The 60,948-nt window shown below is 29.9% G+C and overlaps 3 protein-coding genes and 2 long non-coding RNA genes across 7 annotated transcripts; 2 read left to right on the top strand and 3 right to left on the bottom strand.

The window, feature by feature from the left end:
• Positions 1-1,081: 1,081 nt before the first annotated feature.
• On the bottom strand, positions 1,082-1,959 carry LOC146723352 (uncharacterized). The gene is made up of 2 exons (XR_014924625.1): positions 1,235-1,959; positions 1,082-1,143 (listed from the first exon to the last, which is right to left on the bottom strand). It is a non-coding gene; the product is annotated as an uncharacterized LOC146723352 (long non-coding RNA).
• A 5,141-nt stretch (positions 1,960-7,100) lies between these two features.
• Positions 7,101-11,078, bottom strand: LOC146723351 (uncharacterized). 2 transcript variants are annotated; one of them, XM_085482449.1, is made up of 5 exons: positions 10,784-11,078; positions 10,555-10,702; positions 10,260-10,474; positions 9,665-9,973; positions 7,101-7,467 (listed from the first exon to the last, which is right to left on the bottom strand). In XM_085482449.1, exons 2-5 carry the CDS (start codon positions 10,665-10,667, stop codon positions 7,460-7,462), a joined length of 645 nt encoding a protein of 214 aa, XP_085338575.1. In that variant the 5' UTR covers positions 10,668-10,702; positions 10,784-11,078; the 3' UTR covers positions 7,101-7,459. The 2 variants fall into 2 exon arrangements, with proteins under 2 accessions (XP_085338575.1, XP_085338574.1); XM_085482448.1 differs by lacking the exon at positions 7,101-7,467 and having other exon boundaries at positions 7,474-9,973.
• Positions 11,079-18,368: 7,290 nt separating this feature from the next.
• LOC114938331 (uncharacterized) lies at positions 18,369-19,265 on the top strand. The gene is made up of 3 exons (XR_003821051.2): positions 18,369-18,433; positions 18,509-18,662; positions 18,882-19,265. It is a non-coding gene; the product is annotated as an uncharacterized LOC114938331 (long non-coding RNA).
• A 3,919-nt stretch (positions 19,266-23,184) lies between these two features.
• Positions 23,185-26,696, top strand: Ist1 (increased sodium tolerance 1-like protein). Of its 2 annotated transcripts, none has more exons than XM_085482446.1 (6): positions 23,185-23,298; positions 23,406-23,728; positions 24,669-25,107; positions 25,726-25,863; positions 26,076-26,129; positions 26,267-26,696. In XM_085482446.1, the coding sequence occupies exons 2-6, from the start codon at positions 23,460-23,462 to the stop codon at positions 26,444-26,446; spliced, it is 1,080 nt and encodes a 359-aa protein (XP_085338572.1). In that variant the 5' UTR covers positions 23,185-23,298; positions 23,406-23,459; the 3' UTR covers positions 26,447-26,696. The 2 variants fall into 2 exon arrangements, with proteins under 2 accessions (XP_085338572.1, XP_085338571.1); XM_085482445.1 differs by having other exon boundaries at positions 23,403-23,728.
• Positions 26,697-26,712: 16 nt separating this feature from the next.
• On the bottom strand, positions 26,713-33,694 carry Obp59a (Odorant-binding protein 59a). Its single transcript, XM_029312219.2, has 6 exons — positions 33,626-33,694; positions 30,082-30,314; positions 29,364-29,565; positions 28,896-28,931; positions 28,634-28,828; positions 26,713-27,986 (listed from the first exon to the last, which is right to left on the bottom strand). The coding sequence occupies exons 1-6, from the start codon at positions 33,686-33,688 to the stop codon at positions 27,963-27,965; spliced, it is 753 nt and encodes a 250-aa protein (XP_029168052.1). The 5' UTR covers positions 33,689-33,694; the 3' UTR covers positions 26,713-27,962.
• Positions 33,695-60,948: the final 27,254 nt, after the last annotated feature.

Here is a 60,948-nt window from a genome sequence, read left to right as displayed (position 1 = left end):
GATTTCTTTCTATTATTGATGTTATTGTATAATTTGCTCCATAAATACTTATAATATAAAAGAACTTATGTCGAGTAATATTGATCAATGCAAAGGATGTTCAGTATGTATCACCCAGTAAATTATTAGAGTTCAAATATATCAATATCAATTTTTTAATAATATATTGGAATACAGAGAAATGATAAAAAAATATATTTCGGCAATAAAAATTTTATAAATATATTGAAAATATTTTTACTACACGCGCGCGCGCGCACGCACACACACACACACACACACACACACACACACACACACACACACCCACATACACACTATATAAATGCAAAATAATACAGAAAATAAATTTTTAATAAAAATCAACATACCAGCTATTTGTGTGTGCATATGTAGCTGCAAGCATGCAACGGATTTATTACTTGATAAATTTATTTACGGACTTATTTTGCATTTATATATATATATATAGTGTATGTAATTGTAAAAATGATTAAAATATTTTCAATATTTAAAAATTTTCAAGTTTATCGCCTTATATTTCTATAATTTTTTCTATATTCTAATATTGTAAAAAAATTGATATTGATATATTTGAACTCAAGTTTTTTACGTGATTGAATATTATTGCATTGAGCCATCATACGTTACTCGTAAGTTCTTTTACGTTATAATAGTATTTATGTAGCAGAGAGAAAGAGATAAGAGAGAGATTATACAATATAACTTTAATAATCGAAAAAAATCACGATAACGCTATATTGTCATATCTATGTGTGTGCATATATATAAACATATTAATTTGCATATTATCTACCCAGACAGCACCAAGTCTAAAATTGACGCATAAGATAGCATTAAGAAATCTTTAAGACAGCTATCTTATGATATGATATCAAAAAGACATCTTATAAAGATATCTTACGCGCCAATTTTGGACTTGGTGTTGTTTGGGTATATAAATAAAATATGTACACAAATAAAATAATATCATCAATTAAAATTAATATCAATCAAAATTAATATTTGTCGCTAGTGGTGAAAATAAGCTTAAACGACTTGACTACGACGTAACTAGCAATTTTATTTGATTATTTCACGACGTTTCGACCATTTGGTTGTGGTCCTTTTCAAGTGAAATTTCTACAACATAATGTTACACAATATTTTTTAACATACGAAAACTCATTTAAGTGTTAAATTAATAAAATAAGTATAAATTTTATAAACATACCATCAATTAAACCGAGGTTAACATAACATCACGCCGGTGTTATTTGAAATCGAAAGTTAAACGTTAAAAGAGGAACACGTCCCATCGTTATGATGTTAAAAGTTAAAAATTAAAAGAGGAACACGTCCCATCGTTATGATGTTTCGTCAACGACTAAACTTGAAACGCGCCACTAAACAATCTTTATTATTTTGTCGTAAATGTTTGTCAAATTCTCGGTGTCTTTCTGTAGGTTAACTGTATTGCCATGCTTCTTTATGAAGAACATTTCAGCAATCTCTCTCTTTCTTACATGTTTCTCGTTATGTAAAATTGTCGGTGATTTCCAATCAAAGTTATGCCCAAAATCACATCTGTGTTTGCTCAAAACCGAATGATTAGACTCATGTAATTTAATATTGCTGGCATGTTCCTTCACTCTAGTGCATAAATGTCTTTTTGTTTGTCCAATGTATGATGCATTACAATTTTCACAGTTAATCTTGTAAACTACATTCGTTTTAATATCATTAGTTATTAAATCTTTACCTCGTTTTATCAGCCTATTCAACTTTTTTGGCAAACTATAAACGACATTTATGTTAGCACTATTAAGTGACCTTTTAATACTGTCGCTAACGTCTTTAACGTATGGGAGTGGAATTACATAATTCTTATCTTGAGCCGAATTCACATTAACGTTATTATCTAAATCGTTACTCAAACTGTCGTTATTATCCGCATTGTGACCGTTACCATTCCGGATCATATTATTAATAAGTATGTAAATAAAAGAATTAATGTACTGAAGAACAACAGGAATGGTAACGGTCACAATGCGGATAATAACGACAGTTTGAGTAACGATTTAGATAATAACGTTAATGTGAATTCGGCTCAAGATAAGAATTATGTAATTCCACTCCCATACGTTAAAGACGTTAGCGACAGTATTAAAAGGTCACTTAATAGTGCTAACATAAATGTCGTTTATAGTTTGCCAAAAAAGTTGAATAGGCTGATAAAACGAGGTAAAGATTTAATAACTAATGATATTAAAACGAATGTAGTTTACAAGATTAACTGTGAAAATTGTAATGCATCATACATTGGACAAACAAAAAGACATTTATGCACTAGAGTGAAGGAACATGCCAGCAATATTAAATTACATGAGTCTAATCATTCGGTTTTGAGCAAACACAGATGTGATTTTGGGCATAACTTTGATTGGAAATCACCGACAATTTTACATAACGAGAAACATGTAAGAAAGAGAGAGATTGCTGAAATGTTCTTCATAAAGAAGCATGGCAATACAGTTAACCTACAAAAAGACACCGAGAATTTGACAAACATTTACGACAAAATAATAAAGATTGTTTAGTGGCGCGTTTCAAGTTTAGTCGTTGACGAAACATCATAACGATGGGACGTGTTCCTCTTTTAATTTTTAACTTTTAACATCATAACGATGGGACGTGTTCCTCTTTTAACGTTTAACTTTCGATTTCAAATAACACCGGTGTGATGTTATGTTAACCTCGGTTTAATTGATGGTATGTTTATAAAATTTATACTTATTTTATTAATTTAACACTTAAATGAGTTTTCGTATGTTAAAAAATATTGTGTAACATTATGTTGTAGAAATTTCACTTGAAAAGGACCACAACCAAATGGTCGAAACGTCGTGAAATAATCAAATAAAATTGCTAAATAAAATAATATTTGCATAAATATTATTTTATTTGTACATATTTTATTTACATAGATTATATGCATTTAAATAAATCATTCGATAATTTATTACACATTTTATTTATTATATAGATTTATATAGATTATATGCAAATATTTAAATAAATCATTCGATTATTTGTTACAGATGCATAATGTGAAATATATATTGCGTACACGAAACGATAATTGGAAGATAATGTTAGGCAAGAATTATTGCTATTCTTATTGTTCTTTTACATATAATATACATATACAGAGAAACAATGATAATACGAAAACCGGTTCTTGCTGATATCTCCCAATAATCGCATTCGTTCAACGCATTAGTGTTTGTGTCTACATGGATGTTACTACATATGCGATGTAAGAGAGACAAGGACAGAATGATAGTCTCTCCTTGTCAAGCTGTTAGCTGTCAGTATAGGTTTGTTTGCGTCGCATGCCCTAACTTGCTCTTTTTTACTTCAATGAGCTCGTATTGGTCCAATTCGAGGAGCGCACCAATACGAGCGCATTGGAGTAAGAAGGAGCATGTTGGGGCATGCGACGTGAACAAATCTAGTATGTTACCACGGAAATTTCCCCTGCTCCTTATGAATCTAGTGAGAATCTTATCGTCCAGATATTTCATAAAATAAGTGACATAAATATAAATTTAACATATATAAGATAGGCAATAAGAGCCAAATCGCGGATGACAGTGCGTTATTCTAAACGAAACTAAATTTTTTCGTTAGAATTAAATACCTGTGCACAAGGCACCAAATTTTTACTTGGACACGGCCAAGATATAAAATTGGAATAATCTCTACAAGAGATTTTTAATTCCATGTATCCCCTATTCCCCCTAAAGAAATAAAGTGCGAGAGAAAAATATAGATCCGAAAGTCGCAGAATCGGGAATCGAACCCGAGACCTTTCGCTTGCCGGGCGACTGCTCTTCCAACTGAGCTATTCAGATCCTTTCGATTCTATACTTTTCTCTGTTATATATATTAATGTTGGTAAATAAACGCCTTTAAGCCAGCGTGTATAAATTAAGAGTTTAACTAGGCTCTGTAATATATAAATATAAATTTAACATATATAAGATAGGCAATAAGAGCCAAATCGCGGATGACAGTGCGTTATTCTAAACGAAACTAAATTTTTTCGTTAGAATTAAATACCTGTGCACAAGGCACCAAATTTTTACTTGGACACGGCCAAGATATAAAATTGGAATAATCTCTACAAGAGATTTTTAATTCCATGTATCCCCTATTCCCCCTAAAGAAATAAAGTGCGAGAGAAAAATATAGATCCGAAAGTCGCAGAATCGGGAATCGAACCCGAGACCTTTCGCTTGCCGGGCGACTGCTCTTCCAACTGAGCTATTCAGATCCTTTCGATTCTATACTTTTCTCTGTTATATATATTAATGTTGGTAAATAAACGCCTTTAAGCCAGCGTGTATAAATTAAGAGTTTAACTAGGCTCTGTAATATATAAATATAAATTTAACATATATAAGATAGGCAATAAGAGCCAAATCGCGGATGACAGTGCGTTATTCTAAACGAAACTAAATTTTTTCGTTAGAATTAAATACCTGTGCACAAGGCACCAAATTTTTACTTGGACACGGCCAAGATATAAAATTGGAATAATCTCTACAAGAGATTTTTAATTCCATGTATCCCCTATTCCCCCTAAAGAAATAAAGTGCGAGAGAAAAATATAGATCCGAAAGTCGCAGAATCGGGAATCGAACCCGAGACCTTTCGCTTGCCGGGCGACTGCTCTTCCAACTGAGCTATTCAGATCCTTTCGATTCTATACTTTTCTCTGTTATATATATTAATGTTGGTAAATAAACGCCTTTAAGCCAGCGTGTATAAATTAAGAGTTTAACTAGGCTCTGTAATATATAAATATAAATTTAACATATATAAGATAGGCAATAAGAGCCAAATCGCGGATGACAGTGCGTTATTCTAAACGAAACTAAATTTTTTCGTTAGAATTAAATACCTGTGCACAAGGCACCAAATTTTTACTTGGACACGGCCAAGATATAAAATTGGAATAATCTCTACAAGAGATTTTTAATTCCATGTATCCCCTATTCCCCCTAAAGAAATAAAGTGCGAGAGAAAAATATAGATCCGAAAGTCGCAGAATCGGGAATCGAACCCGAGACCTTTCGCTTGCCGGGCGACTGCTCTTCCAACTGAGCTATTCAGATCCTTTCGATTCTATACTTTTCTCTGTTATATATATTAATGTTGGTAAATAAACGCCTTTAAGCCAGCGTGTATAAATTAAGAGTTTAACTAGGCTCTGTAATATATAAATATAAATTTAACATATATAAGATAGGCAATAAGAGCCAAATCGCGGATGACAGTGCGTTATTCTAAACGAAACTAAATTTTTTCGTTAGAATTAAATACCTGTGCACAAGGCACCAAATTTTTACTTGGACACGGCCAAGATATAAAATTGGAATAATCTCTACAAGAGATTTTTAATTCCATGTATCCCCTATTCCCCCTAAAGAAATAAAGTGCGAGAGAAAAATATAGATCCGAAAGTCGCAGAATCGGGAATTTAACAGAGAAAAGTATAGAATCGAAAGGATCTGAATAGCTCAGTTGGAAGAGCAGTCGCCCGGCAAGCGAAAGGTCTCGGGTTCGATTCCCGATTCTGCGACTTTCGGATCTATATTTTTCTCTCGCACTTTATTTCTTTAGGGGGAATAGGGGATACATGGAATTAAAAATCTCTTGTAGAGATTATTCCAATTTTATATCTTGGCCGTGTCCAAGTAAAAATTTGGTGCCTTGTGCACAGGTATTTAATTCTAACGAAAAAATTTAGTTTCGTTTAGAATAACGCACTGTCATCCGCGATTTGGCTCTTATTGCCTATCTTATATATGTTAAATTTATATTTATATATTACAGAGCCTAGTTAAACTCTTAATTTATACACGCTGGCTTAAAGGCGTTTATTTACCAACATTAATATATATAACAGAGAAAAGTATAGAATCGAAAGGATCTGAATAGCTCAGTTGGAAGAGCAGTCGCCCGGCAAGCGAAAGGTCTCGGGTTCGATTCCCGATTCTGCGACTTTCGGATCTATATTTTTCTCTCGCACTTTATTTCTTTAGGGGGAATAGGGGATACATGGAATTAAAAATCTCTTGTAGAGATTATTCCAATTTTATATCTTGGCCGTGTCCAAGTAAAAATTTGGTGCCTTGTGCACAGGTATTTAATTCTAACGAAAAAATTTAGTTTCGTTTAGAATAACGCACTGTCATCCGCGATTTGGCTCTTATTGCCTATCTTATATATGTTAAATTTATATTTATATATTACAGAGCCTAGTTAAACTCTTAAGTGACATAACTTTGGTTTTTTTTTTTAATATATTCTTGATATAATAAAGTAGTCCGCCAAAGAGTCGGATTTTGCATTTTGGCTCTGAAAAATTTATAATAAATAAAATACGGACTCCTGGCTAACCCAACCTTACCCGTTACTAGCTGCGCATTCCCCCAAGTTATATTATAAATTTTATTTTCATCTTTTTTTCAATAAATAACTCTTTGGCGGACTGCATTTGAGCTTACTGATTAAGAATATCATAAATTTAATAAGATTCATTCAGTAGTTTCGCTAATATCTGGAATATAAGAATCTCTAATTCCCGGCCGGCCGATAGGCGTCTCCACCATGTCGCCTGCCGACCCTTAAGGCACAGTATATGTATAACCAGTAGCGGCACTTCGTGTCGGTTCTTTTGATGTCAGTGTCCGAAATCATATGACATGTCGCCATGTTCTTGATAGTAATAGCGCGCTTATATTTAAATTGTGAGAAAGAAAGGCAACTATATATAAACAATTATTTTTATAATTGTGCAGACAATTATTGTATAAATAACCACAATGTATATTTTCTTGAAATACATATTACATATGTAACATTAAAGTAACGCAAATAATCATATAAACATAAAAAAAAAAGAAATTTAACAAGTAATAATATTAAAATATACCTATGTGTTATTTAATAAATTATTTTTTTATTATGTTTGTGTATTATTTAATGAATTATTTATATTAAACAAGTAACATATTTATTATGCCATTTTATTTATAAACATATTGATGTACATTTAGATTATTTACAATTGAAATGTATATAATGTGTAAAATTACGATAAATTCGTGATCAATGATTCCAATTTTTTGTTATACTCTTCAAAAATACGAAATCTCAAATTTTAGATGTATATAAAAATTGATAATAAATAAATGTATATAACAATTCTATGTAATTTACAATTGGTTATAAAAGACTAATTTGTTTTATATTATCAGGTGTACTATTGTTTATCTGTTTAATGTACTTAAATTGATTTCTGTCTTGTTATTATGAATACGTATGAATACTTATAAGATAAGCTCCATTTTGTGGATAGGTATGTATTGAATAATTGAACAGGAATTCAGTCACCTAGAAAACAATATTAATTATAAAATAAAACACTTTTTATTAATATTTTTAATATTATAATGTTTAGAAAAAACAAAAATTAGACATTTTCTGTATCTTTAACACACACACATATATATATATATATATATATATATATATATGTAGCATGACATATTAGATAACAAAATGTAATTATAATTATATAACAACATATCGCATATTAATAAAGGTTAAACAAAATAATCTGAAACTAAAACTAAAAATAAATTTTTATAAAAACAAATATTAATTATAATAAATTATTTATGAGTCAAAATTATAATTTTTTTGTTTCTTTCTTGAGTTTTAAAACGCTTGTTGGCAAATTTTAATGTAAAATAAAGACGAACTCTGGCATACAATGAGAGAAAATATTTTGTTGGAAAGTTTGTACATGGGTGAGGACAAGGAACTGTTTCTAAAAGAATAATCATTTTATAAAGAACGGATTCATTTAAAATAAGTGTACGTAAATTCTCAAAAAAAATATTATCTAAATTTTCTACGTAGGTCACAAATAATTGATTCGGAACGCATAAGCTGCCGTATATATTTTTTTCCGTAGATTTTAATGCTTTAAATAATGTATAATATCTATTATCATTAAAATTGTCAATATCTTTGGCAAAAGTCTCACATGTATCACAGGAATGTTTTTTTAGACTCTTTGACATAAGATAACCACAAATGTAATAAAATGCATTAGCTTCAACAATGTCTTTTTGTCGATAATCATGGTCATCAATTTGAATAGGTGAAATATTTTTTTGCAATGATGTATTTTGTACAAAAGATTCCTGTTCAAACTGAGCTATTCTAGTCACCATATCTATTTGCAATTCCTCAACATCTAAGGTACAATTTCCTGTCTCAATAACTGAACAATGTTTTGTAGCAAATGATTTTCTAAAAGAATAATAAAATTGCACTGGAGTTGGGTTAAATGCATTGCCCGATAAATTTCTAATATCTCCGAAGGTATGTTCGAGTATATCTTGGTTAATACGCCGCATTAATAAAAATCTAAATCCTGATCGAATTTCCTGCAAGTATTCCCACATTTTATTTAAGCTATTTATGTTTTGATTCCAGTATCTAAATACATTAACTTTTTTTGTAATGTCTTTACCATCTTTGGTAAAAACTTTTAGGCTGCAAAAATATGTTTGTAATAATTTTAACAATTCTATTTGTTCTTCTGAGGCTACAAACGCGTTTCTACTTGATTTCTTTCCTTTTACATATGATGAATTAAAAATATCAAAAGCAGCATCTAATTTTTCAATATATTCTGATGTATCTTTAGCAGTTTCCGGAAAATGTCCAAGAGCAATCATTGAATTAATAGCAGAAGCTACAGAAAAACTTAACACTTGAGCAGCGTATTTTACTTTCATTCGCTGAAAATTATTGGGATGAATGTGTGTGTCCTGAGCCAATTTAGGTACTAATTTGTTTATGTTTTTTTTGTCTATTTCAAATAATTTTTCAATATATTTCCATGAGAGAATTTTATCTCCTGATTTAATAACATTAGTTAACAAATTATTTCTAGCTGCTCTAATGAGATGTGGTGGATCAAAGAAGTAAAATATTTTTTGCTCATTCACTATGTAATAAGGAGTTTCTTCCGTTACACCAAATTTTTTAGCTGTTTTTTGATAATCCGTACCCATATCTGTAACTTGTGTAATAACTGTTAGATTTATATTTTGAAGCTTTGTAACACATTCAATAGTAATCTTTTATAATTCATCTGCATTCATAGCAGAATTAAGGAAAAAATAACCAAGTGGTTGCTTAAATTTATTTGTCAAACCTCTGACCATAATTACCGCTGCATTACATGCAGTTAAGAAACTTTTAGTGTAACCTGTATCATGAAATCCAATGACTTCGTCTCTATTAATTATATAAAATAAATTTGCTTTTAATGACATTGTATCAATGCTGATGCAGCAGTATTTATCTAATACATTTAAATTTTCAGTTTTAACTTTAAGTCTTTCAAATATAATGTCATGTAAACCTGGAGAAATTATAAGTTCTTCTATTGAGCGTTCAAGTGTTCTTTTCGATGGTAAAATAAAAGTATTACTTAATAATCTATATGCTTTAGGCCCTTTAAAATACAAATTTAAACAAAACATTTTAAATTCTTTCGTATATCTTTTACCGTGTTTTTTGTGATTAAGATTATCTGCTTGAGCTTTCATAAAATCAGCTATGGGTTTTGGATAAAATTTATACAAAAGTCTTTGAAAATCACTGAATGTAATGTCTTCTATACTCTTATTTTCTTCCTTATATTTTAATTTTGCGCGTTTTGCTCTTTTTTCTGCAGCATCACACTTTCTTTTAAGAGCTTGTTTCCTTGGAGTATTATTCAATAATTTTAATTCCGTTTGAGTAGCTTTGTGTTCATTTGTACATGCCGGATCATTAGTTGACACAGTCTCATTGTCAGTAAAATTGATGTTTACATCTAAAATTACAAATAAACATGAAACAACTTTGAAAGAAATCTAACTAAATCCAGATTGAGCACATTTTTTTGATTGAAAATATTCTATCTGTCATATCGGTTGTCGAACACATGGTCACAGCACTTAATACATTTGCTTCTACATTGCTTATTGTAGAATGTTCTGTTGAAGTTTCTACTAAAATATTTTTTTAATTTAGAACGTAGTAATACTAATACATTAAATAATCAGTTAACTTATAAGTATAAATGTAATAATATACACTTAATAGAAAATATTATTTACTATTGATTTCATTTAGTGTAGATGTAGTATCTTCTTTATTCGTATCATCATTGTTAAAAATTGCACACGGAACTGCATGTGGTTGAAGTCGATTCTTTAAATCGTTCAAAAACATATAAGATAGAAAATGTTTTGAGCAAACTCTATAATTATTATATAACTTTTTTGGTGCAATATCTTTTTTTATTCCGCATGCTTGTAGCCACAATTGTGCTCTAAAATAAATGTTATTGTAATTTTAGAAACAATTAAATTTTATATATACGTATATAAGAAATTGTCAAACAATTAATACCTTTCTGGATGAGATGGAAAGCGAAAAAAGCTCAAGTGACGACTGGAGCCGGAATTTTCATGGCAATCTTGCATTGCGCACGTGAAACCACCAACAACTACGCGACGTTCCATTATTATAATAATGTTTTTTAAAAATATTTTCAAACCTGAAACTTAACAGAGTCCTTTAATTAACTTGAATTCATTAATAGGCTATATTTATTTTGATAAACACAACCACCACTTACGGTGGAGAATATATGGGGAATCGGAAGCCGAAGCGAAGCGATAGGTAGGGACGGCTCTTTCTCTCTCTAAAGTAGTAGATAAGTAGGTTAAGGTAGAATTAAGTTATTTGTAAATTAGATGTAAGAGTAGAGATAAGAGTAGATATAAGTAAAGATTGTAAGAGTTTGTGTAAGATTGGGGAACGCTCCTTCAAAAGCGCCTTCAATCCCTCAGGGGAAGAATAAAGAATTGAATTGAATTGAATTGACACAACCACCACTTACTGTGTTTACAACTCACTGTACGCCATATTGTGGATAGTAATCCAACGCATGCGCCGTAGCATTTCTTCGATGCTATTTTTCTTGAGTGACACTACTGGTTATACATATACTGTGCTTAAGGTCTTAAGAATCTCATGGGGTCTTATTATTAAACAATTATTTAAATTACACAAATTATCGGTTTCCGTGAAGTCTCACGTTTATCATGTGCAATGGATCCGGAATGTTATCTAAACAGACGAGAAATTGGTCTAAATCGATGTTTTCCTCTAAAACGTCTGTTAGTAGGGCGAAAATTATACTTATTATTGTATGAATTTCTTCGTTAATTAATTTCTGGTTTTCTTCAATAGTACATTCTGATGACATTTGAGAAATGATTCAAATATTTAAATAACTAGCATATTGATCGATTTTAAGGGTCGGCAGGCGACATGGTGGAGACGCCTATCGGCCGGCCGGGAATTAGAGATTCTTATATTCCAGATATTAGCGAAACTACTGAATGAATCTTATTAAATTTATGATATTCTTAATCAGTAAGCTCAAATGCAGTCCGCCAAAGAGTTATTTATTGAAAAAAAGATGAAAATAAAATTTATAATATAACTTGGGGGAATGCGCAGCTAGTAACGGGTAAGGTTGGGTTAGCCAGGAGTCCGTATTTTATTTATTATAAATTTTTCAGAGCAAAAATGCAAAATCCGACTCTTTGGCGGACTACTTTATTATATCAAGAATATATTTAAAAAAAAAAACCAAAGTTATGTCACTTATTTTATGAAATATCTGGACGATAAGATTCTCACTAGATTCATAAGGAGCAGGGGAAATTTCCGTGGTAACATACTAGATTTGTTCACGTCGCATGCCCCAATATGCTCCTTCTTACTCCAATGCGCTCGTATTGGTGCGCTCCTCGAATTGGACCAATACGAGCTCATTGAAGTAAAAAAGAGCAAGTTAGGTCATGCGACGCGAACAAACCTATACTGACAGCTAACAGCTTGACAAGGAGAGACTATCATTCTGTCCTTGTCTCTCTTACATCGCATATGTAGTAACATCCATGTAGACACGAACACTAATGCGTTGAACGAATGCGATTATTGGTAGATATCAGCAAGAACCGGTTTTCGTATTATCGTTGTTTCTCTGTATATGTATATTATATGTAAAAGAACAATAAGAATAGCAATAATTCTTGCCTAACATTATCGTCCAATTATCGTTTCGTGTACGCAATATATATTTCACATTATGCATCTGTAACAAATAATCGAATGATTTATTTAAATATTTGCATATAATCTATATATATAAATCTATATAATAAATAAAATGTGTAATAAATTATCGAATGATTTATTTAAATATTTGCATATAATCTATGTAAATAAAATATGTACAAATAAAATAATATTTATGCAAATATTATTTTATTTGTGTACATATTTTATTTATATACCCAAACAACACCAAGTCCAAAATTGGCGCGTAAGATATCTTTCTAAGATGTCTTTTTGATATCATATCATAAGATAGCTGTCTTAAAGATTTCTTAATGCTATCTTATGCGTCAATTTTAGACTTGGTGCTGTCTGGGTAGATAATATGCAAATTAATATGTTTATATATATGCACACACATAGATATGACAATAGCGTTATCGTGATTTTTTCGATTATTAAAGTTATATTGTATAATCTCTCTCTTATCTCTTTCTCTCTGCTGCATAAATACTATTATAACGTAAAAGAACTTACGAGTAACGTATGATGGCTCAATGCAATAATATTCAATCACGTAAAAAACTTGAGTTCAAATATATCAATATCAATTTTTTTACAATATATTAGAATATAGAAAAAATTATAGAAATATAAGGCGATAAACTTGAAAATTTTTAAATATTGAAAATATTTTAATCATTTTTACAATTACATACACTATATATATATATATAAATGCAAAATAAGTCTGTAAATAAATTTATCAAGTAATAAATCCGTTGCATGCTTGCAGCTACATATGCACACACAAATAGCTGGTATGTTGATTTTTATTAAAAATTTATTTTCTGTATTATTTTGCATTTATATAGTGTGTATGTGGGTGTGTGTGTGTGTGTGTGTGTGTGTGTGCGTGCGCGCGCGCGTGTAGTAAAAATATTTTCAATATATTTATAAAATTTTTATTGCCGAAATATATTTTTTTATCATTTCTCTGTATTCCAATATATTATTAAAAAATTGATATTGATATATTTGAACTCTAATAATTTACTGGGTGATACATACTGAACATCCTTTGCATTGATCAATATTACTCGACATAAGTTCTTTTATGTTATAAGTATTATATGGAGCAAATTATACAATAACATCAATAATAGAAAGAAATCAAGAATAACCAACGCATATTCGTCAATCTATGATTGCTATACAAGCTAATAATAATTTATATTCGTTCTCTTATTCTTGTCTCTCGAAAAAGTATAAGCAATAAATTATCAAATCTAACAAGTACCCGTGTCTAACATTGTAGACTAATTTACTTTCAATTATGCTACTGTTATTATTTATCATTAGACAATTATAAAACATATATATATATATATATATATAGCACTACAAATTATATATGTATATGTTTTATAATTTATTTTATATTTTATTATTTGACAAGTTAAATCTCTCCGAATCATAATTTGCGCTTACATCTTAAAGACGAAATGCTGTAACTCTCTGATATTCCAATCTGTATTTTTGAAAAGGACCACATCCCGTATGGTCGAAATGTTAAAATAAATATATATACAACTTTAATTTGAGGCCAGTGTAGTCAGACCAAATCTATAACCTCTGTTTTATAATTGTCTAATGATAAATAATAACAGTAGCATATATAATTGAGAGTAAATTAGTATATTTTATATATATATATATTTATATATAAATAATATATCCACATATGTGCATAAGCATATATTAAATTTACAAAAATGGGTGCTTATTAGTCTTGCTACGTTACTGCTTTCTGCTACGGAAGGCCAGAAAGCATTTTTAGGCGGCATCTCGCGTATACCGGCACGGTAGAGGAACAAGGAGAACACGTGATTATCGGTCCTTGTCTCTCTTACGTGCGTCCGCGTGAGCGATGCAGTGGTGTATGTACGTGTACAGACATACACCACTACATAAAACCCGAGAATTGGTTTCTCGGCGTTGGCAACACTGAAACCGGAGTTTCGCGTTGTCACCGCACGAGGTCTCCAATATCAATTCGGAGTTTGCCTGGGTGTACTGCCGACCCTTAAATGAGATATCCGGACACTGTTCTTCTAAGAATTTTATTAGATCCTGGGAGATTTCCTCCTCTATTTCCGATACTAAATCGCACAGTTCTGTGAATAATGATGATTCGAAAATGTCGTGGTTAAAATCAAAAGAATTAGTTAATTCGTCAATTGAGGATTCGATCTTTGTGTCTGGGAAGATTCTTTCGTCCGTAAAGAAGGTTTTGTCAAGGACTTGTCGCTGGAACTAACGTAAGGTAGATGCGGCGCGGTTAGCGCGAGTCTTTTTACCTGCTCTATGATTTCTTTTATTTCGACGTGCGATCTTCTGTTTTAATGATATTATGGGGCATAGAATAGTAGTGACGTATCTAATTTAATAAGGGGATATTGTCAGGGAGATATTAATAAGGAAAATGTACTGATGGAGATTGCATCAATGTCGTATTAATATCTTCGTTAATTTACCGCTGGATTCCGTCAATCGTATTTAGGTAGACATTAGGAGAATAGTTAAATATCTAGATAATTAGTATATTGATCGATTTCAAATAAATTGTCTGGACACTGATCTTTTAATGATTGTATCAAATCCTTACGATGAGTTTGCTTCTGAGAAGTATCTTCTTCTCCCATACAGCACCGATAGATTGCAAAAACTTTACAACAATCTTTCACCGCAATATTGCAATATTGCAAATTTACTGCAAAATATTGCTACATCATTGCTGTTGAATTGCAGCAATGTTAAAATGTCCGCTTTTTGGAAGATTGCAACAAAATATTACAACAATATTGCAATATGTTATGAGTTTGCAATAATGCATTGTTATTGCAACCATAAACTAATGTTGCATATACAGGTATATAAATGTAAATAAATCATAAATGAAAATACGTTGTAGTTAATTTATATATATTACAATATATAAATTATAGAATTTGGATTACATGCAATATTTCCGAAATATTAATGTCATGTTGCTACAAGTGTGCTGGAATTTTGTGCACTTATATCTCTGCAATGTCTTTATAATGTTGCATTGCAAATTGCAACATTGCAACGTTGCTGCAATATAATTGCAATAATCTGTGCTGTATGGGCTATTTGTGATACTAAATCACACAGTTCTGCAATTAGTAACTGTTCTGAGAATTGGTCTTTTATTGTTTGTACTTCGTCCGTAGGATAAGATTGTTCCTGGAAATTATTTCTTTCTACTTGCGATACTAATTCTTGTAATTCCGTGATTAGTAACTGCTCTGAAGAATCGGTTTCCGAACTAAATATATTAGATGGTTTGTCTGGCAATGATTCTATTCCTGAATCAGGGGGTATTCCTTTGTCTGAAATTGGTGATAACTCTGGGAAGTTAGTTCTGAGATTAAAATAATTAAGTGCTTCTTCTATTAAGGAATCAATTGAACTTGGTAGTTCAAGAATTGAGAATTCAAATGAATTAAGAGGTCAGTTGATCGAGGGTTCGATCTCAGTATGAGGGGGAGTTCCTTTGTTCACTACGAGGTTATTGTCAAGATTTAGTTGAATAGATGAAATCTTCAATCTTCTTATAGTCTCCGGAGAAAAGGCAACTATTTCACACGATTTGATGCGAGAGTTATTTTTCAAAGACTGTCGTCTGAGCAATGTAGACGCGACACTTTTAGCTTGATTTTTCTTACCTGCCCTACGATTACGTTTCTTTCGACATTTGATCTTCTGTTCTCGTGTATTCATTTATAAATTGTCATTAAATAATAATGGAATATTTATTTAAATTAGATGTTACTAGGAGAATACTACTAGGGGTGGTATACTGAAAGAGATTACGTTAATTGAATCAAATCCAATTAACTAGAGAATTGACAAAATAACATTCGTCAAATTATTGATCTCCTAGTATCGTTTATTAGGAAAGAGAAGATTGAGGAAAAAGATCTACCTTGGGGCGTTAATAAGAGAGTTGCCTCCGGTGCACTGTTAGGTGTTCGGGGGCAAGAAATAATCAGGGCGTTGATAGGAGAGTTGCCTCCGGTGCACTGTTAAGTGCTCGAGGGCGAGAAATAATCAGGGTGTTGATAAGAGAGTTGCCTCCGGTGCACTGTTAAGTGCTCGGGGGCGGGAAATAATCAGGGCGTTGATAAGAGAGTTGCCTCCGGTGCACTGTTAGGTGCTCGGGGGCGGGAAATAATCAGGGCATTGATAAGAGAGTTGCCTCCGGTGCACTGTTAGGTGCTCGGGGACGGGAAATAATCAGGGCGTTGATAAGAGAGTTGCCTCCGGTGCACTGTTAGGTGCTCGGGAGCGGGAAATAATTAAAGTATTGATAAGAGAGTAGTCTTTGGTGCACTGTTAAGTGCTCGGGGGCGGGAAATATGAAAATGAGAATGAAAGAAATTATTAGAGTAATAATAGAAGTTCTGTTTTTATGCTAGAATCTATTATCTAATATTGATATATTTCCTTATTGATAGGATAATTGGAAGGTGATTGGATAATGCTTGAAAGAAATCTGCGCGACCTTCGAAACTCGTTCGAATTTTTATGTAATGCTAAAGTGTCGGATGATCTGCGTGATTAACAGATTCCTACCTTTAAGACGACGAACTCTTCGTAGACCTGTGATGTGCCTGGCCAGCTTCGCTCTCTTGCAAGGACCTCGGTCGTGGGGTGCTTATGGCGAAATCAAACACTAGGTTGTACGATGCATTGAAGTTCTTTCGTCTTTTAAGCCGGTTACAAATTGTGCGCGATTAAGAATTAAGAAGTCAGCAAGGTCGACGGCTAACCCGTGACTTGAACAATATACCAAGTTACAATTTACGCGGGGTTACAGCGATTAGGTGTCGTTGACAAAGTTATATATTTCGAGATTCGCGTTATAGATCGTTATGATCTTTTTAGAATGATACGAAATTGTTGCTGCACTTCTTGGCTAGCGACAATTTAAGATGTACATTGTAACTTTTCTATGATAAAATGCCGTCATGTGGCCAGATTTTCTAGGGTTTATATACCCCTCGAAAACGAAAAATCTTGGTGTCGTGTGCAAATTTTTGGGTGGAAGGATTCCCACGAAAACGCTTTTCTAAGAAGATATCATAATAAATTCTCTTATAAAAGAAGAGAGTGGTTTGGGGATTTTGAGAAGGCAACGAGTGAGCTCTTCTTTTGACCAAATATGATCAAGAGAATCTACTGTGACTATATAAGGTGATAGGCGACGAGAAAATCTAAGAGAGAATAAGTCGTAAAAGTCTATGATTTGTTGGTTCTCGAGGTTCATGACGTGCAGGTGTTAGCATCCCGAAAGACGCGGGGTTGCTTATCGTATCAAGATCGGGGGCGGTCCGGGCGACAAAGAAAGTTCAAACGGTAGCCGCACGTTGGGGTTCTATTGTTTGCTTGCTAGTTTCTATACGTTTCTAAACTCGTTCTCTATATAATTTTCTGCTATATTCTAGTTATTGCAATTTAATATAATAAAATGAAATTATGATTGTTAAATTATATAGTTATGATTTCATAACGTGGTATATTCTTATATAGTTACGGTGAAATGTTGTTATATTCAGGGAATCCTTATTTATGTGAATATATTGAAAAAAGGAGAATAACATCTCTGATACTAAGTTGCAAGAATCCGAGTAGTTTCAATCATTGATAATAGTGATAAGATAGTAAGGTTCCATAAATATAATTACAATTGAGGCGCATCGTTTACGTTATCTTATAAATTAAAGAAAAGATTTTATAGAATATTTTATGACAAATACTCGGCCATTAGAATTTATCAATTTTTATAACTCATTCACTATTGTGTGATTAAGATATTTATTCAGACGATTCATCATTTTAACTATTCCATAAATAAGATTATTCAATTTAAAACATGTTGATTATAGGATTCACACATTGATTAATAGATTTGCACACATTGATTACATTTCGCATTTATCGTTCATACCGTTAGCACAGTATATGTATAACCAGTAGCGTCACTCAAGAAAAATAGCGTCGAAGAAATGCTACGGCGCATGCGTTGGATTACTATCCACAATATGGCGTACAGTGAGTTGTAAACACAGTAAGTGGTGGTTGTGTTTATCAAAATAAATATAGCCTATTAATGAATTCAAGTTAATTAAAGGACTCTGTTAAGTTTCAGGTCTGAAAATATTTTTAAAAAACATTGTTATAATAATGGAACGTCGCGTAGTTGTTGGTGGTTTCACGTGCACAATGCAAGATTGCAATGAAAATTCCGGCTCCAGTCATCACTTGAGCTTTTTTCGCTTTCCATCTCATCCAGAAAGGTATTAATTGTTTGACAATATCCTATATACGTATATATAAAATTTAATTGTTTCTAAAATTACAATAGCATTTATTCTAGAGCACAATTGCTACATATATATATATGTGTGTGTGCGTTAAAAATGCAGAAAATGTCTAATTTTTGTTTTTTCTAAACATTATAATATTAAAAATATTAATAAAAAGTGTTTTATTTTATAATTAATATTGTTTTCTAGGTGACTGAATTCCTGTTCAATTATTCAACACATACCTATCCACAAAATGGAGCTTATCTTATAAGTATTCATACGTATTCATAATAACAAGACAGAAATCAATTTAAGTACATTAAACAGATAAACAATAATACACCTGATAATATAAAACAAATTAGTCTTTTATAATCAATTGTAAATTACATAGAATTGTTATATACATTTATATATTATCAATTTTTATATACATCTAAAATTTGAGATTTCGTATTTTTGAAGAGTATAACAAAAAATTGGAATCATTGATCACGAATTTATCGTAATTTTACACATTATATACATTTCAATTGTAAATAATCTAAATGTACATCAATATGTTTATAAATAAAATGGCAATAATAAATATGTTACTTGTTTAATATAAATAATTTATTAAATAATACACAAACATAATAAAAAATTATTTATTAAATAACACATAGGTATATTTTAATATTATTATTTGTTAAATTTCTTCTTTTTTTATGTTTATATGATTATTTGCGTTACTTTAATGTTACATATGTAATATGTATTTCAAGAAAATATACATTGTGGTTATTTATACAATAATTGTCTGCACAATTATAAAAATAATTGTTTATATATAGTTGCCTTTTTTTCTCACAATTTAAATATAAGCGCGCTATTACTATCAAGAACATGGCGACATGTCACATGATTTCGGACACTGACATCAAAAGAACCGACACGAAGTGCCGCTACTGGTTATACATATACTGTGCCGTTAGGGTTGTAAGAGATGGCGACGACTAGTAATTTATAGGTATGCGCTTGTTGTGTTGGATTGGTCGCGTTGCTAGTCCCTAGACTCGTTACAACTAGAAGAATCCCTATGCCGGTATTACTAACGATAAATGATAAAAACGTCTAATTTTAATATATATATTATAAATTAAACTTCGGCTCGTATACAATTAAAATATGTGATACAATAAAAGGCCAACTTAACGTACAGTCGAAACGTTTATCTTTTGTAACATTATATTATGACGTAAAATAATAAAAAATTTTTTTAATTAATATCTTATAAGCTCGTTAAGTTGGCCTTTTATTGTATCACATAGTCTAATTCTAAGTTAAATCATTCTCAAAATAGTTAATTATATAAATTCTCGCAAGAAATGATGTTAGCGCGAAAAATTTAGGGTTTCGACCAATAGCAGGACGTCACAAGAAACACGGTTCTCGGTACCCCGTGGGTCGCACGAGCTGAGGTACTTTATTGCTATTGTGACGTCCCGTCTATTTTAAAATTTTATTTTTCAGTATAATTATTGCGCGCTATTCATATTCTCGTAGAAATAAGACTATTAACAATCATTATATTTTACTAATTGCTCTAATCCGACTATTTTAGTATTAATAGCTAAAATCGCCAGATCTGAGGTCCTCCATCTAGGAACCAAACATCTCTATCTAGTCCTAACCACGCGACCAATTAGGCACCATTTAGGGACCCCAGAGACAGCATGTAACTAGCGGAACTAACCAGATATTCCTTTACAGGAACACTTATCGATACACTTATTACAATAACGCCAAAACTATAAATAATAAGTATGATAAATATTAATATAATCAAGCACAATATATAAGGACTAAAAATGCTAACCCACTCCCTTCTAAAGTAAATTACAATACAACGCGATATATTATTAATTCCGAAACAACCTATTCTTTAGTCAGATTTACAGAATCCTAATCATATCAAATTTATATGATAACTAAAAGAGAAACACTAATTCTTTCAGAATTCATACCTAAAACGAAACACGATTCTGTAAGTACGACTAAGAATTACCCGAGTACACATTTGAATATGTAAACCTTGCAATATTGTATTAATGAATTATGGATCCATAAATAATTATAGACCTTTTTATTAACTATAAATATCAAATATTATAAATGAAGTATGCCATAATTAACTATAAATATCATATATTATAAATGAAGGATGCCATAATTGATTAATCAATATACGTAAAAAGACTAAACAAGGAGCAATAAGTGTACTACTAGACATAAGTATTCGTAGAGATCGACTTGGCGACACGATAGCTTGTAATTTGACCCCGTATGACCCCCCCTGCCGCATTCCTGAATTTTAGGAAAGAAGCCAATGCCCTACGCCGAATCAAAGACTTAGAAAGCGAAATATTACTCTTATCATTATAAGCTACAACTCAAACTATCAAAAGCTAGCCCTTGAATCCTTTACAGAATAACGTCGTACGTTCCTTTTTAACAATAAAATCTCTCAATTATTATCATAATGAATACTTAAGGAATTATAATCTCCACATTTTGTAATGGCTTCTAGGGCACGCAATTTAACCCTTTTAGTACAAATTATAATGATAAATATTAACGTTCTATAAATAAGCAATTCGGAAACTATTGTAAAAATTCCCATTCGTCTATTAAGAATCATAATTATACTGCGCCAACGAACCATCTTAGCTGATGGACCACCCTTCGCCCTCTCTTCGATGACGCAAACCGAATTCCTACGGAACCATAAACATGTCAAAATCTAAGCACGCCTGATCTTCCAAAGGGTATATAAACCGAGGATTTTGCGTCCTGCGAGCACTTTGTGTCAACTCCTAGGATAGAACATTTCGTATTACTATTTTCTAAATTCTAAATTCTACACTTAGCCGATTACGGTTAATCTAGTTTTCGTGTCAATTAGTACTTAGATTTTTCTGCGATTCTTATGTTAGTATAATTATTCTAGTTAACTCATCTGATAGTTTAAATTCGTAAACTCTAAATTGTACGATTATAAGTCACAGACTTAGAAATTGTTCATAAATAAAGGAATAAAGAACTAAAATTAATATAAAATCAGTGCACGTCTGTTCTTCCAACTCCATCCTGAGACTGAGGTACCCAGGAGGACGACAGCCCAGGCATAGTCACCAGGAACAACAGAGCAGATTTACATCTCCGTGCGGAATCAAATGAGAACTAATCTTTTTAACTCTCGATCCAATTTTATAATTTCCTAACAACTAATTAATTAATACTATAAGGATGAACATACCCTTGTAAATGGACAACCGGAAACGCAACCTTGTACGTATAAGAAAAAGCGTACGCGCCCTTCAATAATTAAGAGATATAGATCAATCGCGACTACTTTATCAAATTCTCAAGAGAGATTATCCAGAGATAAACAATTACCTGAGTCTCAAGAGGTAATCTCTCCTGACCTACTTCAAAGTTCCGGATCAATTGACAATTTCCAACATAAAATAGAACCTTTATCACCAATCCCCCTTGAGGAGATTGATAATATAATCAACGAATTAATAGAATCGTCTAAGAATTCCTATCAAGATTTTCCACCTTTCGAGGAATATAATTTTCCTGCAGTCTCCTTACCAGAATTAGTAAGCTCAGGACCGCTAGAAGCTCCCTCTGAAATTGACGACTATCCGACGTAATCCGTCTAAATCTTTAGTAATCTCAACTCGCGATTATTTACCGATTATTCTAAATGTTCAAATCCTTGATAATAGACTATTACTTTATTTTATTAATAATATATTTTAATTTCATATCTTATAGCCTAAATAGAAAATACGATTTTGAACTAATATTAATTTTCCTAGACGATATTATACATTCCTATAAAACATTCTCTATTCCTAAAATTCCCCAGATCCGAAAAGTCAGTTTCAGCTCTCGGCGCACCCAGGGTATAGTCGGTGCATGCAGATTGCCCTAAATAAATAGAGTTAACCCTTTCTTCCTAGACCTAGAGTAATAAAGGAGGAAAGAAGGTCACTCGGACGTGACACTATATAGTTTACGGGTGTTTTTCAGGGTACCTATTACGGTTATTTGGGTGAGTTTGCTCACGAGATGAAAATCACAAAAATGAGAGATTCACTAGATTTAGACCAATAGAAGCGTAGACAACCTAGTGAATCTCTCACTTTTGTGATTTTCACCTCGTGAGCAAACTCACCCAAAGAACCGTAATAAGTACCCAGGGGGTCAATTGTGTAATTTTTTCTAAAGTGAAAATGTGAAAAGTGAAAAATTTCTTCCAATCACACATTGATTTTCTTTTAAAATCAATGCGTGATTGGAAGAAATTTTTCACTTTTCACATTTTCACTTTAGAAAAAGTTACACAATCGACGCCCAGCAAGCAACACAGGCACAGTTTACTCTACTATTCCGTTAGCGCCACTGTACCAGTTAGGAAAACCATTTCACGAAAAACGGCAGGGTGGCCCCTCTCATTTTTCGCTCTGACAATGGTATAAGAATGACAAATTGTCATTTGCTATTTAACTTTATTAACGAAGAGGTTATCATCAAGAAATCTGTCATTTTTTATTATATAATTAATAAGGTATTATTAGATTAATCTTAATTTTATAAATATATATACACATATATATGTATATATATACATATATAATATACATATGTATAATATAAATCGAACATTTTTAGCAGAAAAAAATAAAGATTAGCAATTGCGCAACTGAATTGAAGTGACTCATCTCTAAGATGTTTTCAAGTGGGCCGAACTACACAAAGTTAAAGACACATTTACGTCTAGCGATTAACCGGCTAAAATTACTGGAGAAAAAGAAGACTGAGCTGGCGCAGAAGGCACGTCGCGAAATTGCTGATTATATTGCTGCCGGGAAAACGGAGCGCGCTAAAATCCGAGTGGAGCACATTATCCGCGAGGATTACATGGTGGAGGCAATGGAACTGCTCGAGATGTATTGCGATTTGCTGCTTGCACGTTTTGGTCTCATTCAGCAAATGAAGTAAGTTTCAACATTCAGTGGTTACTTTCCAGCAATGTATCCAAGCAATGCTATAGGCACTACTCTGTTCTTTTATTTAAGATAAATTGATCTCCATAAGATCTGACAATAAGAGCAACATTACAGTTGTTAAGGCGTAAAATTATAAGGAAACAAAACAGAAGTAATATTTCATCAAAATTTAATATTAAAGTAGATACATTGATGTAAATGGCGAACGTTTCAGTTCTTTTTTGAGTTTTCAGTGCAAGAATAAAGTATAAACAATAATTAATTAAAACGATAGTGAAATTAGTGAGAGACATGTTTAAGACATCAACGGAAGGTTGAAATCCACAATAGTATCACTTATCAAGGTGTCTTTTATTTAAGATTGTCTTAAGTGTGATCTGTAGATGCTACACAGTCATCTGCTTGATTGAATGGGATCTTAAGATTACTTAAGATCACATTTGAAAGCTATCCAGCAAAAAACACAATGTTACACTATTGGCTATCGAATAGAACAATTTTCGAGACTTTAAAATTTCTGTTTGATATCTAATTACATTACATTGTGTCTATTTATAATTTCTTGTTTGAAAGCTCTCTATGTAACACAGTATACTTCTACACATCTAAAATGCTGTATTCAACTTTGTCATATCAACATTTTTATATTTAGTATATTTTAGTATTTTTTAACAGCATGAAATTCTGTTAGCAAATTTAAAAAAAAACTTAAAAACAATCTTTCTAATAATAGTATTATTAAAAAGAAAAAGAAAAAACTTAAAATACTTAAAACTTTGAAAAAGCTATATAAAGTTAATCTCTTTAATGGTGAAGTAAAAAGCTAAACTAATCTTTTCCAGTTACAAGTCAATACTATAACCTAATGTATTTTGAATAAAAATTATGAATACATTTTAATTTATTATTATTATTTTATTAATTTTAGAAATCTCGATGATGGTCTGGCAGAAGCAATATCCACTATTCTTTGGGCAGCACCCCGTATCCAAACAGATGTGCAAGAAATTAAAGTGATAGCAGACATCTTAACATCCAAATATGGCAGACAATATACAGAAGCGTGCCGAGAGGAAGCAATTCAGACAATATCAGAAAAATTGAAGCATAAGATGAGTGTGCAGTCGCCTTCAAAATTGCTCGTGGAAAAATATTTGATCGAAATTGCTAAAAATTACAACGTGGAGTATGAACCAGATCCACAAGTGATGGCAGAAGCCCAGGATGCAATGTTAATAGATATAGCTAATGGAGGAGAATCAAGAAACAATTTAGATACTGCTAGTGGAGGAATACCTCATCCACCTGGTTTTATAGGTTTTCCACAGCCACCTTTGTTACCTGTGGATCTTGGGTCTCACTCAAATGTAATAATTTAAATAATTAAAATATTTATCTCTTATATAAAATTATAAATGCATTATGCTAATTTTTATAAATAACGAAAGGACCCCGCACTAAACCACGTGAAATTGGGCCTTGGCGAAAATGACTGAATTTGAAATATGTTATTTCTTTTGGATCACTGAACAAATGTTTCCTCAGGCAAAATGTCAAAAAATGGACAGTTTCGTTGTTTCAACCCTTCAAAAGCCTGAGATCAGACCTACAAAGATATCACTTTCGGATCAATGCGGTTATCATTATAAGGGAACGATACGAATTTTTAGTAAACAAAATAATTAAAGAATAATTTGTTTATGACAGTATTGTTTAAACAATTTGAAAATGTCTTTGTTTATACGAACTGATTATTGCTGATTTAAATTCTGTGGGAAAAATCATAATGCATAGCGTTTTTCGATATAACGCATTATTTGTTTTAAAATAAGCAGTAAACAAATGGTTGATAGTAAAATCTGCTGAGGCTCAATTTTACGTGGTTTAGTGTGGGGTCCTTTGAATTCATTAAATTATAATCTTTAATCCATTTTTTAATTGTATAATACATCACTATATTAATATTATATCACATTATGTTTTAGGATTCAGAAAAAGGTCCTTTATCTATGGGATTTGTGTCTCCAACATCCCCTTCAATGGAAAAAGATCAGAATACGCCTTTCAATCCTGCTTCATATTCTTACAACATACCTTTGGATAATGCTAACTCAAATAAACCGGTGAGTAATATGCCTTATCAACAATTTTATAAATAATATTAAATTTATTATTATTGTTACTAGTAAATTAATATTGATAATAATACAATTTATTTATACAATTAAAATGAAATTACATCTCATTTGATGCTTGATAAGTTGGCCATTTTAAATTATTTGATTGTCTTAACAATTTATTTAATCATAATAAAATCAAAAAAATTATTCATTAGGAAGATTTACCACCACCATACCAATCTGATTTTCCACCTGATTTAAACAAACAGGTAAATATAGAATTTCTTTTCTAATTTCGTTACAGACTAATTAACTAGAATTATTAGAATAATGAATAATATTCATTTAAAGCAAAATTAGTATCTTGTTTTTCCATAAAAAAATCCATATACATTCTTTTTTTTAGTCGGACGAAAAACCGAAACCTCAACCAAGATCTAAGATGCCAATGAACAACTATCAGCTCCCAGATCTACCGGCAGTACCAACAGAAAACAATGATCCGTCTGTAAATCCTTCCGAGAATGATGATATTGATTTCGATGATTTGATGAAGCGATTTGAAGATTTAAAGAAAAGGAAGTAACGCTTATTGTATATATGATATTCGAAAGATTTATTATTTTATCATTTTAAAACGATAATGATGTATTTAGTATGTCTTTTATAAAAAAAGGCCTATTATATAAGGTATATATGCTTTTGTGATAAAAAAAAGTGAAAATAATAATTATCTATATGAGAATTTAGCATTATTCCACAGTACATATATGCATGTATATAGGTACATGTTATAATATTTATGAGAACATAATAATATATTAATTTATTTTATATATCTTTGTACAGTCATTGTATGTATGTCCTATACTACTACTTCTTATAATTAATCATTACATGCAATACCTTTTCAAATTACATTTTTATGAATATAATTAATTTCTTTTATTTTTTCTTCTTTTTTGGAGTTTATTAATTAATGAAGGAGATCCCTCAGCAAATATATGATGAATACCGACAAAATAGCAGCACACATTCAAAACCAGTGTTGGGTACTATCTAGATACATGTATCTAGATATAGTATCTAGATACATTTTGTGTATCTGAGTCTGTATCTGAGATATATTCGAATTGAAGTATCTATATCTGTATCTAGATACAAAACATGGTATCTGAATTGCTTTTTTCAGATACATTTGCAGATATATTTTCACATATTTTTTTGAATACCCTAATTCTTTAAATTATTAAAAAATTGAAACTGCAAGTTATCAACATAACGTCATCAACACCGGTTGAATTATTATTAAGCATTAGTTAAATTTTTTAGTACCATGACGAAATAATTTGAGTGACGATATCTTTGAGGCATTTTTCACGTGTTAAGACTAACAAATAAAGTCGTAATATAAACAAAAATATTAATAAAGATAAAAGAATCATTCAATACATTTTGTGCATATTACCATTATTATGATAAAATATAGTTTAAAAGTATCTGATATGTATCTGTGAGATACTTTTAAAGTATCTGAGTATCTGTATCTATATACATTTTAATTTGTGTATCTATATCTGTGTCTAAATATATTTTTTTACACGTATCTGTATCTGTATCGAGATACATTTTAAATGTATCTTACCCATCACTGTCCAAACATATGCACTTATACACAACGCACGCACACATACGTATGAATTGTACTTCTAATTACAAATTTTTATTAGACTTCTAAATTTAGAGGATAACAGTGCTTTCTTTCGTGTCCTCTAATCCCAGGGAATGTGCATTTTTATTCGTACAAAGTGCATATGTTTTATATAAAGCACATATTTTGATGAGGTTGACAGTTCGTCTGCAATTCGAGATGTCAAATCGAGATGAAAATAAATAAGAAAAACTGTTATTTCTCGTTTTTTATATTAAATCGAATTTCCCTGGGATTATTGATGCATGTATTGCAATCGTAGAGAAGCATTTTTAATTATATCAAATTAAAAAAAAGATATACTAGAAGTACGAAAATATATGACTGCGTCGATAAAACAGAAATCGTGACGGATCCCCTGAACCATTATTACAATATTGTATTGGTAGTATTAATTACGCCAATCTTCACAACTCTGAAAAAAATAATTTGATTAATTTTAATGTTAATTTTAAAGACTATTAGAATTTTTAAAATATTAGAATTTTAGAATCTTTGAACAATCTTTTTTCTTCATTTTTAAAAATAGAATTTCTTAAAATCTTAAATTTCTATTTACAAATTTGATAAGTGAGAATTATTACAAATCTTACGAAAATTTTAAATCGTCCGTCGTCCTGTTTTATCGATAAAACATCATTTCTGGGTATTCTTCTTTTTATTGATTGAATAGAATAATAAATACTTTTCCACGATTAAAGTACATAACAAGAAACAAAGTGCAAACCTACCGATTTTATGTTAAAATAAAAAAAAATTTTCAAATAAACAAATTAATTTTAAAAAAATTTTTAATTTTTAGTTTAAAATTTTGTTTGTTTTTAACATAAAATCAGTAGGTTCGCATTTTATTTCTATATATACTTTAATCGTGGCAAAGCATTTATTATTCTATTGAACCAATAAAACGAAGAGTGCACAAAAATGATGTTTTATGAATAAAACAGGACGGCGTTTAGGGTCCCCTTAAGAATTATAAGTATATATATTTTAAGATCCTTGAGATTTTCTTGTTTGAATTCATTAACAAGTTTAAATAAATCTTTTATTTAATAGACATACTTCCTTTCTTTTTTCGTTCAGACAAGTTAAAAGATTTTGTGAATAGTAACACTTGTCTTCTCTCATGTCTAAACCCAGATAATGAAAACATTCTATAACAGCTTCGACTACAAAGTCTTGTATCTCCGAATTATGTAAATTATGTGTTATAAGTTGAAGAATCGAATCCTGTTTAGGGAATCCTCTTTGGTCCACCTATTAAAATTAAGTTTTGAGAAAGCAAACCAACAGCTGCTATTACTGATTTTATGTATATACTTACTATATTTAATTCGTTGAAGAAACACTGGACGAGGCACTAGACATAATATAATTCGTATATTTTATTAATATTAAGTTTAACAGCCTCATATGTTTTGATCAAATTTTATGAAACAAGATCATCAAATTTTCGTTGTTTTCTGCTGTTATGATTAGGAATATAAATATTTTAGGTCACACATTTGATAAGTCGTGTGTTAGGTTAAAATTTTTGGTTTCTGATGTAATTAAAATACCTTAATATATATATATATATATATATATATATATATTCACTTATGTCAAATTATTTACTATAATTATTATTAATTATTTTTATGGCAATAAGTTCAAAATTTAATGTAATTGTTTCATAGAAATTTTGGTTTTATTAAATTGATAAATATAATGAATTATAAAATATGTATTTGAAAGCAAAATATAATTGCAAATTATATAATATATAATATATACACTATGTATATCTTACGGCTTGCTCTTGTTCCTTATTATTTTCAGAATTGGTATTATAAGTTTGGTCATGCCAACTTGATTTGGTAATTCCATCGGAGTAATTAAAATCATGATTATTGCCGTTATGATTAGAATCATGTGCATTTTTCCTATTTTTATTTGTACGATTGAAAGAATAGCGTTGATCGTTACCATTTTTCTGATCATTCCACTGATTGCTTAATATGTTATATTATATTAGTGATGTTAATTATATTGACATTAATATCTATGTAAAACATTTTTATCGTTCTATTACAGATTTTCAATATGATATAACGTAAAGTCGCTAGTCCAGATAAAGACATCAGGAATATCTTCATTTCGATATTTATTGTTGAGACATTTTTAAGTTGGACACGTATTTGCCTTGTGTAGACAACATTCTTTTTATTTCCTGATTCTTTTAGTTGTTGTGACAAATCAACATGTTTTAATAGTTTGTCTAATTCATTATAATCAAAAAACAATTTCTGACTCAAGCGATATTGTGTGAATTTGTAGTTGAAAAGTAAAACAATAACACACATTAACATCTCGCTGTGACTGCGAGAAATCATTATATCATTTTAAACGAATTATAGAGCAATATATAAAAAGTACCTTAATGATAATTATCATTAACAATAAGATAATTAATAATAATAATAATAATAATAATAAATAATTAATTATACTCTATTTTTTTTAATTACCGATTGTCATTTGAATTTTCCCAAGAATGAGTGTTGTAGAATTTGTTGCTGCCGATCAAGAAGAACTTCGTATCAAATGTATTTATATCCGAAGATTCATCATTATCGTCTTCTTCACTCAATGAGGACTCATCGTAATTATAATTATTATCATCCGTAATTCGTTTCTTGCAAACTTGCACGATTTTTTTGAATTGATTTGTCTGTTGGGCATCTGTTTTGCATTTTAACGACTGCAAAGCAAGATAGAAAAATGTGTTTTAAGCTCAGAGTGATTACACACAGTTCAATAAATGAAATCCAAGCAAGATGTGACTTTAAAAAGTTGTTTGAATTTTTTCAAATTGAAAAAAATTTTAACGTCAAATCTAAATTTTTGGAAAAGACTTAAAAAGATGAACACTTTTACATCTCGAATGATTTTTTAGTATTTTTCAAATATAATGGTACCGATTTTTTGAAATTGACTTTTTCCAAACTTTGATCCTAAATAACTTCTGAACGGATCGATCTTCGATTTACGCCAAAAACTTTTTTATGCCCTTTCAAATAATGTAATAAATACAGAGTGTTAAAAAATTAAAAGGAAGAAAGAAGTCTTCAAAATAAATATTTTTTATTAATACACTAATTTTGTCTACAACGTTTAGTTTTAATACTACATGATATCAGATACTTTAATGTATTTGTTTCGTTTAAGTTTAAAATATACAGTTATGTGCAAAATAATAGCACCGGTTGAAAAAATGAGGGAAATTTGTATATTTCCTCCACCATGTTTAACTGTCTTGACTATGTAGCTATAGGATTAAATTCTGACTTTTGTGGTCGAACGAACTGACGAATACCAGGAAATCCTTTAATAATCACTTTTTGATGGCGAAGAAAATATACAAATTCCCCTCATTTTTTCAACCGGTGTTTATTTTGCACATAACTATATGTAATTTAATTTTTTGACTTTTATGTTTGTTCATAGTTTAAATCACAATTCTTATTTCATAGTATCTATATAGTAAAAAACATAGAAAAAATAGTATTAAATAGTATAAAAATGTTTATTTTCAAATCTTCTATTTTACTTCAAAATTTGTTGGTCTAATTTTTTTACACTTTTTGTATACAGGAAACTTTACTTGAAATTTTTAGACATAAATTGTCAAACTTTCAGAGCATATTTTACTTACATAAGAATATTTTAAATTTTTAGGTAAAATTCTAGATAAAGTTTTAGATAAAAAAGTGTTTATAACATGGAAAGGAAGTGTTTATCTAAACCTATGTTTATATGACTTCCTTTTTATATAGTATATAGATGGTGAGTAGGATAATCTTTAAAGTTTAGCAATCTATTTCTAACACCCTGTATATATACATATATAATATGTATGTATATGTGTACAAAACTTTTTTCAGAAATCCATTTTTTATTTAAAAAACATTATTAATTCCGTAATTTCGTTATTTTTTAATTTATCAATTTTGATATCGAATTTATATTTGTTCAGCAAAACAACCTGAAAAATCCTGTTGAAATCCTTTTGAAGAGTAATTTGCGAAAAAACAGATTACAGGCGTAGTATTTTAATAAATTAATTTGAAACAATCATAAAGCATACTAAAATGTCAATAAACAAAGCTATGCATCAAATTAAAAATTGATTCGATTAACAAGTTCTTTAGAAAAATTTGGAAAATCCCCTATGTTTTAAGAGCTGCAAGGGAAAATGTAGCCTTAAGTTTAAATAAATAAATATTTAAACACTAAAAAGTATATCAAGGCGCAGTAATATTAAATAATAACTACAAATAAGAAAGGCCTAAGAGCTATACGCGGATGTTTCTTGCGTACATTTCCAACGTATTGCGTACATTTCTAACTAAATTAATTTTTAGCATTTATTTCTTTATTTCTTTAGACGGGTATAGGGGTTTATGAAATTAAATCTCAAGTATGAGATATTTTACATTATAAAGTTTTGGTAGTACACCAAGAATAATATGTGCCTGTTTGCACATTCCGTTTATTTCCAACGAAAAATTAATTTTCGTTGGAAATGTACGCAAAGAACATCTGCGTATGGCTCTTAGGCTTTTCTAATTTGTAGTTATTAAATATTTAAAATTAAAAGCTATATTTCAAGAATATTTTAATCAGTTCTCGAAATAAATACATAATATATGTATATATATATATATATATATATATATATTCAATAGAGCTAAACGCGATGTTATTGTGAAAATTAAGAAACTTAGGAATTCGTATCTTATAGTTGAGATCTCAAAATTCCCCTTGTTCTTCTTTTAACCCCCTCTGTAAAGAAATAGGCGAGAAAAATATTGGTCCGAAAGTCGGCTAAATCGGAAAGACGAATTGAAATTATAATAGAATTTCAAGAATACTTATGTATTGTACATAATAAAAATTTGGCGAATCAAAATTTAAAATATAATGGAAATTCAAGAATTAAAATTAGGTACACAATGAAAATTCAAAAATAAAATTATGTACATAATAGAAATTCAGCCAATTAAAATTATTTATATAAAACAAATATGACAAATTAAAATTATATATATAATAGAAATTGGGCAAATTAAAATTATTTACATAAAAGAAATATGGTAAATTAAAATTATGTACATAATAGAAATTTGGGAATTAAAATTATGTATATAATAAACATTCGGAAATTAAAATTATGTACATAATAAAAATTCGACAAATTAAAATTATGAACATAATAGAAATTCACGAATAAAAATTGTGTACATAATAGAAATTCGGTGAATTAAAATTATGTACATTACGGAAATTCGGCAAATTAAAATTATGTATACATAATAAAATTTAGGCGAATTAAAATTATGTATTAAGAATTTAACTAGGCTCTGTAATATAAATATAAATATAAATTATGAGTGTCAAACAGGCAATAAGAGCCAAATCGCGGATGACAGTGCGTTATCCCAACAAAACTAAATTTTTTCGTTAGGATTAAAAACCTGTGCACAAGGCACTAAATTTTACTTGGACACGGCCAAGATTTAAAATTGGAATAATCTCTACAAGAGATTTAATTCCATACATCCCCTGTTCCCCCCTTAAGGAAATAAATGCGAGAGAAAAATATAGATCCGAAAGTCGCTGAATCGGGAATCGAACCCGAGACCTTTCGCTTGCCGGGCGACTGCTCTTCCAACTGAGCTATTCAGATCCCTTCGATTCTATACTTTTCTCTGCTATATATATAATAATGTTGATAAACAAACGCCTTTAAGCCAGCGTGTACAAATTAAAAATTTAACAATTTTATTTTATTATTATTATACAATCAATCAAAGGCTACAGAGAGCCAGTGCAGAAGATGAGGCATAAATAAAACAAATAAATACAGAAAAACGTTAAGTTATTGTTAATTAATCAAACGTTTCGAGTGACTTTTAGCTCATCTTCAGCGTAATGTTAATAAATTAATAAACGCAAATATTTTATGTTATTGTAAGATTTTATATTGCACGCACAATATAATTCACTTACGATCGCTGATTTCACCAGAAAAAAACAAACGCTGCACAGAACAATAAGAATCACCTTTACCATTTTGTTATGCGGACTCTATTTTTCTAAATAAAGTTTATCTGTCAAAACTACAAATGCTTATATAGTATCCACTACAAATGCTTATGTCATCAGCAAACTAAAAGTTGACAGATATGGAAACAAATTATAGCAAAACAAAAAATAATATTGTTCCATATGTCTCCGGACGGAGACTCGCTTGACTGCTCTTTTTATGCAACTTTTTTAATTGTCGATCGGATTTCCGTTTCGGATCATTGTTAAGAGTGAGTCTTTTGTGAAAGAAGACCATTGAAGTGATGAGAAAAGAAAAACAATCCAATCACGCAGGAGAAAGTGAGAGCGCTCGTGAAATACGTCACACGATGAGTTTAAATGCGTTCGAGCGATCAGTTTTCTAGAAATTGTACACCGAAAACGATATAATGTACATCAAATGCTTTGTAAGTATCTTTGTTGTATCTTTTATTACTATAAGTATATTTGCATAAAAATACCAATTTTTTTAGAAAATAATTTGATGTGTTCTTCTTTTGATAAATACTCTATCATATATATATATATACACATATATATATACTCGTATACAGGGTATACGAAAAGTCCCAGATTCTTCTTAATTATTTTGAACATATGCATTCTGAAATATTGTATATTCGTGTAGTTTACCTTGACAGTTTTTCGAAACACTAGTGAAGTATTTTTTCATTAAATTATTTTTAAATTATTAGAATTGACTTGAAATTGACAGTATTTTGACATAAAATGCAAAAATATCTTGTGAAACATTCAGTTTTCGGTTTTCAATCTTATCTTAATACTTTTATGCACAGAATAATGAGATAAAATACATTGGTGTAAAAAATACATAGAGTTGATTTTAAAAAAATATAATAAGATACAAATTACTTCCAAAAACTGGCTAATTTCTTTATTAAAAGTAAATGAACACTACGTTTCGACCAACATTGTGGTTCTTATCAAGTGTTCTTATTCCGCATTTACATTAATCAAAAATGGAAACGTGAAAATTTACCTGTCATGTTAACAATCTGTTAGCTTAAAAAATATATGTTGTAAATTACATCCACAAGCTATATTTTGTCTTTTGTGTCAAATTACTGTAAATTTTTAAATATATTATTTCAAACATGGCGATTTCAAACATTATAATTTGAAAGGTACTAAATAAAAAAATATTTTATTATAGTATTTTGAAAAGATAAGCTCAAGATAAGCTACACAAATATGCAATAAAAAATAGGGGTTTTTATTTAAGAAATTGAAGATGACCTTTACGTGATCTTGACACCACTCTTCAAGGTCATAATAATATTGATATGTAATGCGCCATTAAAAATTCTACAAGTTTCGTATAAAACATTTTGTTCAATAATTAAGGGATCCGGAACTTTTTGTACACCCTGTATACGTATACAGCATACAGGATGATTCAAAAGTCCGGCAACAGCCAATTACCTCCAAAAATAGTGGTCTTATGAAAAAATGTTAAATACAAAATAAATAGACAAATCTTAACGACCTAATTGGGATAAAAGTATCTTAATTGTTACTAAGACATATTATTAAATCAAGACAACGTTTCGACTCTTGTTTTGGGTCCTTCAATCAAGTCTACAAAAAATATATACACTATTTAAGAATTATTTAATCATGGAACATCAATTTTAATAAAATAGTCATTAAAACATAAGCATAAACACAATTTAAGGGGATGCTGGAGTAACGATCGAACTCCGACGGATGGTTTGAGAAGTCTTTTGTTTTTTCCTTTTTTATCGACAAAATATAAAGTTAGATAAACTATAAATCTATTTATTGGCTATACGGATTATTTTTTACCTGAAATTAAAATGCTTCGCACTTTGTTAATATTAATACTTTAATTTATATACAGGAAAAAGATTTATCAATCTGTATAGTTTCATATTTCTTGATTACAGAATTATGAATTCTTATTCTGTCATCTTAGAATTATGAATTCTTATTCTATAATCAAGAAATATGAAACTATACAGATTGATAAATCTTTTTCCTGCACAAATTAAAGAATTAATACTAATAAAGTGCGGAGCGTTCTAATTTCAGGTAAAAAACAATCCGTATAGCCAATAAATAAATTTATAGTTTATTTAATCTCATATTTTGTCGATAAAAAAGGAAAAAACCAAAGAATTCTTAAATCATCCGTCGGAGTTCGGTCGTCACTCCAGCATCCCCTTAAGATTAACAATACATTAATAGTTTAATAATTTAAACATACCTGATATAAAAATTAAATTTAACTATTTAGAAATACACATAACAAACGCAAGTATAATACCATGTGTCAGCATAACCTTTTAACTAGATGGTAAAATAATAACTAAACTAAATAGCCTTTATCACTCTATTATAAATAGGATTCAAACTCTCAGTGTCTCTTTGTAGGTTAATTGTGTATTATTAAATTTTTTAATATAAAACATTTCCGCAATCTCTCTTTTCTTCATATGTTTTTTTGGATGTAGAATATTAAAGGCTATTCAATTAAAATTGTGTAAATAATCGTTTCTATGTTTGCTAATAACGCTCTGATTACTCGTATGTAATTTTATGTTGTTCATGTGTTCTTTTATCCGAGTATTTAACTGTCTTTTAGTTTGCCCGATGTATGTAGCCTCACATCTCTACAGTCAATCTTATAAACCACTTCCGTTTTATCTGCTTTAGGCAGTTTGTTTTTCCCTCGTTTAACAAAGTCTAATTTTTTAGGTATTGTGTAAATAACATTTAACCCTATTTTTTTAAAAGAACTAACAATTTTATCACTTAAATTTTTTATGTATGTCATTGAAATACAAGACGATAAATCAAAATCTTTATGTATGTTAACGTCATTACGTGTGTGATTTTTTCAAAAAACATATTTTTTTACACAAACCGTTCAATAACCATCGCCAGAAAACTATTGTTAGATAAAATATTTTTAACAATTTTTAGATTTTTTGAATGAAAACGTTCATCCGATAACAAAATAGCATGATCAACTAAATTATTAATGATGTTCAATTTATATTTAAAATGGGTAATTAGAGAAATAATTTAAATATCTCTCGGATGATGTGGGTTTCTGGTACCAATTTGTTAACAATTTACCATTAATTTTAATCACCGATGTATTAAGAAAGTTGATCGTACCTTTTGTTTCAATTTCGTGCGTAAATTGAAGGCGGTCATGATCAAGAAAAACATACGAAGAAAAGAGAGATTGTGGAAATGTTTTATATTAACAAATTTAATAACACGATTAACCTACAAAAAGATAATGAGAGTTTGAATCCTATTTATGATAGAGTGATAAAGGTTGTTTAGTTTAGTTATTGTTTTACCATCTAGTTGAAAGGTTGTGTTGACACATGATATTCTACTTACGTTTATGTGTATTTCTAAATAGTTAAATTTAATTTTTATATCAGGTATGTTTAAATTATTAAATTAATGTATTGTTAATTTTAAATTGTGTTTATGCTTATGTCTTAATGACTATTTTATTAAAATTGATTTTCTATGATTAAATAATTTTTAAATAGTGTATATATTTTTTGTAGACTTGATAAGGACCCAAAACATGGGTCGAAACGTTGTCTTAATTTAATAATATGTCTTAGTAACAATAAAAATACTTTTATGCCAGTTGAGTCGTTAAGATTTGTCTATTCATTTATTATTCACTGGCGAGACAAAGATTTATTGATTATATTAAATACAAAATTAAAAATAAATGTGAGACGACCCAACTGGCTTAAATTAATTCTTATTATTATTAGTTTGATGCCATGTACAAGAAAAGACAACGTTTCGACCTTAGGTTTAGGTCCTTATCAAGTCTAAAATTAACATTAAAAAATACAATAGATGTACATACAAGAATTTTGATTTTTAAGAAAGTAAAGCGCAAACCAAGATTATAATAACAATTTAAACGTACCTTACAAATTCTTAAGTGCAATATATAATTAATTTTGTTCCATTTTACATATTTCAATATAAATATTGTGTCACGTAAACGTTCGGTATGGATGGTAAAGACGAACTAAGTTAAACAGCTTTGATTATTCTATCATAGATCGGATTCAAATTCTCTGTGTCTTTCTGTAGGTTGATCGTGTTATTAAATTTTTTTATAAAAAACATTTCAGCAATCTCTCTTTTCCTAGTGTTTGTTTCTCGATGTAAAATATTTAAGTTTGTCCATTTAAATTCACAAAGTTAACGCGCCTTTACGTATAATTGTTTCGTCACTTGGGAGCCCGGTGTACAGTATAGCACGTTTTTTACATGATATATTGGAACGATCAATTACGAAACCTATCTCACATATTAAAGACGGTTGGACGTTCGCGAATAAAATCAAGAATTTGAGTATTGAAGATAATGAAATGTTAATTTCTCTTGACGTCACTTCTTTATTCACAAACATTCCTAAGGAATTAGTTTTAAAAGCTATTGAAAAACGTTGGAAGGATATTTCATGTAACACAAATTTTAGTTTGACACAATTTTTATATGGAATTGACGCTGTATTAGAATCTACTAGTTTTCGTTTCAACGATCAATTTTATGAACAGATACATGGTACGCCAATGGGATCCCCCCTTTCACCTATTTTAGCAGACTTAGTTATGGCTGATCTTGAGACAGAATGTTTAAGCTCTTTACAATTTGACATTTCAGTTTATTATAGGTACGTTGATGATATTTTTGCAATAGTACCACGCAATAAAATTGATAACATTTTGACTACGTTTAATAAATACCATCACCGTTTGCAATTTACACATGAAACAGAGATAAATAACAAGATTAACTTTCTGGATACATTGGTTTTTAGAAACAATGGTAAACTATTGACTAGTTGGTATCAGAAACCCACCTTCTCTGGTAGATATTTAAACTACCATTCTAACCATCCGTTTAAATACAAAGTTAACACGATTAATAACTTAGTCGACCACGCTATTTTGTTATCGGATAAACGATTTCATAATGAGAACTTACAGATGGTTAAAAAAATCTTGTTGAATAATTGTTTCCCTAGGACGGTCATCGAGCGATATATGTATAAAAGAACATGTTTTTTAGAAAATTCTCATAACGTAGTTGACAAAAATAATGTATTTGATATTTCGTCTTGTATTTTAATGCCGTATGTTAAGAACCTAAGTGAGACTATTGAGAGATCTATTAAGAAAACAGGCTTAAGTGTTATTTATACGATTCCAAAAAAACTTGATACGTTTATTAAACCCCGAAAAGACAAATTACCTAAAGCCGATATGACCGAGATAGTTTATAAAGTTGACTGCAATGACTGTGACGCCACATACATCGGACAAACTAAAAGACACCTTAATACTCGGATTAAAGAACATATGAATAATATAAAAATGCATGTCAGCAATCAAAATGTTATAAGCAAACATAGAAATGATTTTTCGCATGACTTTAAATGGACAAACTTAAATATTTTACATCGAGAAACAAACACTAGGAAAAGAGAGATTGCTGAAATGTTTTTTATAAAAAAATTTAATAACACGATCAACCTACAGAAAGACACAGAGAATTTGAATCCGATCTATGATAGAATAATCAAAGCTGTTTAACTTAGTTCGTCTTTACCATCCATACCGAACGTTTACGTGACACAATATTTATATTGAAATATGTAAAATGGAACAAAATTAATTATATATTGCACTTAAGAATTTGTAAGGTACGTTTAAATTGTTATTATAATCTTGGTTTGCGCTTTACTTTCTTAAAAATCAAAATGCTTGTATGTACATCTATTGTATTTTTTAATGTTAATTTTAGACTTGATAAGGACCTAAACCTAAGGTCGAAACGTTGTCTTTTCTTGTACATGGCATCAAACTAACAATAATAAGAATTAATTTAAGCCAGTTGGGTCGTCTCACATTATTTTTAATTTTATTCATCACTGGCGATACAAGATATCTACTATTAAATACAAAAGTTGTAGGGCTCTCAATGAAGTACACGATGGCGACATTAACTTTCACCCAAGGGTCAAATTTGAGTGAGTCCCAGTTGCGCACAGAATAAATCGGGCACAGCAGGTTGAATGAATCGGACACAAGCCGAATCGGACACAATCAAGAGACACGGTAGTGTCTCGCGACCAGTTAAGGGCGTAGCGGAGACCGTGTATCTTAACGCGAGTCGGACATTTGAGTCTTTATAATATTTCGAATCCTCAATAATGGCTGAAGCAATCGAGTTTATACTAGACTTAATCGATAGATTGAGTTCGAATTATATAATAAAAGTGTCTTTATTTCTGCTCTACGTGATTTGTAAGCAGAGATATATAAATGCAAAGTCGAAATATGAAAAATTTCTATTAAGAAACGTCCCCGTCATCATTATCATCATTATCATCATTATCATTATCATTATCATCATCGACCACGCATACATAGTAGTATCGTGCTACACGTATTCACACGTATACAACACATGCGCACACATATATCACACGTACACAACACATGCAAGATGCATGTAGTGGTAATTTTGTCCATCTCGCACGTTTTACAACAGATGGCGATAGTGGCGCTCCGCCATATCGGCAGCGTGCGGGGTTATGTTGGCTAACTCTCTCTCTCTCTCTCTCTCTCTCTCTCTCTCTCTCTCTCTCTCTCTCTCTTTCTCACACACACACGCACACACACACACACTCTCTCATTCTCACTCACTCACTCACTGTTCGTCTTGTGTACTTATTTAGTACATTCATGATCGGCAGCGTGCGGGGTTATGTTGGCTAACTCTCTCTCTCTCTCCTCTCTCTCTCTCTCTCTCTCTCTCTCTCTCTCTTTCTCACACACACACGCACACACACACACACTCTCTCATTCTCACTCACTCACTCACTGTTCGTCTTGTGTACTTATTTAGTACATTCATGATTAAACATCTATATGCATTAATGTGAAATTTACTTACAATTAGTTTACTTGAAATATTCAATCTCTAAAGTGTTTATCTTATAAGAAAAACAAAAAAATCTGAGTAAATAATAAGAAAAAAAAACAAGGATTATTATTGTCATAATGTTTTATCAATTAAGTACTCTCAACTATCCAATAATTAAATAAATACGTACAAATGTGCGCGCGTGTACACACATACACATATTGATATTAAAGAGATTGAAGGAGAGGAAGGAGAAGATAAAAATTTAAATATTCACATATATTTTCAAATATTATATATGAATTTATAGTTTACATATCTAATTAATAATGAATTTCTAATTATATTAAACATATCAAAATAAAGACATACATGTATTTATCAAATGAATAAAATTATTGAATACAGACTTAAAAAATTTATTAAACATAGACTTAAAAAATTAATTAATTAAACATATTCCAAATTTAGAAAAAATAAACTTTATTTATATATGCAACAGCTTTTTAAACTAAATTTTTAAATTCTATTTTATATTAGACAATTAACTCAATCAACATCTACGTCCACATTAGCTGCACTGCAGACTACCTCTACAGCCACATTATCTGCTCCGCGGATATAGCGTTATGCCAATACGATACATTACATGTACTTACTTACTTGCCTTTACTGTACCAACTCTTGTTCTTTCCACGTAATCATGTTTTTACAGTTATCGTTTGCTGTATATCTTCCAGCAAACTTTATTTCGTGTGAAGTGTATTTAATTAATTAAATCTCTGCGAAAGATTGAGAAGATGAAGGGATAATTCAAACTATGAAGACATGGTTACATGGAAAAGACAAGAGTTGATACAATAATAAAGACATACATGTATTTGTATCCTGCTGGCATAAGGTTATAGAAGTTGATTGAGATTGAAAAATAATAATGAAAATAATAAAAAAAATAAAGACACATGTATTTGTATCGTGCTGGCATAAAGTTATAAAAGTTGATTGAGATTGAAAAATAATAATAAAAATAATTAAAAAAAGGAAATATTCAATCATCATTTAAAAGCATATTTGAAATCTGTAGAATAAACAGTTTTTGCAAAAAATGTGGAGCATTTGAGCTCTAGTAAGTCTAAAAATAAATGTAAACATCAATTAATAATAACTGATGTTATATATATATATTATATATATAAACCAATTTGTTGCAATATTCACTATAAAAGGTTGTAAGGGTAAGATGGCTAAAAGTGAATAATTTAAAAGATATTTAACATAATTTTACATAAACTGAAATATTTCATAAAATAAAATATTTGTAATATTTCGAAGTTTATGTAAGATTATGTAAAAATTATACCTTTACAACTTTTTATAGTAAATATTGCAAGTTAAATCGATTTATATGAGAAAAATTAAGGTAATTCTATTTTGAAAATATAAGTAACCTTTAAATAACCTTGAAAATCGCCGTTTAGGAAAAAGTCTGTGTCAACTTTTTCTTTTTCGAAATCCTGCAACTTTTATCTAAATTTAATAGAAAATGTATAAAAAATGCTCGACATTAGTACACACACACACACACATATACACACACACACACACATACACACACACACACATATGGGTAAATTTATATAAATAGGGTGCTTTAGGAGGAATGATCAGGATTCTAGGATATGATTGTACACATCATTTTAAGCAAAGAAGTTTAGATAAACATGTTTAATAATTGTTCTATTCCGGTCATAAAAATATACAAAAATGAATGATATAATCTCTAAAAACTCACCTTTAAAAAAAGGTAAAAAAAGGCGACCAGTTAAGGGCACGCCATTAACAAAAATTATCCATTGCAAACCCATGTAGAATCCTATCCTATTGCAAACCCATGTAGAATCCTATGAAAAATTAATCATTGCAAAACCCATGTAGAATCCCTGGCAAAATTAACCATTGCAAACCCATGTAGAATCGTACCCATTGCAAACCTATGTAGAATCCTATGAAAAATTAACCATTGCAAACTCATGTAGAATCCTATGAAAAATTAACCATTGCAAACCCATGTAGAATTGTATTAAAAATTATCCATTGCAAACTTATGTAGAATCCTACATTGCAAACCCATGTACAATAGAATTGTATGAAAAATTATCGATTATAAACCCATGTACAATCGTAACAAAAGTAATGAAATAAAAAAAAAATTGCGCCAAGTGAAAGTAGAAACTTGTACCAGTGGAAAATTAAAGTTGCAGACATATATAGAGTCGTATAATGAATCAGTAAAAATTTAAATTTGCAAATGTAGAATCGTACCATAAAAAAACTTATCTTTTAAAAAAAAAGATAAACAAGATGCCAAGTCCATGCGCCATGTGAAAAAGAAATAAAAAAATTTTAGTTAAAAAAACTGGGAGCGCTGCTAAATAATATTCTAACAATATTAAAATTAAATTGTTACTTTTAAACTCATTACAGTTAAAATATGTTTTGTGTTTAAATTAATTAATGTTACTTTAAGGTGCATTGTAATTTTGAAACTTAGCAGCGCGCCCAGTTTTTTTACCTAAAATTTTTTTATTTCTTTTTCACATGGCGCATGGACTTGGCATCTTGTTTATCTTTTTTTTTAAAAGATAAGTTTTTTTATGGTACGATTCTACATTTGCAAATTTAAATTTTTACTGATTCATTATACGATTCTATATATGTCTGCAACTTTAATTTTCCACTGGTACAAGTTTCTACTTTCACTTGGCGCAATTTTTTTTTTTTTCATTACTTTTGTTACGATTGTACATGGGTTTATAATCGATAATTTTTCATACAATTCTATTGTACATGGGTTTGCAATGTAGGATTCTACATAAGTTTGCAATGGATAATTTTTAATACAATTCTACATGGGTTTGCAATGGTTAATTTTTCATAGGATTCTACATGAGTTTGCAATGGTTAATTTTTCATAGGATTCTACATAGGTTTGCAATGGGTACGATTCTACATGGGTTTGCAATGGTTAATTTTGCCTAGGATTCTACATGGGTTTGCAATGATTAATTTTTCATAGGATTCTACATGGGTTTGCAATAGGATAGGATTCTACATGGGTTTGCAATGGATAATTTTTGTTAATGGCGTGCCCTTAACTGGTCGCCTTTTTTTACCTTTTTTTAAAGGTGAGTTTTTAGAGATTATCGTGTACACATGAAAATGTAGGATGAATTATTCTCATTTACTAGGCTTCCAAATTGATATCTAAACATTCACTTATATTCCTTTATCCAATACTAAATCCGGGCTGTCTAATTTCAGGTAAAAAATAATCTATATAGCCAATAAATAGATTTATAGTTTATTTAACCTCACATTTTGTCGATAAAATAGGAAAAAACAATAGACTTCTTAAGGGCGTTTAGGATTTCCTTAACTATTTTTATCTAATTTGATATATAACATATTTTTAAAATAAAAGATTTCATATACAGAATTATTATAAAAAACCACAAGTCCTTAAAACTAATACTTTTTATTTATTAGCAAAGCTGTCATAAAACATGTATTCGTTTACAAACCAGCGTGTGTCCGTTTGTTATTGTGTCCGATTTAAATCGCAGTGTGTCCGTTTCTTATTGTATCCGTTTCCAGCTACTGTGTATCCGTTTCTATTGGTACTGTGTCCGATTGACAATTTGTCTATTTGTCGCTGTGTCTGATTGGCATTGTGTCCGATTGTCACCGTGTTCGATTCATTCAACCTGTTGTGTCCGATTTATTCTGTACGGAACTGGGACGCTCCCTCAAATTTAGAGATCATTTTAGAGTCAATTTAAGTTTCTTAAATGGAAACTACTATTTTTTATCACATATTCTTGTAGCTTATCTCGAGAGCTTTCCAAAACAATATAATAAAATATTTTTTCATTAAGTACTTTTTGAGTTATAAAGGTTTAAAGTTAACAATTTTTTGACATAAAATATAAAATATCTTGCAAAATAATCAGCTTTCGGTAATTATATCTCAATATTTTTATGCACGGAATAATGAGACTAATCAATTGGTGTAAAGAAAACACAGTTGCTTTTAAAAAAATATAGTGTAAATTACATACATTTTTACATAAAACTGTGAAATATCTCGTAAAATATTCATTTTTCTGTAATCTTCTTTTATGCACAGAATAATGAAAGGATCTAATTTGTATGAAAATAACACATTAGTTACTTTTAAGTTATTATACAAGGTGGTTCAAAAGTCCGACAATGGCCAATTATTGCCAAAAATAATGTTGCCATGAAAAAACTGTATGATTGGTCTCATTATTCTGTGCATAAAAGTATTAAGGTAAGATTACTGAAAACTGAATATTTTACAAGATATATATTATTATTATATATTATATATATATATATAAAATATATTTTACATTTTATGTCAAAAAATTGTTAACTTCAAGCCTTTATAATTCAAAAAAGTACTTAATGAAAAAATGTGTATTATGGTGTTTTGTAAAGTTCTTGAGATAAGCTATAAGAATATGCGATAAAAAATAGGGAATTCGATTAAAAAAAATTAAGTTGACCTTAAAACAAGTTCTCAATTTGACCTCTAGATCAAAGTCAAGGTTATTATCAAGTGCCTTATTTTGAGCCCTACAACTTTTGTGTTTAACATTTTTTCATGGCAACATTATTTTTGGCAATAATTGGCCATTGTCGGACTTTTGAACCACCTTGTATAATAACTTAAAAGTAACTAATGTGTTATTTTCATACAAATTAGATCCTTTCATTATTCTGTGCATAAAAGAAGATTACAGAAAAATGAATATTTTACGAGATATTTCACAGTTTTATGTAAAATTAAAAAGTATAAAATATCTCATCATAATCTTTATTTTCATAATAATATTTATTAATAATAATAATATATAATAATATTTATTTTTTAATCGCACTTATGAATCGCGCGCGCGCGCGCGCGGAAGTTAACGAAAGAATATTGTAAATGTACGATTGATTCTTTAACATTTCCTTTTGTACAGGTATCCTATTAATATGTCATTATCATTTCTTATCATTGCTTTTCCTTAATCCATACAAGACTGAAAAATTGCAAAAATATATTGCATATAAATCTAACATTGAAACATTGTAATATTACAATAGAAGTTGCAAAATGTTTCTGCAATGTTACTGCAAAATTGCGATACTAGTTTTTACTATGTCCGCCTTTAAAAATGTTACAATGCTATGATATTATTATGGTGCAGTTAGATGTGATGAATATCTCAAGCGAGATGCTTGCATATCTTTAAAAAAATTTTTTTACCTATTTTGTGGAGATACAAATAAACATTTCAAATTGAAAGATATTAAATTCTGAAATACACCTATGGGACACCCCTAGGGTGTCCCATTTTAAAAAACGCACCTCGATAATTCTTCAACGAAGTATTTTCAACAAAAATGTTTCAGACAAAAGTTATATGATTTTGAGAGGGACATAAGATGATACAATTGATTTTATTTTGAAAAGTCATTTAAAGGTCACGTAAAGGTCAACTTTAATTTCTTAAATAAAACCATCTTTTTTTCATTATATATTCTTATAGCTTATCTTGAGAGCTTTCCAAAATCTTACAATAAAATATTTATTCATGGAGTACTCTTGGAGTTATAAAGACATGATGTTAACAATTTTATGCCAAAATGTAAAATATCTTGTAAAATATTCAGTTTTCGATAATCATACCTTAATACTTTTATGCATGAATAATGAAACTAATCAATTGGTGTAAAGAAAACACATAATTGCTTTTAAAAAAATATATTACAAATTCATATAATTTGTAAAAGCTCTTTTAATAAATTAATCAACACAATTAAAAGGCAATAAGAGCTAATTAAATTCTATCAATTAGTAATTTATTTGTGAAAGGATGTATAACATATTAAATAACAGACAAAAATAAATTCGTTCGAACGTTTCGGTTGTCTTTTCCAACCTTCTTCAGCGTGTACAATTAAAATTATAGGTTAATAAAATTTTATAATAAATTACTTATAAATGTCATTATACTAAAAATATACAGAGTCAAGATATTTTATTTTTAATTAAGCGAAAGCAACGCATTTATAAAGCATGAGCATTATTTTTATATAAACTAATCTTCAAAACGTCATTATATGTAATTGTCGCGAAACGGATCTCTCACTAATTGTTCTGTTAGGAAGTCGGTTGCGAATCTCGATAACTGCCATTGTTAATATGTCTATAAAATCATTATGTACGGAAATTAACAATGCAGATAAATAAAAATAAAAAAGACTTACAGTTAAATCAAGTGAGATGAAATCTTTGACGTGAAGGCTTTCAGATGTTGATTGCTCAAGCTTGCTATAACGAATGGTTCTAAACTCTCAAAAAGACGACCGCAAAGTGAGAAAAATAGTTCGTTGTTTATGTTTTTTAACTTTCAAATCTTAGGTAGTCTATGTACAATATCGTCATAAATTATTGGCAAGCCATCTATGTCTGTTTTTAAATTGAGACTGTTAAGCAAGTTGTCCACAAGTTGCTGTCAATTTGCTTGAAATTGCTTTGATTAAGTTGTTTTCAATATTGAGGAAAGCGGCTTCCGATTTTGCCTATTAGATTGTCAATTGTTATTGCTATCGACAATTGTGAACAATTTGAGAGCAACAGTTGCTTTCTTAAGAACCGTTTGTATAAAATGTTATTGGAAATCACAGAGCAACATGACGAAAACAGTTTTCGTTTAAAATCTTAATCCAATTAGTTGCTAGTAATCTGATGAATATTTTGAAGCAAACCGTTGCCATGAAAAAAGCTAATTTGATAGGGTTTTGGTTATTATTAGGTTAATTATTAAAGATAGAGTTTTTGCAATACCGTCTTTCAGATACGGTAAACGCTAAAGATCGTGTTATTGGGTAACTGTGCATGCGCAGTAGTTATTTAAAAGGTAAAAAAAGGCGACCAGTTAAGGGCACGCCATTAACAAAAATTATCATCATCGACCACGCAAAACATAGTAGTAGTGCTACACGGATTAACACGTTTTACAACACATGCGAAACACATAAAATCACACGTACCAAAACAATGCAAGATGCATTTTAGGGGGTAATTTTGTCAATCTCGAAAGGGTTTTACAACAGATGGCGATGTGGCGCTCCCGGCCAATTCGGCGGGTTTGCGGGGTTTGTTGGCGAACTTCTCCTCCTCGCTATCTGCTCCTCTCTCTTTCCTTCCCTCCACCCAAAACGCCCCACCACACACACTCTCCCCTCTCACCCTAACTCATGTTCGTTTGTGTACTTATTAGTAAATTCATGATCGGCAGCGTGCGGGGTTATGTTGGCTAACTCTCTCTCTCTCTCTCTCTCTCTCTCTCTCTCTCTCTTTCTCACACCACACACACACACACACACTCTCTCATTCTCACTCACTCACTCACTGTTCGTCTTGTGTACTTATTTAGTACATTCATGATTAAACATCTATATGCATTAATGTGAAATTTACTTACAATTAGTTTACTTGAAATATTCAATCTCTAAAGTGTTTATCTTATAAGATAGACAAAAAAATCTGAGTAAATAATAAGAAAAAAAAACAAGGATTATTATTGTCATAATTTTTTATCAATTAAGTACTCTCAACTATCCAATAATTAAATAAATACGTACAAATGTGCGCGCGTGTACACACATACACATATTGATATTAAAGAGATTGAAGGAGAGGAAGGAGAAGATAAAAATTTAAATATTCACATATATTTTCAAATATTATATATGAATTTATAGTTTACATATCTAATTAATAATGAATTTCTAATTATATTAAACATATCAAAATAAAGACATACATGTATTTATCAAATGAATAAAATTATTGAATACAGACTTAAAAAATTTATTAAACATAGACTTAAAAATTTAATTAATTAAACATATTCCAAATTTAGAAAAAATAAACTTTATTTATATATGCAACAGCTTTTTAAACTAAATTTTTAAATTCTATTTTATATTAGACAATTATCTCAATCAACATCTACGTCCACATTAGCTGCACTGCAGACTACCTCTACAGCCACATTATCTGCTCCGCGGATATAGCGTTATGCCAATACGATACATTACATGTACTTACTTACTTGCCTTTACTGTACCAACTCTTGTTCTTTCCACGTAATCATGTTTTTACAGTTATCGTTTGCTGTATATCTTCCAGCAAACTTTATTTCGTGTGAAGTGTATTTAATTAATTAAATCTCTGCGAAAGATTGAGAAGATGAAGGGATAATTCAAACTATGAAGACATGGTTACATGGAAAAGACAAGAGTTGATACAATAATAAAGACATACATGTATTTGTATCCTGCTGGCATAAGGTTATAGAAGTTGATTGAGATTGAAAAATAATAATGAAAATAATAAAAAAAATAAAGACACATGTATTTGTATCGTGCTGGCATAAAGTTATAAAAGTTGATTGAGATTGAAAAATAATAATAAAAATAATTAAAAAAAGGAAATATTCAATCATCATTTAAAAGCATATTTGAAATCTGTAGAATAAACAGTTTTTGCAAAAAATGTGGAGCATTTGAGCTCTAGTAAGTCTAAAAATAAATGTAAACATCAATTAATAATAACTGATGTTATATATATATTATATATATAAACCAATTTGTTGCAATATTCACTATAAAAGGTTGTAAGGGTAAGATGGCTAAAAGTGAATAATTTAAAAGATAGTTAACATAATTTTACATAAACTGAAATATTTCATAAAATAAAATATTTGTAATATTTCGAAGTTTATGTAAGATTATGTAAAAATTATACCTTTACAACTTTTTATAGTAAATATTGCGAGGAATCGATTTATATGAGAAAAATTAAGGTAATTCTATTTTGAAAATATAAGTGACCTTTAAATAACCTTGAAAATCGCCGTTTAGGAAAAAGTCTGTGTCAACTTTTTCTTTTTCGAAATCCTGCAACTTTTATCTAAATTTAATAGAAAATGTATAAAAAATGCTCGACATTAGTACACACACACACACACACACACATATGGGTAAATTTATATAAATAGGGTGCTTTAGGAGGAATGATCAGGATTCTAGGATATGATTGTACACATCATTTTAAGCAAAGAAGTTTAGATAAACATGTTTAATAATTGTTCTATTCCGGTCATAAAAATATACAAAAATGAATGATATAATCTCTAAAAACTCACCTTTAAAAAAAGGTAAAAAAAGGCGACCAGTTAAGGGCACGCCATTAACAAAAATTATCCATTGCAAACCCATGTAGAATCCTATCCTATTGCAAACCCATGTAGAATCCTATGAAAAATTAATCATTGCAAACCCATGTAGAATCCTAGGCAAAATTAACCATTGCAAACCCATGTAGAATCGTACCCATTGCAAACCTATGTAGAATCCTATGAAAAATTAACCATTGCAAACTCATGTAGAATCCTATGAAAAATTAACCATTGCAAACCCATGTAGAATTGTATTAAAAATTATCCATTGCAAACTTATGTAGAATCCTACATTGCAAACCCATGTACAATAGAATTGTATGAAAAATTATCGATTATAAACCCATGTACAATCGTAACAAAAGTAATGAAATAAAAAAAAATTGCGCCAAGTGAAAGTAGAAACTTGTACCAGTGGAAAATTAAAGTTGCAGACATATATAGAGTCGTATAATGAATCAGTAAAAATTTAAATTTGCAAATGTAGAATCGTACCATAAAAAAACTTATCTTTTAAAAAAAAAGATAAACAAGATGCCAAGTCCATGCGCCATGTGAAAAAAAAATAAAAAAATTTTAGTTAAAAAAACTGGGAGCGCTGCTAAAATAATTCTAACAATATTAAAATTAAATTGTTACTTTTAAACTCATTACAGTTAAAATATGTTTTGTGTTTAAATTAATTAATGTTACTTTAAGGTGCATTGTAATTTTGAAACTTAGCAGCGCGCCCAGTTTTTTTAACTAAAATTTTTTTATTTCTTTTTCACATGGCGCATGGACTTGGCATCTTGTTTATCTTTTTTTTTAAAAGATAAGTTTTTTTATGGTACGATTCTACATTTGCAAATTTAAATTTTTACTGATTCATTATACGACTCTATATATGTCTGCAACTTTAATTTTCCACTGGTACAAGTTTCTACTTTCACTTGGCGCAATTTTTTTTTTATTTCATTACTTTTGTTACGATTGTACATGGGTTTATAATCGATAATTTTTCATACAATTCTATTGTACATGGGTTTGCAATGTAGGATTCTACATAAGTTTGCAATGGATAATTTTTAATACAATTCTACATGGGTTTGCAATGGTTAATTTTTCATAGGATTCTACATGAGTTTGCAATGGTTAATTTTTCATAGGATTCTACATAGGTTTGCAATGGGTACGATTCTACATGGGTTTGCAATGGTTAATTTTGCCTAGGATTCTACATGGGTTTGCAATGATTAATTTTTCATAGGATTCTACATGGGTTTGCAATAGGATAGGATTCTACATGGGTTTGCAATGGATAATTTTTGTTAATGGCGTGCCCTTAACTGGTCGCCTTTTTTTACCTTTTTTTAAAGGTGAGTTTTTAGAGATTATTTAACAAAAATACCACGACCACAAGTCGGAAAAAATGCAATACAGACTTTGAAGTGCTAGATTCGAATAAGTCCTTGGCATCGAAAACTGTGGAATTTTGCAATGCGTTCATTAAATAACAGAGAATGCGGTGCTTTAGAAGCTGCGGTATACACTATTAGGGAATCCCTTGTACGGTATGGATAATGATACCATGGTCAAATAGATCGATGTTAATGAGGTGAGAAATAGAAAAGTTAAAACATTTAATGAAATTAAAGCTCTCGATGAAAATTCTACGAATATTTACTGTTCGTCACTCATCGATGATTACTATCCAAATAGACCTCAGGAATTAGAATCATTGAATTTGTACGATTTTGCCAGATTCTGGGAAATTACGAAACAGATGTCAAATAATGACGAAGTCAAGTGTTACAAACTGGCATCGAATTTATTTTTAAAAAAACGAAAAAGGGTTATTTAATTAACCATTATCGATTTAATATAAAAACTGAGCCCGAAAAATACTTTTACTCGCTGCTTCTTCTGTTCAAACCATGGAGAGATTTGAGTAAACTCAAAGGTACATTCGAGACTTACACGGATGCCTTTAAGAATTCAGAGTCTGTTTTAACAAAGGTAATGAAATTTCACGAAAGGCTTGAAGAAATACAGAAAGCTTTTGAGAACGTTGCTGAATTAATCGAGAAGCGCGAAAATGATCTGAAAACAGCAGACAGAGACAAATCCGATGACGATGAACTGGATTGTAATCCGATAGAAGCTGACGACGCGATGAAAGATCTGGAAGATTTTGGTAAGATTGACGACCCGATTGATTTATCGCAAATGATGTCGCAATTGAACAAAGACCAGAAAAGAGTCTTTGATGGAGTATGCCAAGTTTTACAAGATAAGAATCAGATTCTGCGACTGTACGTAAGTGGCGAGGGTGGGGTACAGGGAAAAGTTTTCTAATTGAAACGATTAAACATTGGATCAGAATAAATTTGGAAAAAACGACTGCCATATCTGCTCCCACGGGTATCGCAGCATTCAATATCGATGGCTTGACAATCCATAGAATGTTTCAACTACCGGTTAGTCATGAATCTACACCAAAATATACGCAATTGTCAGACATGGTCTTGAAAACTTTGAGAGACAAATTAAAGAATGTCGAATTATTTATAATCGAAGGAATTACATGTAACAATGCAATGATGGATTTAGGAACGACTGTATTCAGTGATGGTCAAGCCTATGTAGGTTTGTCACGAGTAAGTAAATTGGAAGGCCTACATTTGATAAATTTCAATCCAGCATCAGTTAAGCAAACTCGAGAGCCATTGTAGAATATAATCGACTGAGATCTATATTCAAATCTGAACTGCCACAAATCAATCCGTCCGAGAAAAAGGTTGTGAAATGTACGATCGTCGATGGGATATCCCTAATATCATTGATGATATGCAGAATTATGATTGTGAGGAACCAGAAAGTATAGTTACGTGGAAAATATATGGCCTTTGCAATAACGATGCTGTTTCGTGTTACGCTAATGTAATATTACAATGTGCGTTTCATTGCGTACGTATTAGGCAACAAATACTGAAAAATAAAGCATCGAATGCATTGATGATGCTATCTGCGCGTATGGTGAACGTAAATATTGCAACATTCAAGCGGTTAGAAGATCTGTCGGAAAACGCTTCGAAGAACGAACACAACAAGATGTATCGGAATTTTTTACGGCTCTAATGTCGACGTATTCCGACATCAATGATGTATTAAAACTCGAATTAAAGCACGTAACATGTTGCTCGAATGTCAAATGTAATTACAATGTAACTAAGCTGGAAAGCAGTAGTTTGTTAATATTACCTATACATTCGACATTAAAAAGGAAAAAAGGTGTCACTCTACAAAGTTTGATTAATGTAGAATTTTCTAAATGGGAAACGATAAACGGCAATTGTAACGAATGTAAGGGCACCGTGTTGAAAAAGAAAACCGTAATCGAATCAACTTTATCCGTCGTAGTAATACAGCTCAATTTATATACTTTTATAAACGGTGCTTCTAAAAAAATTATCAACAATCGAATGACCGCCGTGCCGACGAGTAATATCACGATTAATAAAAAAAAGTACAAGCTAATAAGCGCTATATTTCACAAAGGTGAAGAAATGAATCGTGGTCACTACACGTGTATGTTGAGAGCTGACACAAAATCGGAATGGTATTACTCTAATGATATGGAAGTGTTCAAGAAAAAATGGCCCAAAGAAGCACAAGGGGCATACATATTGTTCTTAGAACAGATTAAATAATGGCGCTGTATAAAGGCTGCCGTAAACGCTACATTAAAACATCAACTGTTCTAGCGCTGTATAAAAGTTGCCGTAAGCGCCAAAATAAAATATCGGCTGCTCTGGCGCTTTATAAAAGCTGCTGTAAGCGCTGCATTAAAACGAGTGCAATAAGTTTCTAATTTGACCTAGGCTTCATGACATTTCAAAAAGTATCATCAAGAAAAAAATTATCAGACAGAAATATGTATGTTGTGTTAAAATCGGAGAGACGAAGAAAAATATATGGTTGCGTTCTCACGAGAATGGGCGATGGAGGGGCCCATTCTTTATTTTCAATATTCATACAAGAATATAAATTCATTCTGTTGCAATTGAAATAAATGTGCAATGTATTGTTAAAAGTTATTACAATTATACAAACATTTACATATATGATTAAATAAAATATATATGTATACTATAATATAATTATATATTTTATATATGTACATATATACCATATATTTCAATTATTCTGAACTGTAATGCATAAATTGTTACTTATACAAAGTTATGTGATAAGAATCGAAAATACATATATTTGTGATACTTGAATTACTAGAAAGCTGCTCTATATATCTGTACTTTAAAAAGTAAGTGATATCCTAAAAAAATCATAAAAATGAAAAGGTCAGGCCATGTTCAAAAGAAGGTACTCAAAAATTTAAACGATCTAATAATAAATTATCACGAAAAGTAACTGATATGTTATTCAAGGTGCCAGTTCAAAGTGAACATACGTAAAGTGTATATTATCTAAATTTAGTAATAATATATTACCATGAAAAGTAACTGTGATATTTTATTCAAGGTGCAAGTTCACATTGAATATACATACATATAAGTAAAACTGATTACAATTTGATTCTAGAAAATAAGTGCGATATGTTATTCTTAGTGCACAAAATATAATAGTCGTTTATAGAGATTTGATTTGAAATTCATACTAGCCCGTACAATGAAAAATAATTGCTCGTAATTCCAGAGTACCAATTTGTTAATGACTCAGAAAAATAACATGGCGGCCTGCTCTCAAAAAACTTTCGATGGGTAGAATAAATAATTGAAATAAGAGTTGTGAAAATTGTATAAATTAAAAACCTCCAATCTTCTTTAGTAAAATTTCGAATTTTGTATCAACTTCCGATTTGTGGTTATACCGTATTTTCAGGGAGTAAGTTATTGATCAGAAAACTTTGCCTTGTTGCTCGAAACGGGTGTATATTAAGTAAAAATTTATAAATGTACAGTTCTCAGGTCAACTACAATAAGCTATACGCTTAAAAAAGTTTACTGATTATTGTCGTAATATACAATAAAAATTACATATTAATTATTCAAGATACAAGTGAGAAATAAATATCATTAAAAATTATACAAAAAAAATTTATCAATTTGACTCTGAAAAGTAAGTGACATGGTTCTCAAAAGTGCAAGGTTTCATTTGACTTACAATTTTCTTCAGAAACACAGAAGAAAAAGGTATTTTGTATATAGTTTTGTATATTCACTTCGGTGTGTGTAGAGCTTTTAAAAATACGTTGAATCCTTATTCTAATCTAATCTTCTTCTAATGTAATACTTTTCGTATTTCAAATGTTGTAAGTAATTATTCTGTAAGAGCTTCGACATTATTTCTAAATGGACATCGAGAAACATCATAGTTTTTTAGAGAGACGGCCGCCCATGTTATTTTTCTGAGTCATTAACAAATTGGTATCTGGAATTACGAGCAATTATTTTCATTGTACGGGCTAGTAGAATTTCAAATCAAATCTCTATAAACAACTATTATATTTTGTGCCACTAAGAATAACATATCGCACTTATTTTCTAGAATCAAATTGTAATCAGTTTACTTATATGTATGTATATTCAATGTGAACTTGCACCTTGAATAAAATATCACAGTTACTTTTCATGGTAATATATTATTACTAATTTAGATAAGATACACTTTACGTACTGTCACTTTGAACTGGCACCTTGAATAAACAATCAGTTACTTTTCGTGATAATTTATTATTAGATCGGTTTAAATTTTTGAGTCCCTCTTTTGAACATGGCCTGACTTTCATTTTATGATTTTCCCCGGGACTGCGGCCCCCCGTGGTGGCGAAAAGAGAGGAAGTTGCGTTTCCATCGAGCCCGGGATGGTCGTGCCCTAATTTCGATAACTACGATAGTTTTATATAAAATTTTGGAACATAAGTTTCTTATTAATCAAGGAGGTTTTAAAGCGTTTATTTCGTTATATTCGATTAAAAAAAGTGAAAAAATGGGGATTATTTCGTCAATACGGGTCTCCATTGGCTGTGTGTAAACCTAAGAGGAAAAGGGTCCCCAAGGATTCGTTGTAGTACCGGATAGGGAATGTTGGTGAAAATGGTATAACATTCTCGAAGTAAAATGCGGGACTGATAGGAAAGGTTAGCTGTCCCCTGTTGCGTGTTATTGTCAACAACAATATTAAGTGAAGTGTATTATTATGGATATATCCAAGAAGATATAAAAAAAAGGAGTAAGTTTCTTTTTTTATTTATTGTTTTTTTTTTTTGAATATTGTATTATTATTTTTTATTGTTTCTTTATTTTATGTGGAAGAAAATACTCGCTGAAGATATCTGAAGAAGAAAACATTATTTAAAAATAGAAAACAAAAATTTGTTTAAAATTAAAAAAAAATTTTTTAAAAAATTAAAATAAAATTAATTTTTGAGTCAAAAAGGCATTAATTTATATTTGTTGCGAGCCAAATTGCTAAAAAATTTGCTACGTACCCCCTTGCTAAAAAAACCCCCCCAAAAATTGTAAAAATTTATAGTTTTTTTTTCTTTATTTTTAATTTTATAAAAATTTTTTAAATTAATTAAAAATATGTAAAAAATATTTAAGTTTCAAAGTATAGCGCCCCAATAATTATGGCAATCAAAAAATTAATTAATAGCCAATTATCTATAAAAAGATTTACAAAGTAAAAATTTAAGGTATACAAAAAAAAGCTTTAAAGTTGGAAAAAATCAAACTAAAAAAAGTCTGTTTTTATTAATAAATTTTTTTTTAAATTTTTGTTTCATACATATTTTGCGCTATATAATTTTCAAAATTTAGATTTTTTAATCAAAAATTTTTTTTAAATTTTTATTTTATTTTTCTACAAATTTTCAAAAGCATGGGGGGAACGCCGCGCTAAAATTTTTAGACATATACCACGCGCCGTTTTATTAATAAAAAGACAAAACAAAATATGATATCAACGGATTAAGTTTTTAGACGGCGGCGTCCCCGATCTCTTGTAAATTGAGAAATAATAATAAAAATTTAAAATTTAAAAAAATTTTTTTAATTTAAAAAACAAATTTTTGTAAATTTTATAGCGCAAAAAGGAAACAATAAAATTTTAAAAAAGAAAATATAAAAACAAAAACTTATTTTTGTGTGATATTTTCCCAACTTTTTCAAGCTTTTTTTTTAACTTAAATTTTTTGTTCTTTTTATTTTTTTTGTTTTGTTTTTTATTTTTTATTTATTTTAAGTTTTTTTATTTTTTATTTTTTATTTTTTAATTTTTATTATTTTTTTTATTTATTTTCTAATTTAAACATTATTTTTTAAATTTAAACATTAAAAAAATTAGTTGGGAGCAGCGGGGGGTTTTTTTTTTTTAAAAAATTGTTATTATTTTCTAATTTTTTTTTTTTCTAATTTTTTTTTTTTTATTTTTTTTTCTAATTTTTTTTATTTTTTATTTTTAATTTTTTTTTTTTTTTTTTTTTATTTTTTTGGGTATTTTCTTTGTCCTTTATTTCACAGAATAAAAAAAATATTTCGAAGCATTTATTTCGTTTTTTCGACCATAGCCTAAATATGTTATGTATATTATGTTGCGTATGTTGTAATATTTATGTATTTGAATTGTCACGAAATAGCAAGTGGGGAGAGAGAAAGAGAAAGGAAAAGGAAAAGAGAGGAGAGAGAGAGAGGGAGGGGAAGAGAGAGAGGGGGGAGAGAGAGAGGCGGTGTGTACGCAATATTTATACAAATGTATGCGATTATAGACAGTATAAGTGTATTATCATGATATATATAAAACTAACCCAGGGAATATATAGTTAAATTAGCTCATGCCCAAAAAAGCATAGAAGGGAAAAGGAAGAAAAAAAAGGACTTCTTTTTCGCGGGAAAGAATGTGTCCATGTTTTGAACACATATACTCTCTCTTTCTCTTCCCCCCCCCCTTTTCTTCTTTTCCTTTTTTTCTCCTCTTTCTCCATTTTTTCTTTTTTTTTTTCTTCAAACACTTTTCCCCTTTCATGAAATATTACAAAATATATAAAAACATAACAGCACACAATGTAATTTACATATTAATAATATTAGGCTATGATCGGAAAAAAAAAAAAAGCTATGAATGTTCGAATATTCAAATTTTTTTCTTGTGAAAATAGAACAACGATATTCCGATCTTCGTCCCCATCGCAGTCTTAGTATTTATTTTTTCAAAAACAAAAATTTTTCCAAAAAATTTTAAATTTTCAGGGGACGACTAATAATGCACGCCAAGAAACACGCGGGCCCCGCCAAGAATAGACGCGGCCCCCCAAGAATAACCGACCCCCCCCAAGAATAGAAACCCCCCCGGCCCCCCCAAGATAACGCGGCCCCCCCGAGGAAAAAGCAGCCCCCCGGGGAAAATTAGCAGCCCCCCCGAGGAAAAGACGCACCCCGCAGCCCCGCCGAGGAACGCAGCCCCACCAGGAACGACGCGGTGAATAGACAATGCAAAAGGTTGGGGAATTTTAAATTTTTGTAGAAAAAAGAAATTTTCACTAAAGTGACCTTGATCTTCCGGCAAGCAAAGCAAGATATCATCGACGTAGCGATAGTAAAACCTTATATTAACCTTTATAGTTTCAAGAATCCTAGTTTCTATATCTTGCATAACAATATCCGCAATAATTGGAGATAAAGGCGATCCCATAGGAGTTCCATGTATTTGTTTATAGATTGTTTCGTTGAATGTGAAGTACGTTGAAGTCTAAATGAATTTAATTACATTAACAAACTCATTTTTGTCTATTGATGTGTGGTTTTCAATGTAATGCCATCTATTATTTATGCTGTCTATTGCAAGGTCCACAGGAACATTTGTGAACAACGATATCACATCCAAAGATACGATTGTTTCATTGTTATTTAATTTAAGATCAGACAAAGCGTTGCACAATTCAAAACTATTGTTAACATGACTTTTCCCTTTGGGTAAACTTGTCACTAAAATGTTGTGTAAATATGCAGCTAAATGATGTAGTGCTGTATTGACCGACGATACTATTACTCTGAATGGAACATTTTCCTTGTGAATTTTGGGCAAGCCATATGCTTTAGGAAGCAATGAATCACTGGAACTTAAACAATAATAGGGAGGAGAATGATATTTAATTTATTTGCGGATTCTACTGAAGAAGACCCGAAGTGGGTCGAAACGTTTAGAATTTAATAAATGAGTTTGACTTGAGATCTCATTTTAATTTATTAATTTTGTGCATGTCATCCGCATAGGCTCCGATTGCCGTTGAGATTTTATTTTTATTGTAACACAATAATTCGAGCCGAGATTAATAGTTTTTTTATATTAAACAATAATAGTCTTTTTTTGTGATCCATTCATTTTTTAACCATTGTTTTAAATTTTTGTTAAGGTCTTTTTCTATTTTTATTATTGGATTGTTTTTGATTGTCATATAATTATCTTTGTCATTTAATAATTCTTCAACTTTGTCTATATAAAATTCTTTGGTCATTGCTACGGTCGTGTTTCCCTTGTCTGCTCTTGTGAAAATGATGCTGGGATTTTGTTTACAAAATGTCATGGTTTTTTTGTACATAAAAGTAAGTTTGTCATTAATTATGTCTTTCCTAGTATTGTTGTTTAAAAAAACAAAGAACTGTGGAATAGCTATGTTTCTTATTGTCGTGAGATTAGTTATGTTATTCGAATTGCTTTCTATGTCTTTAATAAATTCATGGACAGCTGTTTTTTTATCAGTATTAATAGGAAGGCTAAAATCACTACCTAATTGCAATAAATTTGTGACATCAGTTGGAATATCTACATCAGTCAAATTAATAAACCATTTATCATTGGTTTGTTCTAATGGATTAATAGTTCTGTTTATAAAATTTGTTGCGTTAATGTGGTTATTAATATATTTATTATTTTGAGAGTTTACACTATTTTTCTCTGAACAAGAAAAAACTACTAAAATGACTCAAGATATAAATAACGAAATCATAAATAATGACAATAATAAAAAATTCATAGCGATACCTTATATTGAAAGAATCTCGGAACTAGTAGCATCAGAATTAAAGAAATCAAATATAACAGTAGGATACAGATGTCTAAAGAAATTAAACAGAGTCATAAAAACGCAAAAAGACAGAGATAAGCTCCAAAATAATTCAGGGGTCATATATAAGATTTCATGTAATAATTGTGATGCTACATATGTAGGACAGACGAAAAGACAATTAGGTACAAGAGTAAATGAACATAAAAATAATATTAGATTAGATTCAGCAAGGCACTCGGTGGTTTCTGATCATATTGTAAAATTTACACACAATTTCAATTGGAACGACACAAAAATCCTAGATTATGAAAAGAATTATTATAAAAGGTTGATATCAGAAATGATATATATTAAAGAAGAAAACAACAGTATCAACCTAAAAAAGGACACCGAGCGTCTTGACGGTTCTTATTATGATATTCTAAAAAAATTGTCTACGTCATCTTAAAAATTGGGTATATATACAGCGCGGACATTGTAAGATACAGATATCGATTTGTTTTTTAAAAAAGTACACATTGTGACTATGTTAAGTAAAAAGAAATAATTTTTTAAAAAAGTGTTATGTTCGTTGACAAAAAAGTAAGTTAATACTATTTATTAAAAGTCTAAATGTAATATTTGAGCGGATATATTAATTTGTTCACAGTGGTTACATAATATAACAGCATCTGACGCTCTAACTCATGCCAACATACATGAATTTGTACTGCGTTCGTCATATAATCTTATAATTGTTGTATTTATTTATGATGTCGAAATGACTAAATTAATTTTTTAACATATTATTAGGATATTGAGAAAGACTGTCGTACAGTCGAAACGTTTATCTGAACTTTTGTATAGTATGAAGTAAATTAATAAATAAATTTTTCAATTAATAG

This window comes from Nylanderia fulva, unplaced genomic scaffold (assembly GCF_048542155.1).
Source record: "Nylanderia fulva isolate GAGA-0341 unplaced genomic scaffold, ASM4854215v1 Scaffold204, whole genome shotgun sequence".
Classification (NCBI taxonomy): Eukaryota; Metazoa; Arthropoda; class Insecta; order Hymenoptera; family Formicidae; genus Nylanderia; species Nylanderia fulva.
The sequence above is the reverse complement of the archived record's forward strand: the minus strand, read 5'-3'. Positions and strand labels throughout refer to the sequence as shown.

Bases quoted from the DNA above. Each gene is read 5' to 3' on its own strand.
- Ist1 (XM_085482446.1), top strand. From the start codon at position 23,460: ATGTTTTCAAGTGGGCCGAACTACACAAAGTTAAAGACACATTTACGT. The intron at 23,729-24,668 runs GTAAGTTTCAAC...TATTAATTTTAG, and splicing joins GGTCTCATTCAGCAAATGAA to AAATCTCGATGATGGTCTGG. The intron at 25,864-26,075 runs GTGAGTAATATG...ATTATTCATTAG, and splicing joins ATGCTAACTCAAATAAACCG to GAAGATTTACCACCACCATA.
- Obp59a (XM_029312219.2), bottom strand. From the start codon at position 33,688: ATGGTAAAGGTGATTCTTATTGTTCTGTGCAGCGTTTGTTTTTTTCTG. The intron at 28,932-29,363 runs GTAAGATATACA...TATTATGTCTAG, and splicing joins ATAAGGAACAAGAGCAAGCC to TGCCTCGTCCAGTGTTTCTT. The intron at 28,829-28,895 runs GTAAGTATATAC...TAATTTTAATAG, and splicing joins TCTTCAACGAATTAAATATA to GTGGACCAAAGAGGATTCCC.
- LOC146723351 (XM_085482448.1), bottom strand. From the start codon at position 10,667: ATGGAACGTCGCGTAGTTGTTGGTGGTTTCACGTGCGCAATGCAAGAT. The intron at 10,475-10,554 runs GTATTAATTGTT...CATTTATTTTAG, and splicing joins TTTCCATCTCATCCAGAAAG to AGCACAATTGTGGCTACAAG. The intron at 9,974-10,259 runs GTAAATAATATT...TTGTAATTTTAG, and splicing joins TACACTAAATGAAATCAATA to ATGTAAACATCAATTTTACT.